The sequence below is a fragment of the Choloepus didactylus genome, chromosome 5 (genome assembly GCF_015220235.1).
Source record: "Choloepus didactylus isolate mChoDid1 chromosome 5, mChoDid1.pri, whole genome shotgun sequence".
Taxonomy (NCBI): Eukaryota; Metazoa; Chordata; class Mammalia; order Pilosa; family Megalonychidae; genus Choloepus; species Choloepus didactylus.
In genome coordinates, this window is record NC_051311.1 from 61,099,526 (window position 1) to 61,171,614 (window position 72,089).

Below are 72,089 nucleotides of genomic sequence, written 5' to 3' on the forward strand. Positions count from 1 at the left end.
TGCTGGTTACTCACCAGCAACTGAGCGTTGACAGGTGAAGAATGCTGCTGCAGCCCTCACAGATTTATCTGAAAATTTCTGCCAGAGAGGAGGATTAAATGCAGGGTGTATGGACCAACGGCTTTTTGTATAATGAGGGAGTTACAAGAGGAAATTGGTCATTGCGTGTCACCTTGTGGTCTGGTGATTCAGGGAGCTGTGATGGAGGTCAGCAAGGCACGTGGCTGCAGTCGCTGAGGTTTCTTTTCACTTCTCAGAGGGCAAGCTGTCTTCTAAAATATAATGCTCCCTCCACCCCCAACAACGATTCTTTTGCAGTGAATCACTTCCAGAAATGAATAGCCACAGTTTTTTGGAATGAATATTGTGAAATCCCTCCGTTTATGATGGCAGGTTTTCAGTTGGTGTTTTTATCAGACAGAATTTCTCAAGATCAAAACGAAACTTTCTCTTTAAAAAGAAAAGTATTATCAATATAGAAAGCAAAAGTATTTCCAGTCTCCTCCTGAAGAACTATCACAGCAAATTTTGTGTACCGATATTTAGAGATACGTTCACATATATTTGCCTTAATGTGTGAGTTCTTGGAACTATGGATTCACTAGCAGTAGCTGGTGATTTCCTATGCAGAAGGTTGCTAACTACAAGAAATGTTATATGCAGTGAGTAGGTGGTAGTTCAGAAGATTATTACTAAACCACTGATCGTCGTCTTGAGTCATGGATTTAAAGGACTGCTAGCAAGCTCTTAAAATACTTCTGCTTTATATTATTTAATGTGTAGAACTTCAGGACTCACAGAAGCTGGTGGAGGGATTTTAAGAACATGGTTTAATTGCATAATCATTGAATCTTTTGAATATACTTGTCCTTTTGAGGAGAAATGGATGTTTTACAGAAGGAAGCAGTTTGTGAGGGGCTTTTAGAGGTATAGTTACTGCTTTTTTATATTTATTATAAGCATTACCCCATCCTCTTGTATGAAAGAAATAAATGAATACATGGTTTCAACAGAGGAAAAAGTCATGCCAACACTTTTTAAATGAAGAGACTTTATCCACAGTTTGCTCCAACTGGACTTTTTCCCTCCTAGATATTCATATGATAAAACTATCTCATGAAGAAGACTTTGTGTCAATACCAAGTGTCTCATTCAAAACCTGGTGGACTTTCCATGGATTATTGGCAGCACTTTTATCCAGGTGGCAAAGAGAGGAAATAGGATTACTGGAAACAGTGAGTTTAGTTTAAGGAATTGTTCTGTCTCCAAAGTGGATAAGTTGTTTGACCTACTGACTCATTTCATAGGAATTAGGAAAACAGCCTAGTGTGGTTTTCATTGTTAGTCCTGGAGGATTCCAAAAGCTGTGTGCCTGCAAATAAGATGAGCTAGAGAAAGGTAATGTTGTTATTTGGTGTTTCTTCTTGCCTGGTCTCTTAGTGGAATTGAATTCCTTGCTTCCAGGACAAGTTCAGCCTGCATTGGTGATCCCTTTGTTGCAGCCATTCAGTGGTGAGTATGTATGACTGCAGTTTCTGATTTTCACTACTTCTCTGCTTTCTAAATTTCTAAAAGGCATTTTGTAAAAGGAATAGCTTTAAAGAGCCTTGTTTCCTGATATTTATAATATAATTCATACTTACTGTAGAAAATACTCTGATTATGTTATGAAAGATGGCATAAACAGTAGACAACAATGAAAATAAGAATTAAGATATAGTTTGATAGATTTTTTGCAGCATATTGACATGAAGGCAATTTTTATTTGATGTATTTTGTTAAATAGTTTTTGTAATGTTATGTAAAATACAAGTATGTAAGATACCCATGTGTTCTAACAAAAATAATATAATTACTGGCGGTTTAATGAGAGAGACTTGTGTTTTTTGGCTAGTAACATGATATTTATGTGCAGAGAAACTTGAGATTCATGATATTTTGGTTTTGAACCAATGCTATAAAATAAGCTAAAAGTATCTGAAGATGACAAAGCAAGTATATTGGACTTGGATAAAAGCAGAAACTAAGGGACAAAAGCCTTGAGCTTTTAAAGTGTTAGATTATTATTGCCTCCATAAGTTCATGTATACTGGATTCCTCCAAATCACACCCTCACTTTACGTTCTTCATGAATGCAACAGATGCTTAGTGTGTAATTATTATAGAATATCTCATTCTCTTTGGAGGTATCTGAATAGTAAATTGAATTCATCATGCTGGTGCTGTTTATTCAATTTACCATTTTATGTTCAGATGCTTTGGATTTGGAGTTCTTAAGATTTTCAGAGTGTTAGATCCCTTTGAGATTATGATAGAAGCCATGAGTCCTTTTTCTGATAAATGCAGCCGTACCCACACGTTTGCCTGCATTTCAGGACATTCACGGAGTCAATGAAGCTTGTTCATGGACCCCCAACTTAAGGCCTCTAGCCTTAGATTTAGTTGTTACTATGATTTTACCCTCTTTAGGTTCTCACTAACCTCTTTTTTAAATGAGAAGTCAGCCAGGTCAAAAAGAAGACATTCACTGTGGTTGTTAGATGGGGTGTGCAAAACCTGAAAAAAAGGAAAAAACATGTGACTAATATTAAATAAAGAGAATGCTTAATATCAGAACTTTCAAATGGATGCCCCAGGATTCCTAAACATTTAATCATGTATATTTGTAAAGTACACTGTGAATTTAGGTAAAAAGTTAAAGGCTCAACATTGAACAACTGGAGAGAGTTTTCCTCATACATATTTTTGCCTATGCCTTTTCACGCTATGAAATCATTCTTGTCTTTTCTTTCTCATATTTTATATTGTATATGTTACCAAAGTGGGTGGAACTGTAAACTCTCTGAACTCCAAAAATATAATTCATAACAATTATACTAGAAAAATGATTCTACATTAGCGGAAGAAATTTGGTGAGGATAGATATAAGATAGTTTAGTTGAATACAAAAGAAACCATTTTTTAAAATGTAGACCTTAACTGCCCATAAACTAAAATTAAGTCAATACTATAGGGCTGTTGTAGAAAACACGGTTCTTGGGTGTATTAAAAGGAGTATGACATAGAAGGGTAAGAAAATAAGACTTGGCATTAGTTAGACTCATTACTGTGCATAATTTGAGTCACACTTGAAAAAATTGGGGGCATTTGTGAAGGACTTATACACAAGCAATATCCTTCTAGGAAAGGTTAACATCACTGGGGGTTTGTGTCTCGCTAATGGCCTTTAAGCAGTACTGATCTGATCTTTATTTATATTCGTGTGGCCTAACACACTACCTTTATTCAGTAAATTGAAATACTGTTAGCGATTGTCCTATTTAGGGATATTAGTGACACATCTATGATAGACCCAACAGGGGTAAATAGAATGAAATAAAACCAAAGAGATTTTTTTCAAGTCATAAAGGTTATAATAAATACATTTCTAATAAAATTGTAAAATATAAATATGGTGGCTGATTAATGAATAAGAAAGACTGTCTTGCTTGCCAAGCTGATAAAATAGTCGAGACTAGCTGAGGGGAGTTATGAAATTGTTTGTTGATACCTCTTTCAAGAAGAGAATGGGTAACTATTGGGTGGTGGAAACATTTATTAATTCATTCAACAAGCACTTAGGGCCTACAGTGCTAGGTGCTCACAATCTGGTGGAGGAGGCAGAGCTACAAAAACTAGATCACAGGATCACAATGTATGATTAGTGTTATGGTTGCATAAAAACAGCATGCCGTGGGAGCTTATAACATATAGCTCCCATCCACAAGGCTTCCTGACAGAGGCGATGTGTGAATTGAATCTTAAAGAGCCGTCAAGGAGTTAGCCAGGCAGAAGGAACAGCATATGCATAGGCTTAGACATAGGAGATGTGGTGCAGGGTGTGGGAAAAGGAATGATGAAAAGCAGCTGGAGGAGTCATTGGTAACAGAGGATCCAGTGTGCCATGCCTTTGCCTGAAGATTGCTACCTAGGAGATGGCACAGGCTGCAGTGGCAAGAAAGCCTTGTGGGAAGACAAGGGGACAGGTGAGGCAAGGCAAGGAGACCAGATAGAAAACTTCTTTAGTAATCCGGAGGGGGAATTTATGAGGATTCAAGAGAGATTAGGGAGGTGAAAAAAGGGAAAAGGCAGGGTCAGGATAGTAGCTTAGTTTATTAAGTGCTTTCATTCACAGAATATGAAATATGGGAAGAACAGGTTTGAGGAGAAAACAAGGAAGCATTTAGATATGTTAGAATTCATATAGACAGAGGAAGTGGAAATGTAAGAGACAGAATACGTGGGAAGTCGGTTTATATGGATTTAGATCTCAAGATTTAGGTTAGCAGCAAGAATTCAAAATCAATACCTTTTTGGTGGTCTTGATTTGCATGAAGACATGTTTCATAAGCAGTGGATCATTAATTCTTTGTGCCAGGCATATGGCTTTATTATTATTATTGTTAAGGGTAAAGTTGAACTTTTTCGTGTATTTATTAGTCCTTGGCTTTCTTTTGTAAATTATCAACTTTTTTACTGGGAATATGACCGTTTCTATAATTTATTTGTAAAGTCTTGTGTGTGTGTGTGTGTGTATGTATCTGTGTGTCTGTGTATAGGAGATATTTGGAGAAAATATTTTTCCCAGCTTCGTCAACTTCTAATTTTGTTTACAATTTTTTTTGAGATACAGAAACTTTAAATTTTATTTAATTGAATTAATTATTTTTGTCTGTGTTTTCCTTTGTGGCTTCTTCTGTTTCCTTGGGCTTAGAAATTCCTTCTCACCCAGAAGTTAGAAAATATTCATCTCATTTTTAAAAAATAATTTCGTTTTTACATTAAACTCACAAAATTTATCTGAAACTTATTTTTATGTAAGGTGTGGGGTAAGGATCCAAATGGAATTTTTTTCCACATAGTAAATTTCCCAGCATTGTTTATTGAGTAATCTGTCTTTTCCCAATTAATTTGTGGTGCTTCGTTTGTTTTGTATTTTATGACCTCTTACTCTTATATCCAACTGAATATTAGAACCTGGGCAGAATTTTTTCCAGTATTTTATTATGAAAATCTTCAAGTAGGTAGCAAAGTTGAAAGAATTTTGTAACAGACTCCCCCTGTGTTCCATCTGGATTCCACAGTTAATATTTTACTGCATTTTCTTTATCATATATCTATCCATGTAATAATTTTTAAACCTCCTGAATCATTATTGAATTCAAAAATGGCAAATCAAAGACATTTTCCTTCATTCTACTTTTTTTCTAATTTTTAGATTTTATTTCCATAAAACTTTTAGCAATTTATATTATATTTGGGTCTTTTTGTTACAATGAGAGGTAATATTATTAGGAAGAGTATTAAAATATGTTTTCGAATTGTGATAGTTAACTTCTTTTAAAAGAGCTGGTACCTTGTGTGTTCATCTAAAATTACAACAAGCTCTCAGACTCCAGTGTCTTACGAATATATGCAATAGCACTGTTAAGTTTTTCTAGGAAAAATTAGCAGACTTCCAAGTTATTTTATTTTATAGAACCTGTCAATGGTGAAGAACATAAATACCAAAGGAAACTGCTTTCCAACTTGTTTTGGTCATTTATTTTTGTGAATATGGTTTGATTTTTTAATGGTTATGAAATTATTCCCAAGATGAATTTATTTTGCAAACATAATCCTCAGGTTAGAGCTCTGTACTCTGATACAGTACAGCTGTGTTTTGTTTTTGGGCTAGAACTGAAGAGTACGTTTAGGAAAGGGCTAGAAAAGCCACAGCAGTCACTGAGATGCTGGAGAAGTCAGTGGTGGGTGGGCCTTGTCAGAGCTAGCAATAGGGCTGCCTGGGCCACAGCTCTGGGGGTGAAGACAGGACCTGAGAGCAGATTTTGAAAGAAGACTGGCAACAGTCAGGTCACTTTTCCGAGTGGCTGCTGTCACACTCTGCCACGGGGGCTCGTAACAGAAAGACTGCTTTGCCCTGGTAGCCTATCACCTTACACCCACCCTACTGAGGTTTCATTGAGTTTCCATGGTTCACAATGCCCACTCAAGTAAAATGGACCTTAGATCAAGGAGTTCAGTCATCTCCTTCCAGCCTAAATGATGAATGTCCTAACTTCCCATGAATTTTTTGAGGCCTGGCAGAATCCCAGCTTAGAGATAGATTTGCAACTGTATAAGAACAGTGAACTGATGCAGTACATCTGCATCTTGGTGCAGCAATCAACTAGATGAACGGAACATTCACATTCTGTGTATTACAAGACTTACCTTTGGTCATAGTAACTCGCTAAATTTTTGCTGTTCAAGCCTCAATTTCCTATCTCTACAATAAGTTGATTTTATTAGATTATATAGAGAGGATTCTTTCTTTCTCCAAAATCTGTGATTTTAATCTAGAACTTTGTATATAGGTCAGTATCCACCCCTGTCTCAGAAATCTAAGAAGATGATATTTTTTAGCTTATTTGAATAAAAGTTTCCAAGGCGCTGTGAACATTAAAGAAGTTCACCAGAGATTTTGAATCCAGGACGAGAATTTTAAAGCCATTAGCTATGGCTCCTGTGAGAGGAATGTGAGGGCCTTCCTGAGATCAGCCAGAGGAGGAAGCCTTAGTCTGCAGGAAGCTCGTTAGCTGACTGGCTACTTAGCGTATTCCCGGGAGACTGACTCTGTGGTCTGATGTCACCTCAGGTCTGAATTCTCTGCTCTTAGTAAACTATGATATAGTATTTTAGAAGTCTAGCCTACAATTGCTTTGAAATGTAAGGGTGCCTATGCTGAAAAAATTTAACATAACGTAAATTGTTCGAGCAAATGGGTTTTATTTTCCCTTGCCACTGTCCTTTCACACTTTTATGCTCCAGCAAAAGCCAACTGTTGCTTCCCAAGCCTACAGTGTTGTTTCATGTTACTCTGCCTTTGAAAATGCAACTCCCTCATCAGGACACCTTGACCTTGTTGTCTGCCTCTCCGACTCTTGAGTCATGCTTTAACATCACTTCACTGGGAAGCCGACCCAGAGTTGCCCCCACTGTGTTAATCTCTCCCAGTCAGTGTTGCCTTTAACTTTATAGATTCATACATACTGAAGTATTGAGTTTATTTGGTATTCATTAATTTGCAAGGAGGGTAGTTACAAAGCACCTACTCTAACCCTGTTATTTTTCCTTACTGCTAAAATGTAAAGAAGACTGATGTGAAAACCTTTTCCTCCCACCAGTCATCATCATGGTGTACATAGGGTTTATGATTCATCTTCTAAACCCACAACTAGCTTTAAAGTTCAGCTTCCAGGATAGATCTGAAGGAAATAAGACTATGTGATCATAACTTCTGTGGAGTGAATGTGACGTTATTTACCAGATCCCATAGTGTTGGCATGAAGAATTCCGAGGAAGGTGTCATTAGGAAAGCCGAAGTGCTGCTTTATAAGCTGAGTCATGCCTATATGGATATATTCACAGACAGTAGGATTTTATAACAGGTTAGTAAGGAAAATAAGAGAGATTTGACTCTCTTAACTGCTAAGGCAGATATCTTGAAGAGAAACTTGTAATGAAATACGCTGTGGTGTTACTTTCAGGTATTAAAAAAAAAAAAAAAGAGGACACGGAATCAGATAGGTCAGGAATGTTTCCCAATATGGCATTTTTAATGTACCTATTTAACGGGATCTCTCTCATATGAAACTGCAAGACCACCACTGTGATGATATAGTGTCAATTAGCTATGACTTAATATGTACCAACCATGACTAACCCAAAACTCCAAGTCATTGTGAATGCATTTTCTGTGCCCTAGGTTTTCTGGGGTTTAGGTTAACAGGGATATTTCCTTTGTGTTCAGTTTCTAATTTTTCATTCGTGTACACAGTGTGTGAGAGTAGACCTTAACACAACACAGGGGCAAGAGATTAGTAATAATAACAAAAGCTGACACTGTTAGCCAACCACCATGTACCAGGCACTGCACCAAGTACTTTACATTGATTATCTCTTTTAATAAACTCAATTCCATGTGGCTGTACTATTATTATACCCATTTTACAGTTGAGAAAACTGATGCTTAGAGAAGTTAAGTCATTTCCTCCAAGATTATACAGCTAGTAAGTGGAGGAACCAAAATTCAAATCCTGTTAGTCTGGCTCTTAATTCCAAGCTTTTAATTCATAATCCTATTCAGTGTTCAGAAATGACTTTATTCTTTTAGGTTTCACAATTTCGTTTAGTCAGTTTTCTTTTGTAGTGGGTTTATTGTATTAGAGAAGAATGAATGCGTCCCCCAAAGCTGGGCATTTTTGTGCCATGACTCATTCTGGATCATCTGGTTACAGTTTGTTACCTATGGTGTGTATTAACACAACTTACCCCTGTGTTTTCAGATAATGTGATGCTGGTTATAAAAGATTATTAGTATGTCAAGGAAAATAATTAACAAAGCAACTGCCCCAACTACCAGAAAAACAAATTCATGAAGGAATTGCCTTTCTTTTGTTTACTGGAAATGAATAGAAGCTAGCTGTTGCATCTTCTAGTAGGTTCAGGCCCCATAATTTAAGTGCCTTCTCAGGACCCAGAACCCTGTTGTCTTATGATATTATTGCTGCTTGGTTGGCTATGTAATGCCTCAGTCGGGGAAAACTGGTTTCCCATTGACAGAGCACAAGAGGCCCTTGATGACCTGGCTTTATTCTCAGGAGTACCCCCTATTTCTGTTTGATGCTCTCTGGTCTAGCCAAATGAAACTGGTCATGCTTTCCCTCTGCCAGGGGGCTCTTCCTTCCCCTCTTTTCCTGGCCAACTACTATGGTCCCTTCAGAGCATAGAGGAAACCTCCTCTAGGCAGCCTTCCCTGAGCACTCAGGACTGATAGGTGCCCCTGGTGTTTCCACAGCACCCTCTCCTTAACCTTTTGTGCATTCATCACACTGCATTGTAATTCTTGTTTTCTCATCTATCTTTCCTGACTTGTGTTGGCCCCTTGAGAGCCAGGACTGGGTATTGTTTACTTCTGTATATAAACCCAGATAGAGGAAATGACATGCTTGACAATAATAGAAACTTAACAAATACACTGCCTGGTGTTTCACAGTTTGTAAAGTGCTTTCATATACATTACTTCATTTAATCCTCATAGCAACTCTGGGAAATAGATTTCTTTATCCCCATTTTACTGATCTGGAAACCTCAACTTGCCCCAATTTATATGATGATTATTAGTAAATGGTATGGCCAGGACTTGAGCTCAGTATTCTCATTCCAGATCTCATACTCTAATATACCATGTGGATATTCCAGGTCAAGTCTGTCAAACAGTTACTAGAATCTTTAACAAAAACAACACATCAGTCTTGTTCTAATCAACTAGATTCAAAGGGAGAATTGACAGATTTTAATTTCTCCTTTCTCATTTCCTCCTCCTCCTTTAGCATTCTCCTACCCACCCCACATATTTCCAATGAAAGCCTTAAACCAGTGTGATGGATACTCTCCAAGTTTCAAGATGTTACAGTAAGTCTTTTGTACTCAGACCCAGTCGGCTGCTTCCCCTTTTATTCTTGTGGGTAGGACTGCTGGAAAAGAGGAGAAATGGGATTCAGGTAAAGTGCTTAAGAAAATTGAATAGATAAGATCATAGTTACGTTAGTGAGACCTGAACAGGATGGGAAATATGTGTGCCTGGGCAGTAAGAAAGTGAGCAGGAGAATGTGAGTAGGCGGCTGGTTTGTTGGCAAGCAAGAGGCTGTAGAGAGGTTGACTAGCTGGGATGGGCTGTGTAATTAAATAGTTGAATAGATCTTAATAACAGACTGGGGTGGTGTTTTCCACAGGCCTGCAGGGGTGTGGGGTGGAAGTGAGTGAGTTGGAAGCATCTTTGGACGACTTGCCTTGAATGCAGGAGCTGCATCATATTCACAAGCAAATGACCCGAGGAATACAGCATAATCAGAGGAAAAGAAAAATCGATTTTCAGGGCAGTATGTCTGCCCAGAATTTAAAAATTCAGAATTAAATACTCAGCCTTGGCATCCTAGGTACTCCTGACACTGCTGTCAATGGGGGAAGGAGAGGGGGTGTTAGTTTCATAGAGAAATGAATTTTGCCACCACAGAACATTAGACCAAGTACATAAATCCCTTCTGTGACTATTTGAAATGTCAATTATGAACTTCTCCATTTATATCTGGTTATTTGCAGTAAGAGGATACACCAGCATTTATTATTGTTCTGTTGTGGGAGGTGGGGGAAGAGCAGTCAGGAAGGAATGGAGGTACGGTGTGAGATACCTTTACAGGAATTCAAAGATGAGAGCAACTCAGGATAGGCCAAGGCAAGCTAACACCATTCTTCATTCACACACTGATCAAAAATTTATTAGCACCTGCTGTGCCAGGTACACAGTATGATGAAAAAACAGGCATGGTCTCTGTCATCATGGAACTTACGGTCTTAAGGCTGAGATAGCATGAAACACATAAACACGCAGCAAAGCAGCTGAATAAAAACCAGGGTGTGTGCCATGAGGGAAAAGGTGGTATAAGACAAAAAGAAGGACTTCCTTTAAGTAGTTCTCAGAGGAGGTAATTTCTAAGGTGGAACTAAAGGATGAGAAGGAATGTGTTGGTGGAACAGTTGGGGATGGTGGTTCCAAGCATAGAGAATAGCACATTTGAAAGGCTCTGGAGTGGGGAATGAGCTTGGCCTTCCAGGATCGAGGAGAAGGCAGGTGTGGCCCTGGATGAGGATGGGAGAGGCTAGCAGTACAGCCACTTGGAGGCCGTTAGTTTGGTTTGTTCCTGCTCTGGGAGGAGTGGGTGATGCAGGCTTTCCCATTTCAGAAGTCTCATGGAATCTCTCGATACCCCCTCTGAAACTTCCCCAGCCTAGGGCATCCCCCAGGCTCTTTGGAGAGCCTTCAACCTCCACTTTCCCCTTCAATTAATGTTACTTAGTTGTTGAGGGTTAATAAACAAGAAAAGTACCATGAAAGCAAATTACAGGGAATTTGAAACCAGGAGTCATTTCAGGTCCTAAAAGCATGAAAATCTTCCTAAGGGACTATAAAATGACTTTAAATGGAATTAGTTTTAAAATAGATCATCTGTGCTCTTCTGCAGTGCACACATGTAAGTATTGTGAAGCTAAAGAACTGGTGGTGAATATAGCAAGGTAGTAGGATTAAACACAAAAACATTGATTAATTCTGAAAATTGAAAACTGTACTGTTGGCTCCCTGAAGTTCTGGGGAAAGTCAGCCACAGGATTAAGTGGAACCATCTCCTCAGGCTGTCATCCAGACCCCATTTCTAGTCTTAAGCCTCCTCAAGGTTGGGAATCATAAGAGAACAGTAAGGTGGCTTCATACAAATAGAGCCTGCCTTCAGGCACTCTTCTTCTGTGGAGTTCACTGTCCTCGGTGCCTTCTGCGGCATCCCTGTGGCAGGATTGAGGAAGTATCGTGGCGAGCATGGCTCATTCACTCACTCCTCAAGGCTCTTCTTTCTGTGTGTGCTCTTTTAACTACCTCTCCCTCCTTTTAGAAGAAATGAACTTCGAACTAGGGTGGGTGGGGTGGGGTGGGGCTTGAAGGAAAGAGTGGTAAAAGTTGTTATATAAACACTGTGGTTCTGATCCTTCTAATCTTTTACTACCTGTAGGAACAGGTGAATGCAGAGAAGCTTCTGGCAGGAAAGGCTGATTTTTCTCAAGGTTATGGGTTATGCAATAGAGCAGAACACCTTTGAAGCTTGAAACTGCAGAAGGCGCTCAGAGCAGCTTGTTCACAAAATGTGTTACGCAGAAGTTTTCCTTTACAAGATCTTATGTGCATGAGTATCATCAGGAATTTCTTTGCCAACATTTAGCTGGGTATCTGGGGTGAGCTGTTAGCACTGATCTGTCGTTACAGTAAGCAGTGTTCTGTTTTCTTTTTAAAGACTCTGCTTTCAAAGTTTTCCTGAGGTGCCAGTCTGAAACAGTTATCTTCAGCAGCTGTGTTTGAATAGTATGTTTTTATATTCTAGTCTATAACCAAGAACTAATGTCTGTGAGGGAGAAAAAAAATTGAGAACATTCATTCTCTCTTTATCCAGTTAGAAAGTGGAGGTAAACAGCGATTTAACAGGTTATATGAACCAGCTGTGCTGAGTTTGCTTCTGAGACAATGACCAGACAGATGAAAGAAGTGAAAGATATTTTTAGCACATCAGTACTGCTTTGAAACACATTCATCCCCAGTCCCACCCCCCATAATTCCAGTGGGAGGATTCAGTGGCAAATGCATTTGCTCTAATAAAGTATGTACAATATTTTACCTCTTTGTTGTTCTTTGAAGTATTCATGAGGAATGGTGAGTGGATTATTTGACAAAGGGGAGTAGCTTTGAAAACCATGTCTGTGGACTTCTTTTTTAGCATACCTCAATTCTACCTGAATGTATGAAGTTATGGCTGGATCCCTTCAAAAGGAGCTCCACCTTTCTCATACTGTGGCCCAGGGACCACTCTTTCCCCTCAGAGATGTGGTTTTCTCTTGTAATTGGGGCTTGAAGACATAGTCCACTTTGTTTCAGGTGGTTCCCAGTCCTTTTCTTTGGGGAGGTGATTCAAGCATGTCTTGGTATTCTGATGTCAAGAACAACACAACTTTAGCAATTCCATTCTTAATAATTTTTGGCGCACCAATTTAAACCACATAGTGTTGAATCAATTAAAAACTTAAAATGAGGTAATAAATCAAGTACAATTTAAGTGAAACAATAAAAGGAAGGAATCCCTCCTGGGATTTATGGGCAGTCTCTAGAATCAGTTTTGAAGAACAACAGGCTTTTGTATGTGATAAGAAACGTGAGGTGATTTTCATACAGGGGTTTTACCCCTTCTTCTTAAACTTCTGCATGGTTTGCCATTGGTTTGATTGTGGACCAAGCTATCTCTCCTGGCCATCAAGCAAGGGGTGTTAATAAGGACATAGAAGACACCACATGGTGGTGTAGAGTCAGCACTGGAGTGGGGCTAGCAGGCGAGTTCTTGTGTCTTCCCTCTGGCTCCTTTCCCTCTCTCTCAGTTTGCTAAAGCTACCAGAATGCAATATACCAGAAATGGATTGGCTTTTACAAAGCAAATTATTAATTTACAATTTACAATTCTTAGGCCATGAAAATGTCACAATTAAGGCATCCACGGGATGACACCTGGACTCTGAAGACAGGCTGCTGGCATCTGGAACACCTCTGTCATATGGGAAGGCATATGGCTGGGACTGCTGGTCCTCTGTCCCCTGGTTTCATTGCTTTTAGCTTCTGGTTCCAGTGGCTTCCTCTGTGGGTCCTCTCTTAGCTTCTCCGGGCCTTTTCCCTCTAAGCTCTCTCAGCTTTTTCTGTCCTTTATCCTCTCATAAAGCACTCCAGTAAAAGGATTAAGACCCACCTTGAAGGGGTGGGTCACATCTCAAATTGATATAACCTAACCAAAAGGTCCAACCCACAGCAGGTCTGCACCCACAGGAGTGAATTAAAAGCACATGGCCTTTTCTGGGGCACATAACGGCTTCAAACCAGTACACCCTCCTCCCCAGTTACGTGCTCTATGATTTTGCATAGGTAACTGGACCTCTAGATAAGATGAGGCAGTGTGCGGCAGTCAGGTTGCCTGAGTCTGAATCGCAGTCTGCCACTTACTAGCTGTGTAATTTGGGGCACATTAAAGTTACTTAATGCCTTTGTGCCTCAGTTTGCTCACCTGAAAATGGGGATAATAATACCCACCTCTTAGGGCTGTTGTGAGAACTGAATGGGGTAATATTTGTGAAACTCTTAGAACAGTATCTGCAAGGTGATTTTGTCATTCCTATGACCCTCCATTCCGGGTGAAAGAATCTTTTACTCTTTCTCCTGCTGTTAAGCTGCCTTTCCCACTGAGAGACAAATAGCAGATGTCTAATGTGTTTACAGTAGAGCCAATCAGGACAAGTAGATGGACCGAGGAAGCCAAAGGAGGAGCACTTCTGGCTGTGAAGGGTCCTCAGTGTGCCTTGCATGTGCCCTTCACCTGATGTTTAAACAGCGGCCCTTGACTCATCAGAAAAACCAGCCCCTCTCAGCCTCCTGGGAAACCTTGTTCCATCTCCCTCAGGTAACAGATGTCATGTGGGTGGTTATCACTGACCTAAGGTTGGGGCTTCCCTCAGGTTTGCCAAGGTCTCCAGGCAGCATCACCAGTTTTCCAGCACTTTCCAGGGTCCGAGTCAGACTCAGTCATGGTGACCAGGCTCCTCACTTGCTGGTTCCTTTGGTGATAACTCGTTGAAACTTTTCATTCCATGAAAAGTTGAAATCTATGTTGTTTCAAATTCTCAGCACTTTTCTGAGGGCTCATATGGCTACCCTTAAAATAACCTAGTGAGGAATAAGAAAAACACTTAGTCCCAAATCAACAGGTATTTCATTGCTTGTAAAAGCTTCTGCAGAGGTTTTCAGTGGGAAGGAAATGTGTTTATGGGACAAGCTTAGAAAGCTTTTCTCTCCTTTTCAGAATTTATTTAGTGGTTCTTCCCTATGTACTGGTGAACCTCATTCTCTTTAAGTTTGGTAGTTCTAATTTTCCACTAAGAATGACATACTCAAAACTAGAAGGCCTTCCAGGCCATCTCTGGATGGAAGAAGGCCATTCTGCTACCCTGCTGCAGGCTTCTAGACTCGTAAGGAGATTTCCAAATCTGGGGGGTCTGGGAATAGAAAGCCAAGGTGAGGGCATATAAGCTGTGCTGATTGTCTTGCAAGTATCAGACATGAAGTTTTGTCAAAACTCGTGAGTGAGAACTATCCTGATTAGATAAGGTATTAAATAGACTTCACAGTGAATTAAACTGTAAACATTATATTCTTGATCACTGAAAATTATTAATCTAAGAAGCCTAGAAAAGGCCAGTCACTGCTGGTGATCAAAACCAAGTGCCCCAGTTTTTTGGAAACAAACGCGAAAATTCCCTTGACCTGGCTGCTGAAATAGCTGTGTGCGGCTGCCACCTTGTGGTCAGTGCCAGACAGTGTATGCGTAACTGGCTGGATTCTCTGTGAAATACATTAATCTTAAAGGTATTTTAACAAAGACCTTGCTCAGTCACTCACTGCACATCTCTTTCCATCTTCACGGCCCAAAAATTCTGCCTTGGCATCTTTCTAGTCTGAGCTTTGCCCTCTCATTTTGCCACCAGACTGATCTTCCTAAAATGTAAATCTGATTGTCTTTCCCTTACTTAAAACCCTTTAATGGCTCTGCATTTTCCAGGTTTAAAATCATTTCTTAGCAGATCCCTGAGCCAAAGTCCTTCTCCTCAGATTTTATCTTTGTACGTGCTTTTCTGTCTTCCTTGTCTGCTCTACCTGGCTAACACCTGGTCATCCTTAAGATTCATGTCAGGTATCACCTTCTCCAGGAAACCCTCTGAATTGTATTAGGTTTTCTCTTATACATTCATGGCTTACTTCCTTCATTACACCTCAAATCCTCTTGGAAAAAGCAAGAGAAAGAAAAGGACAACCAGAAGGCTAGAAGGAAGAGGAGAGAGGGAAGAAATATTAGGAACTTATCACAGTGTTTTATAACCAGATACATTTCTTTCTCTCTTGAGCAAACTTCTGGAGAGTAGGGACTGTCTTTTATGTCTGTATCCCATGTGGAATAGCACAGTATCTGCCATATAACTGTTATTCATCAATTATTAGAAGGAACAAAAAGGGGGAAAATAAAAGCAGGCAAAGACCTGTCACCATACATTCTTCTTTAAGTATGACAAAGCTCAGAAAAGAACAAAGTTAAGCTCAAGGAGCCCTAAAATAAAGGCCCTGCATATCAGTACTGATGGTGGAGAAACTCCATCTCCTCCATCAGCAACACTTATTAACCTCTCATTTACACTAATAACTGCTTGTTATTAGGAAGGGTTTCCCTTTCTCCATCCCCCAAATTAATCTTTTTAAAACATGGTTCACTCATATCATTTCTTTACTCCAACTCTTCTATAGAAGAGTTAGACATTCTTTAGCCTGGCACTTCAGGACCACCAGAGCATAACCTCAACCAGTCTATATTTCCCACCACTTTTTGCATGTAGCTTAAGTACCATCCATATTCTAGGGACTTGGTAAGTATTTGCTGATGAATTTAAATACTTACTTGGAGAGGCGGTGTGACAAAAGCACATCCTAAAAATTTCAATTAAAAAGTTTTATTAAACTCTTTTGGGTACAGGACCCTGTGCTGGTCAGTATGGAGCCATCAAAGCAGGGAAGTTCTGTTCTGTGCCTATAAGGAACTGGTAGTCCAGCCGGGGAGAAGATAAAAATGCCAGGAACGTTAAGGAACGGGACAACAGAAATGGACTAGTCACAAGGAAGTGTGTGATTAATTGCCCAATAAGTGGCTCGAGAACATGGTGGTGATTAAACAAGATAATATATAGTAAAAGTGCCTCTACTCGATAAAACTCCCAACTCCTCAGTCCTGCAGTCCGCCTCTCTTTCCTACATAGGACATAACTGTGTTGTTACACTTTGTACATTACAAGTACCTTGTATGTGTAACTGAACTCAACCTGTCATACAGAGCCTTTCATCTCCACCTTCCCAGCCTTATGTGCTCCCCACCCTTGAACCCCGAGCTGTAGAAATACTGAGGAGAATATATCATGTCATTTAGCACACTTATTTTCTGAAACATTCCTCCCCATCTCCCTTCCTTATCCACCTGGAAACCTCTGTTCTTCTTTAAAATTCAACCTAGAGTTCCTCAGTAAAGCCTTCTCTGACACTCCAGGCAGAACTAGCCACTCCTGCTGAGCCTCCACTCTCAAACATGTGCTTATTGCATGTACTGAACAGTATTGCTCAAATATTTCTCTCTTCTGTGGGACTGTGATATGCCACCCATGGCAGGGACTGTCTTCTTTTTTATATTTCCAGCACCTAACACAATGTCTGATGTATAGTACATGTTTCATAAATATTTGTTGTTGATTACAAGTACTTAACATATTATAGGCACTTAGTAAATATTTTTGGCTTTAAATTGCTAAGTCATAAGCGCTGTGAGTTCTGACGAAGGTGACATACCAGAATGAATGGAAGCTTCATAGAGCAGGTAGGAATTATTGAATTGGACCTTAAAGGTTTTGTACACTTAAAATGGGTAATGTAGTAAAAAGAATTCCAAGTGGAATAGCTCAGTGTTTTCGCTAGGAAAGCACACGAGGGGTGTAATCGGCCACAACATAATGGAGATAGCCAGGAAGAAAGCAAAGACAACCACGAGGCCAGCACTAAGAAAAAGCCTTCCAGTGAAGAGACACTGAAATATTTTTGAAGAATTTTACACTAGATAACTAGGTTGGCGTACCTAGAATTTAAAAACATTTGAGAAGTTTGTAATGGTTTCCATTTGAAATATTTAGACTGCTGAAATTTTGAATTTTTATAAGCATAGGTTTTGATGTTTAAAACTTGTTTTGAGGGAGAAAACCCATTATCTTTGTTTAAAAGTATTAAAACTATTGTTAATTATACTTGTGCAGTGTTAACAGCTACCTTATATGGTAAATGTGGGGAAATCTATTTAGAAAATGTTAGACTGCTCTTCCAGACATTATGGTTGTAGCATATTTTCAATTAGATAGCAAGTGTGTTGATATGTAATTGATAATAGAAAAAGGTTACTTTTTAAAAACTGCTACTTATAAACTTTTTCTCTTTTCCCAAATACCATGTATTTTGAGCATAGTTTTTACAGATTTTGAATTTACCCAATTATCTTTTCATTGCTTGTGGGTTTTGTAGAATTTGAGCATTTTTATGGTAGATAAAATGTTACTTCTATACAAGTATTCCTTCCTTTTATCAAAAGTTAATTTTAATCTCACAGACTACATTGTGCAACTTTATCCTGCTTCTTTGTAACAATGTGAGATCTGTATGCCCTTTTGTAAGGAACTAGATAGCCAACTAAAGCTGAACTAACAATTCTGTGAGATGCAAAACTTGTGTTAATTTTTGAAGATAATTTAGTTTTTTGTCAAAAATCCAGTGAAATCACATGACTTTCCTGCAGCAAGCAGAGTGGATTACAAACAGAAATGCATCTGGCTTTAGGGTTGTTAGCTTTCTTGAAATCAACCATGGAATATCCTTTATAAGCACTAATAACTAATTATTGAGAACTAAATGATGAAAGTTTATTTTTGAGAAATATCTCAAGTTTCTAAGTTTTAAAAAAATCTATGATGCTTGTGCAGTAATATAAGTAAAAACTATACAAGAAAACTAACCTATTTGAAAACATGGCTATATTAAAAGGGAATTTTCGTTTCTATGTCATACATGTGACAGGATTGCTAAGAGTGGAAACATAATTTGCTTCAAGGCAGTGGACAAAGTAAGAGTCACTAGTACTATGATAGTCTGTATATTCACATATGTTGACACAAAATGTAAGGTATGTTTGAAGACATTTTGCGTATTAGATCAGTTAGTGGTTTTCAGTAGCTAAAAGACACTTCCCATGTTTTGAAACTATATGAATGTAGAAAAATGACTTAATACAAGGTAGAGTTATACTTGAGGCCAGTGGTTTATAAGTTGCCAATAAAAAAAAGTGTGTGACATGCGTTGCTTTATGGATAGTTGTTTTCATCTATGATAAGTATGAATTTTCAATTTTGATATTGGATTTTGCTTTTAGGAGCCTTACAATGGAACTAGGACCCATTGTTTTGAGGGAACTCTGTTATAATATTATATAAATCAGTCATTATCTGTTAGATTTGGACACATTTATTCTAATTAAGCCATAGTGTCAACCTGTAAACTTCTTTTGATTTAAGAATTTTTCTATCCCCCCAAAAAGACACCTGGGGAGTGAGGGGAGAAAAGGTGCGGAGCAGGGGTCACAAAGCAGATCTTTTTAGTTGAAATAAAGGATTTATCTAAAGGAAGTAGAGAGAGGGCCCTGAAGGTGGGGTAGACATAGATGGCTGAAAAGCCTCAAATACACTCAGGTGTCCTATAGATTGTAGATTCCATGTATTACTTTTGAAAATCATGATGACTTGATCAAAGTGGAGTTATAGGGAGATTCTCCAGGGTAACTAACCCCTTTTCTTCTTGAAAATGGGGGAGGAGGGCCATGTGGCCCTCCCTTCATTTTTTTATCTTGGTGTTCCCTTGGTTTCCTCCATGAGGCTCATGGAGTCAACCAAGGCACCTAGGATCCAGGTGTGAAGATCTTCTACTGTGTAATACCTCTGCTTTAAGGACTGACTCTTTCTTTCATGAACAAAGGCTTTCCTTTTGGCCCAGCTCTTGATCTGGCTCTGGGCTAGTCTTTAACCTTTTGGGTCCATTCAGCTCTGTTCCGTCCCTCTGCCCTCGTGACTGGTAATGACCCACGAGGCAGCAACACCATGCAGCAGGTGGTCCCCTATAGCTAAGTCACTGCCCTGGGAACAGTGCCTGGTGGGGCCGTCTCAGGCAGACTGGGACTGGGCAGTAGCAAGGGGGCCTCTCTGTCTCACCTTGAGTCTTTATAAGGGCTCTTTCAGTATCACATAGAGAACAAAGGAAAAAAAAATCCTTTTTCTTTTTTTTAACCATTTAAAGTCTCCTTAAGTTGATAAGAAATTGATATAAAGTCAACTGAAGGACCAAAATGGAGAAATTATCCTAACGGTAGTTCCTAGCTGTGTCTTGGGCAAAGCACAAAAATGTTTTTCCCACAATTATGGTTATGGCCATTTTATTTAAACACACCAAAATTATCCATTTACAGATATCTTTAAAAATGGAAAAAAGAGGACTTTGAAAGGATGTTTTAAGATTCTGTTTGACCTTGTTGTGAATAAAGGGAGCTCCTTTTAGGAGTAATGTGACATTGATATTCTAGGAAATGAGCAAAGTGAAGGTTGGGGCTTTTCTAAAAATTATTCGTAAATACTTCAGTGGGTGTTGTTTAAAAAATTATGATGCTTTCTGTTCATTCCCAGAGAAGAAAAAATATATACTGTTGCTTTTGAAAGGAGTTTTTGTTGTTGTTTTTAATATTTTGCTTGTTTACTACACTGATGAATAGAGATGACCTCAGTCTAAGAAAAAAAAGTTAACCATAATATCTCTCTTTGACTGGAAAAATAAGCCTTTATCAAGTAGCAAGAGAAGAAATGCAAGTCTCACCACCCAGTCATCATTTCAGCTGATCAGAAATTTCCAAAAGCAAAATAAAACAAAAAGCTCTGTACATTTTCATAGCTGGATAATAATTCTTAGTAAATACTACCAGCTTACTCAGTTCTTAAAAGGCCATAAAAATGTCTGGTGACAAACAGTCACCTAAATACAAATGTTATATGTGGTTAACTATGCTGTCACCACTGTGAGCTTTTGAAATTGGAAAAGCTAGCATCATGTCTCTTGTTTTTTTTTGTGTATGGAATTTTTTTACTTAAAATATATTCAACTTTTTTACTTTACGCACCACATGCACAGTTAATGCTTTACAGCTTAAGTATTCCTGAGGCAAAACCGCAATCATTTTCTTGAGCAAATAAAAACTTTTGAGGGTATGTTCATTTTTGTAGCCAACCTGGAGCACAGAGGATTTCCAGCAAGTACCTTGAACTTGACTACTTAGTTGCCAAATACACTGTGACTCTGACCCAGAAGTTGGAGTTTATACCTTTATTTTTCTGTTTACATTCCATGAGTACTATATTTATAAAAAATATGAATGGTGAAAAGCCTTCTTAGCTTTTCTAAGGCAGAAGAATTCAGGCAAATTCTGCTACAAACCAAAACCATCTTCTGATTCCTAGAACTTTTATGATTTCAGATCCATAAAAGCTGAATCAAATGCTTTGGGAAATTAGAGGTCAGTTGATTTCAGAATCCCTTCCAGTTAAAAGAATCTCTGGGCTCACTGGATTTGGGAGTATGGTTAGGGGGAAAGAAGATTTTAAAGGGGAGGGAAGCTTTATTCTTTGTTTTATACCCTGTGTGGGGTAGGAGAACTAACATACTTTTGGATAGAGGTTGCAAAAAAACCTATCTGAATTAACAGCACTGAAGTATATATCTGAGTGTGATTAAAAGGGAAAATGTTAGATTGTATTTATGGTAGCAGAATAAGTTTTTTAAAAGTCCTTGGAACTACAATACACAAATAGTGAACCCTAAGTCAAACCATGGACTATAGTTAGTAGTAAAGTTATAAAAATGTGCTTTCATCAGTTGTAACTAATGTCCCACACCAGTGCAGGGTGTTGATAGTGGGGTTGTGTATGGGAATATTGTATTTTATGCGTGATTGTTCTGTAAACCCACAACTTCTCTAATAAATAAAAAATAAAAAATAATTTTTTAAAGCCATCTAGTTACCATACAAAAAGATTAGTGGTCATTCAAAACTGAATTATCACCAGCCTTTTAAAAAGCTGTGTTAATAGTACAAATATGACAATATTAAACATTGATGCTATTAGAAGGTATTTGGGAAGCATTCAGGCACTGATGAGTGATGAGTTTTTAAAACAAGGCAGAGAAATCAAGTGAGTTCCCGTCTAGGCACAGGTTTGTTTATCCTGCCTTCTGAAGTCAGAGCCAACATTCTTAATGGTTTTAAATGATTTGGAATGTTTCTTTTTTGGCAGGGCCATTTTCCACACGTGAGCTATGACTTAAACCCCTTAGATAAGGTCCAGAGCAGAAACCAGCCTTGCACTTCAATGTCGTATTTTAGAATCATCTTATTTTAGAGCAAAGGGAAAACTATCACATAGAACTTCCTTATTTCAGACATGAAGATACTAAACCAGAGAGGCTTTGGTCTGCCAAAGGTTGCATAGCTGGATAGGGAGGCCAGTCTGAAGCCAGGCCTCTGGGCCCTGGGTCTAGGCACCTTCCTCTACACCATTCCACTCCCTGTTCCAACCTTGGAAGGAGGGTCCAGCATGTCCCTAACCTCCCATCGAGGAGAGACAGCATGCCCTTTGAGGAACGTTCAGAAAATTTCTTAGGTCAGAAAGGAGAACCTCATTTTTACAGAATGAAACAAATCAGTTGTTTATTTGTCATAAGCAGGTTTTTCAAAATCTCCCTTTACAGTGATGTAAATTTATTAGTTGCTGGACAGAAACAAGAATAATAGAATTCCTATCTACATCCAGAACTAGAGACTTGATCTACCTTTTTTTGGGGGGGGGGGGCACTGAGTTGTGAGAATTAATTTATGCTATGCTAGTTCTTAGTAAAACAAACTTTCAGACTTTCCCACAGGAGAAAGAATTGAGCAGTGTTCTAAGAATATGCACTCCTTTGAGCACTGAGTAAATGTAATGCTTACAAGAGGCTCTAGAAGCTTGAAAGTGCCTTTTGGAAATAGAATAAAGGGGGGAAATGAGGAAGGAACCAGATAGAGAAACCGAGCCAACTGGAGGAGGAGGGCCTAGGAAGAACTGCAGACTCACCCTCTTCCTGCTTGTCTGGGGCCTTAGGGGAGTCATGAACCCTGCAGGAGATAACTCATTTCCTTGTAAGCCAAGGGGTAAACCAGCCTATGCCTGCTGTGCCTACTGAGACAGTCACGAATGTCCTGTCTCTGGTGGCTTTTGTGACAGCACCTTGCTTCACATTGACTATCCCCATGAGCCAGTGATGGGCCACTTGTGGTATCATCAGAAAAGGAGAGGGACCAGTGTGCATCTCCCACTGCAAGTGGGCATTCTGCCAGGAGCTTCCATGTATCACCTCTAAATCCCTCACCACAGCCCATAAGAAGATGATGTTGCCTTTATTTGTGTAAGGGCGAGAAGCTGAGCCAACAGACTAAATAATTTGTCTGAAGAGGAAAAGCAAGTCATATAAATGGGATTTTCACCCACTGTCTGACCAGGGATCCCCTGTGGAATAAATCCTGTACCTATTCCTTCCAGGTAGCATCTAAGCAACTATCATTGAAAGTACCTTTTGAAACAAATCAGTTGTTATTTGCCAGTGTTATTTTAGTGGCATGATTATTGCAAAATGTGTTTTCCCCCAAAAATGTAAATTAAATATGTCATAAGAATCCAGTTAAGAGTCTCCAACATGATCTTTCAGTGGAAGGAGCTGCTCTTCAGTCCTGGTAACAGTAAGTGCCATTCCCTCCCCACCCCACCCCCATCCACACCCAGCCCATGCAACAGTGAGGAGGAAAACTTAGCTTTTTTAAGCTTCAAGCGTGATTTTGGAATTATATCTCAATGTTTTTCCCCTATCACCTGTATTATCTTCATTTTTAAAGTAGATAATTTATTTCTCTATTTTGTAGGTATTAGAAAAATTAACATAAAATCAATGATAAAATAAGATCTGAAAAAAATACTGTTTTATACCCATTATCAGTTAGCTTTGTTATTACAAAGCAGGGGCAAGTGAGACCCAAAGCCTGAGATGAGATAAGCTGACTTGACCTTTGTGTTGGCTTTTCTCTTTTCTCTCTCCAGCAAGGCATGAGCCCCTATTCAGCCATCAAAGCCACACTAAACTTGATGTCGATTCCCTTCCTAGTTCTGATGTAAATGGCACAATTGAGATAAATAGCTACTAGAGAGAAGAGTTTGGTTGTTTTAGGGCCACCACGTGTCCATAATGGCCTTTCCTCAGGGTCACTCTTCAAGGGAAGTAGGGCCATCTTCGGGCACCATTGAGTAAAACAGAGTGTGGTAGTGATATTTTAACTTGAATCTACCTTGCTCTGTTAAATTTGTGTGCACTTAGAAAATTATAACCCAGCAAATGTTTTAAATTTAAACCATGGATAAAATTTTCCTAACACAGTTCCACAGCAAACTGGAAAAATGGAATCTTAAGCCTTGTATTGTTTTCTTCTTAAGATTTTATATTTGCATTAGTTTAAAAATTCCTCCACCCCCTTTGCTGCCTCTTTGTTGGAGTGGGTGCCTTAGTAGTAGCCTTCTTATGTGAAGTGAACAGATTCAGGATAGAGGCTTCATGTGCTCTCAAGTCCCTGCCTAACCAAATGCTCCCTTCCTCCATTGCTGTTCTCTGTTAGTCATGCTCAATTTCCTTGCCCTTGCGGTTATATGGAAAAGTTCTTCTTGTCTTAACTGTTCATGTGAAAGTCACTCTTATGTTTCACCTCCAGTGTGAGTGTAATTCAGAATCCCGTGACTTGATCATCCCTCTTTTGCCTTCTGAAGGAATTGGGGTTGAGGAAGAAGACTTGTATTGAGCTGAAAGGCATTTACAGGGTGTCATTTAATCCATTCTCTTTGTCTTCATCCAAAACTTCATTCCAGACAAATGGATATCTATATACCTTATTCATTAAGGCGTCCTGAGAAAGGCTCCCCAACTTCTCTGGGAAATTTATAAGAAACTGACCAGACCCCATTTCTTCTGTGGAGATGAAACCCATGGGAAAGCCTGTCCTAACCCTGCCTGTGGGCCCCATAGCCCCTAGAATCTCCCCTGTCTTACTATTTATTCCACTATAATAATCATCTGCTTACTTGTATGTACCACCCCCACCCCCACTAGCTTGTAAACTCCAGGAAGACCGGCACTGTGTTTTGTTCCTTTTTTGTCTCCGGCACAGTACTTCCCACATATTAGGTCTTAACAAACATCTCTTTATTCTAACCCTTAAAGTTCATGTTTCTTCTCATCTCCTGCCATCTCTGATCCCAGTTAGCTTCCACCCTGTGTGGGGGGAAATATGCATACACACACACACTCCCATCACCTTCAGTATTCCTGTGTCATCTCAGATCTCTTGCAGTCTAAATTCCCAAAGGTCCTGCTTGCCAAATGCAGCTGATTTTTTCCCCATTCTTGTTTATCTTGTCCTCCCTACAACATTTAATGTGATTTTACTGCCCCTTCCTTGAGATTCTCCCTTTCCTTCCACCTGCCAGGCCACCAACCCTGCAGAGCCTAGCTCAGGCCCCTTTCCTCTGTGAAACCTCACCTAACTATGTCAGCCTGCCCCAAGCTCATCTCATCCTCAATACCAATTGTACTCCCTGTCAGCATAATATGCTTTAGCACTTTATTTGTACCTTTATATTACACTTCCTTCCAGACTTAGGTTATAAGGTCACATGCAAACATATACACATCGTCATCTTCTGTATTTTTCTAGCAGTGTCTAGCACAGTGCTGGGCTCTCAGGAGGCAATCAGTAGATACTTACTGATTGATTTGAAGATGTCTTTCTTTATCACGAGTATTGAGAAGTGTTTTAGGGCTTTGCAGTATTACTGTTGGTTAATCCCTCCATGAAAGATGTGACTTTCCAAGTCAAATGTGCAATCACTCTCATGTCTGTGGCTCAGGGAAAAATACTTTCAATGTTTGTCCCCTGTGTTTGCAGCCCTTGTTATGCTCCAATGACATTATCAGTTTATATGAGTACTTACATCAGACTGATCTGTCTTATTTGCTCTCCTTTGGGGGTCATCTGAGACAAAGGGTTGTCATGTTGACAGTATAAGTGGATCCTTGGCTCCTTGCCTGAAAAGGAAGCAGGAATCCCATTCGTGAAGCATGCTCATTGGCTGGGCTGCAGTTCGATGCTCTCCTCTTTGGTGATCGGTTTGCTGTAAGCTTCAACCTCAGTCCTGGATTTAGATTAGAATCCACAAGAGCTGTAAAAGGTACAGATTTCCAGTGCTCTTAAAGAGAGGTGGGGATAGTAGTGGGAAGCTGAAAATGTGTTTGTCAAATTCATCTGACTTTCCTGGCCAAACCTTTCTGTACTCTAGTTTTCCCATCTGTAAAAATGCACATACATCTAAATCGTAGGAGGCTGCAGTTACAATGGTTATAAAGCACTTTCACATTCTGTAGATGGGCAATAGAGAGAATGAAAGAAACATGCTACATAATAAGGTTTTATCATATGCTTCTTAAGAAACAGGTTAATTGAAGGAAAGCTTCTTGCTGCTTAAATGAACTAACCACATTTCCAAATACTGAAAACTTCAAGAAAACAGCAGATGGGTGCTCCTCGCAATGGTACAGGCTTCAGTTGTTAAAAATGAAAGTGCTCCTCTCTTGATTCTGGTTCCTATCTTAATCTTTTATGATCAGACAATTTGAGAAACATGCCATTATTGTCTCATAGTATTTAAATATCCAAAAGTCATGTGTGAGTTAATGGCTTCACATTGATTTGAATTTTATATTTACACTTAAATATCTTCCTTCCCATCTGTACTCAACTTGAATATGTCAGAGTTGTTTTTCTGTCCTAAGACAGTATTATCTGTAACTATGGCTTTTTCTGAGCATTTCTTTCGCTGGTCAAGATCTTCTCAGATTTTAATCCCAACCCTCAAGGATCTTCCCAACACATTATGTTCCTGTTTTGATAGCATCTTTAAATGCATTAGGTTCCTACTCACTAAAGATGTTAAGTAACACTTGGCTTAAAGATTACACCTGTGAATCACAAATCATTTTCTTCACTAATCAGTTTTGATCCACATATCTAGACCTGTCATCCTTGTTTGCTGATAAGCATGGCATGCTCTGTGGCCTCGGCCATGTTTAAGTTCCTGTGTGGAGTTGTAATCATTAACTTAGAAATTGCAGTATGCTAACTTGATAGAGTGGACTTTTCTTCATCAGACTGCTGAGTCACTCAGCTAGCCTCTTGCCGGGAGAAATGTGAGTTTGTGAGATTTAAGCACCTTTTTCAGAAACCCCCCTTGGAGCAGTTCTGAAGGTGCTCCCAGTTGCTGTGGCAGGTGGCATCATGTAGGTAGAAGTGTTACCTTGAATAGTCAGTTTCCAGAAATGAAGATCTCTATGACATCAACTTCCTCTTTGGTGATGTGGTGAAAAATGCATTCTACCTTTTAAGTTAGACCATGCAGGAGATAGTGTAATGTGGCTTCAATTCTTCTAAATTGCCCTGTTTGATTTTGAAACAATAAAAGAAGATTGTACTTCGAGACTAGTGCTACCCTCTTCTGGCCTTCTGTGGACTGTGCTGCTACATCATGAGGTTGCAAAATCAATTTTGAAAATAGGAACCTCCTCATATCTTCTGTGCAGGCTGCTTTCATGCCTTTTTTCTGTGGTTGGATCTAGAGATTTATATCTATTTTCTTTCATAAGACATCTTGCTGATCAAACCTTGATGATCTGTGAAATGCTCAGCCTCATGTCAGTGGATGGTTTCCTTAGCAACAGCCACACCTCTGGTTTTCTCCAGTACAGAGAGAACAAGCATGAAGGAGGCATATGCTGCTCATTGTACAGGAACTTTCCCAGCCTATGTGTCTTAAGCAGGAAGGAGAAGGTGCTTTTTTTATTTCTCATTTTAAAAAAAGCATCTGCTTATGTCATAGGTGGAGTAACTTGCTTAAGAGAAAACAACTGTCTTTTACTTCTGCTGTTGCTTTGGGAGATTTCCTAAGGGTTCATACTATCATTTAAATTCCAGGTGCTGATCTTCTGAACAAATGCCTCCTGAGGACTTCTGTGCCTGGAAAAAAACCTGTCAACAGATTGCTTGATACCTCTGTGTAAGTAGAGGCTTGTGCTCATAAATCATTCCCAAGGAAGTTTTGCTCTATTTTGTTCCTGGATGATTCCCCAGGAATTAAAAAAAAAAAAAATTGTCACCAGTTTTTGATCTCTAGTCCCTTTCTTTTAAATACCCAACTCCCAACTTACTGTTGGCAAAAAATCTACACTACTAACAATATTCATTTCAGTAAATTCAGATGGATATCCCACGGGCATCTTTTCAGATTCTATTATTAATCAGGGACTTGTGTAATTGGCTACTCTGGAATGTATCAGTGTATGGCAAAATGTGTTAAGCAGAATCTGTGAACTGCTTCCTATTTATGAGCAGTGATCTTTTTGCCAAATCTCTGTTTATAATGTGATAAAGGAAAAATGATTTTTTATTATTATATAGCTATCATTCTTGAATGTTTACATTGTGCTATCTCTAGTTCTAATTGCTTGACATGTAGTGTCTTATTTAATCCTCACAACAACCTTATGTGGTAGGTGCTATTATTATCCTTATTTTACAGATAAGGAGACTGAGACACAGAGAGTTTAAGTAACTTACCCAGTGATATACAGAGAGCTAGAGGCAGAGCTTGGCATTCTGGCTCCATAAGTCTGTGCTTAACCATCTTGCCATACTGCCTCATAGAAATGGAAACTTAGGAGGATTAGACTGCTGGACTATATTTTGAAGATAGTATTTTAACACTGTCATATTCACATGCATGATCTGTTGGACTAATCACTATGCTCTTTTTTACTTGAACTTCTTTGAAATTAGTGGAAAACAAGGCTTTAGAGAAGATGTGAATTGATAAAGGTCGCACTGCGAATCAGAAATGTGTCTGAGGATCCAGGTCTTCTGACAGTTTGCTGCCGGCCACATCCTACTCATCTCAAATTTCCGCCTTACTCTTGGTGGGTTAAGTTTGGTGCTGCTTCTAATTAGGACCAAAGCTGGTTTTAATGGTCTGCCCATATTCTCATTGTTGAAATCATGAAACTTGGAGCTAACTTATGTTCAGAGTTCCATGTGGCCATATGATGATCAACCATTATAATAAACAGAAAAGAACTGAGCAGCAAAGGATGCTGGCTCAGAGCCTGGGCTTGGACTCAAGCAAACTGAGGTTTAAATCCTGCCCTTCCCATTCACAAGCTGCATGACCAAGGGCAAGTAATATACCCTTTCTAAATCTCTTTTGCCTCACCTGGAAAATGGAGATAATACCATCTACCTTGTTAGGTGTTTGTGATTGCTGAGAAAATGCATACAAAGCACATAGCACAGTGCCTGGCACAGAGTAAGTATTACAGAAATGGAAGCTATTATTGTGCAGAGAATCCTTCCTGTTCACTTCTCAGTTCGTTTTGACCTTCACCCTGAGAGGATACTCCAGAGGTCTGATTAATCTAATAAAATAATGAAGATTTTTAGTGCTTTAAAATGCACAGACTGTTTCCATATACTGAATTACATATGCTTCTAATAATCACTGCAGGATAGGAATTTTTATTTCCATTCTGTAGACCACAATACAAGGGCTCAGAAAAATTAAATGATTTGCCCAAGGTCTCAGAGCTAGTAAGTGGCACAGCCAGGACTTCAGCTCAAAACTGTAGCTCCAGATCCTGTACTACTTGTTCAACTGCTTCTTGTAAGCAAATATTCATTAAATGCATATAGGTCAGCAGAAAATGAGTTAGTATCACCACCAATTAAAAGTTTCATCTTTAATCTCTCCTAAATACTCGAATTAGAACTGCTGCACTACGATGCCTCCCTAACATTTTGAAGCTAGGTTCTGAAGAGGAGTGACAGATCTTCTTCTTCTTGTGAAATCCTCAAGCCCCGAGGGAAGTTAACTTAATTTAGTTTGCTCATGCAAGAACAGACTGGCATTTCACTTAAATATAAACAGTGTAGTTCCACTGTTCACCTTTTTGCCACACAAGAGTTACTGATGTGGTTTATTGATTTCACATTTCAGGCTCCAACTTTACTATCAGATTTGGAAGAAAAATACAAAGTAAGGCAACCTGCTCAAAATCAGCATAAAGCATGGCAGTGCAGACCAGACTTGGAAATGGCTTGTGGGCTAAGAGACACTAAGAAAGGATTTTGTTCTTGAAAGATTATTTTAATGCTTGAGATGGAGGGTTTTACAATTTTAAGTGGGTTTTCTGTTTAAAAAAGAGTTGTGAAAAGTAGCTTTCCTTTCAGATGTTGCCAGTACCTTAAAATTTGTTGATGGTTAAAATTGATCTTCAAACAGAATCAGCCTGACTTATAGAATTTCAACCCTATTGTAACCTGGCCTGAAAAAAAAAAAAAAAAAAAGATCAAGTTGATGGTTGGAAATTGGGGGATATGGAGGAATGGAAACATGCTAGTGTGTAATGGGTGGGGTTGTGCTTGCAGTTGTCATGTCTCTGAAAGGCTCAGCAAAGTAAGAGATACCACTTGCTGTCACTCTGTTTTCTTGTATGAGTCCCTATTAATTTATCAACTGTTTTTTTTTTCATTTCCCTACTAATGAACTATGCTATTTTTTTCTATGCTAATTTGGTAGCAAATCTCCATATGCAGACTTATTTTCAGGAAATGGACTCTAGCTTTAGAAGACTCCTTTATATGAAAACAGGGGGCCATACTCAGTCTTATCTCAGTGTGTTTTGTTCAAGTTACTTTATAGTCACTTGCCAACTCAGTCCTTTGGTCTCCACCCTCCAAGGACTTAAAAAACGCAAGAAAGTTTACCAGATAACTGATCTCTGAGCTTATGCTTTGTCTGTTGAAAATGCCTTGTCAAATTGCACCCATAGATGCAAAAGAATATACCCACCTTTATTCTCCTGCCAAATCTTTGAGAAGCCTGCTTAAAGGATAATATAGAAAACTTATCATATTTGTTTACTTCTGCTAAGGAAGCAAAATAATATAATTGTTTATATAGTATGTATATATAGAGAGTATGTGTGTGTGTGTGTGTGTATACACACACACACATACACACATACTATGTAAATAAATGAGATATATATATCTCCCACACGTTCATATATAACTATATATATGATGTGTGAGATATATATGAGATCTTATCAGCATAAGCAAAAGGAAGAAATTCATTCTTCATGAAATTTTTTCCCCGTAACTGCAGTGCCATATTCATTTGAAAAAAATTCTAAGTGGTAGTGGGCAAAAGCCATGACTGGTCCTTGTAAAAACAATAAGCATTCCTTTTCGTTCTGGATTTTAGATTCTGATGAGAATAATCTGACCGCTTCTTACATACTTCAGTCACCGATACTATAAATCACAATAGCATATGCAGAAGGTGCTGTGGAACCCTAATTTGAAAAATTAGTGATATAGTTATTTCAGAGTCCCAATAATTATTCTTTTCCAGTGCTTTTTCAGAATGACTATATTAGGTTTAAATGCTTAAATTTATCCTCCAATTGAAATAGTTAACTGTCTCTTCGCAAAGTATGTGCATTTCTTCTGTGAAGTAATTGCTGCACATCTATATAGCTCATGGTGTTCTATTTCTTTATTTAAAAATATAAAAAAACTATCCCAGCAGCAGTCAGATTATTTTCCATTATTAAGGATGAGTTTTTGTTGGTATCTCTTTATGAGGAGATAACTGGCTAAACCTGTAAGGAGTATGGACCATAATCATACCAAAGCTGAACAGCCTGCATCTCCTGACTTATTAGCATCCTGCTGAAACCACATGATACCACCAGCCACAGGCACATTGTAACTGGATGCTCTTCACATACTTACCGTGAGATTGTAAAATGGGGATGATGTATGCAGAAAGTCAAAAGGAGAAACTAAAATTTACTTAACTTATTTAAGCAAGAGTATAGAATAAGTGGATGGTACAGCCAGGATTAGAACCCATTTTTGACAAAGTTGATCTCATGATAAAAAAAAAAGGTGAGGGGAGGGGGTTGTTTTAGACGAAAAGAGACCAAAGAGTCTTGGTGAATGAACACTGATGATATCTGGGTTTGAAAAAGAAACAAAAACTATAAAAGACTTTTTTTTTTTTTTTGGAGAAAGTGGGAAAAAATCAATATGAACTGTATATTAGATGATACTAAGGAATTGCTTGGGTATGATAAAGGTATTGTGATTCTATAAACAGTGATCTCATTTCTTAGATCTGCGTGTTCAAGTAGTTAGGAGCAGAATGTCTGGATGGTCTTCAAATTACTTTCAAAATATTCAGCAAAAATAAGTACTTAATATTACATATAGATAGCATAGCTAAGGCAAAAATGGCAAAGATTAATAATTACTGAATTTAGGTGGTGTGAATTTAGATACTCATTTTGTCTATTCAGCTTTTCTGTATGTCTAAAAATTTTTATAATAGCAATTTTTTAAAAACAAGGCACATCCCTTTAGTTAAGTTACCTATGTACATTAAATATGTTCTTGGGTCCCTACGATATTAAAGGGAGAGATAATAGGCTGCCTAATAAGAAGATAATAAGAACTAAAGTGGAGGGAAAAAAACTGTGGCTGAAAGTAATTTGTCAAGAAAAGCTAAGAGTCCAAAGCCGTATCTTTGGAGTGGAGGAGAGGAAAATCTTAGTTAAAAGCTAACAAAAATCCCTAACTAATAGAGGCAATCTAAAGAATTCCATCCTTGGGAAAACATCAGGATCTCATTAGCATCAATATCTTACTTTACCTCTAAGCTATTCATTGTCTTCCTTGTCCCCGCCCCCAAAACAAAACAAAACTTAATAAAACACACACCAGTCCTTTGAATCAAACAAAATTATCTCTAAGTGAGAGTATGGGGTTTATTGAAAGCATTTTCTTTCACTTCTACTTTGTTCTTTCCTAGCCCCAGAGCACCTGCATACTTTGTACCATTTATATGTGTGCTGTAAGGTTCTTCAGGATCACTTTCTAGCCATCCTTCACCTGGATACCTTGACCATAGGATGATCTCTGGCTGCTTCTGCCATTGCTTCCTTACCCAAGTCAAGGATTTTCCTTGACTACCCACCCAGAAGTGAAGTGGTTGGCACGTGCCACTGCTCCTGAATGATAAAACTGAACCTTTGGGCAGCTGAGGAATGAGAGTCACAGGCATGTCTCCTCCCATTCCACCGTTCCCACCACATAAACGCACCATATTAAGTGACATCAGTATATGAATATATATGGGATTTGCTAAAGCGCTGCTTAAATCACAAAGTAAAGAACTCTCAAACAGGTTTCAATTTTTTTCCTCTCTAGGTTTTCTTGTTTATTGTTAAGAGAGCATTCTGAAGAAAAAAACAGATTTTAAAGCTTCTTCAGGAAGCTGGTTTCATATGGTGGTTTAGATTTAAATAGTGATTGTCTAGCACCATTTGAAATCAGTGTTTTTGGAGGAGACCAACTGCGCTTCCAACGGCAAAAGAAATGACTGGGATCATCCTGAAGTATTTGAAAGGTTCTGAGAAACTGCCTCCCATTGTAGTTGATCCATTCCTTACCCGTGTCAATAGTAGTGTTATGCATAACAAATGATTTATGCTGGATGTCTTATTAGAATTTTGTACTTGTGTGTAATCCTTCTATTGCACTTATCCTATAATACAAATTCCATCCTGCCTGGGTTAAATGGGCAAATATATGACGGATTTATTAATGTTTGGGCCCTCCCAATCCTCAAATCCTCCTATGACCCCTTAGAGGATGACTGATTTCTTTTGGTGTTCAGAGTCAATATAATTTTCTAGCACCATCTGAAATCGGTTATAATGATTGGGGAAGAGCACCATGCAGCTGATTGACGGGAGAAAATATATTGGTGATCTTTGAGACCACATAAAAGAAATGAAACAGAAACACAAAGCAGAAACACCAAGGTGATTTTCCTTCTTGGAGTTTTTAAGTTGAGTTTCATTGCCCTGAATTACAGGTATTGTATTACAACACTTTACCTAATAATGATTAACTGTTAGCATAATGCTACTGGTTATATTTTAGAAAAATATCATGGAATTTGAAGGGATATTTGGGCTATAGGTACCTAGAAAAATAAATGTGTACAATTGACTACTAACTCAGATGATTTAAAAGGGACAATGAAGGAGTAAATTTTGTTCATAATGAGACACTTTCATAATCTCATCTGTGAACCCTCTGGAGACTGCCTGGTCATGGAGATCATCCCACGGTTATCCAAATCGTTTTCTTAAGACAGTTCCAGGTAAAGTGGGCTAGAAGTTAAATCTAATAAGGCACATAATGAAAAATGGTACAGAGTACCTAGGTACTCTATATCTAGGATAGAGCTAAATTAATACATTTCAGTATAGTTTAGAAAACAACGTGAAGAAAGCAGGAGTTATACTTGAACTGTTATCCTTTCCTATATTATACCTTCTTACTGGCCTGAAAAACCATATAGCCTAACAATCAAGAGATAATATCTACCCGGAATAACAAAGCTCAGTTCTCTTCCTTTTACCCTTGGCACACCCACTTCCTGCCATTTGACCCTACTCTTTCTAATTTGACTGGAAAAGCTCTTTTCAGTTTAGAGCTAGGACTTAGAATTTGTAGTCAGAACATTCTGTCTAACATACACATCAAGTGAGAATTAGGATCATTTCACTTCTATTTCTTTCCTATAGTTATTATTTCCTAAAGACTCTTTGACTTTCTTACCTGCTCTCTCTTCTCTGAGTAATCTCATCTACTCCTCTGGTTCCAAATACACTACCTACCTCTGTACTGATTTCCTAGAAAGAAAGCTCTAGCCTCAAGTATTTTTCCAGTAATCTTTATTTCCATATTTTCAGTGGCTCCTAGATAGTTACACCTGCTATTCAAGACCTGTCTCAATTTAAAATGCCAAAGCCATACTGTTATCTTTTTCTCAAAACCAGTTATTCCTGCTCTACCCCATGGTTAAAGCAGAACACCTTAGAATTATATGACTTCTCCTCCTCCTTTACTCCTTGCACATCCACATTCACTGAGTCTTGCCACTCTTCTCAAGTCTTGTCACTCTTCCATCTTAATTATGTCTTTCATATTCACCACTTTCTCTGTATCCTTTCATATTCACAAGGTGACTTTCTTGCCCCACCCCTACTCTAGTCCAGAATCTGCTTTATTACCAGTTATCTAAAACTCAACTTTGACCTTCCTTCAAAAACTCTCCATCAACTTTGGATTAACTCGAAGTATCTTTGCACAGCCTGAGGGATCCTTCATGATTCTCACTTTTCTCACTATTCTCTTCTCTAGCAGTGTTCCTCTCATACCTATTTTTCTGAACTCAACGAGCTGCTTGCAGTTGTTCTAACTCTCCAAGTACTTTCACATTTCCCAGCCTATATGTATATACTATTTCTTCTGCCCAGAACTCCCCTCTCCTCCTCCTCCTTGGCCTGGAACCTTCAACTAATTCTTCAGCCCTTGGCAAATGTTTGCTTGTCTGTAAAACCTTCACTTTGCCTTAAACCCAACGGCTTATAAGCGCTGGAAGTGGCTCTTCTCTCTGCTCCTTTAGAACCTTACAACACTTTTCACATTGTTCTGGAATTACTTATTTAACTTACCAGTCATCTTTGCTCAGCTATAAGATCCTTGGATTTTGGAGAGTAGTAGGTAAGGAAACACATAGTATGTACGTTCAATTCTTATTTTCACATACACATGAAATATCCTTGGTGTAGATGTCTGTGGCAGATTCTTCTAGACTGCTGCTTCCATTTTTCAGCCAATTCATAGTTTCTCTCCACTTTCATTTGCTGTGTGCCTGGAGAGTGGCAAGTACTTCCAATGATGTCCTAAATTAAGTAGAATAAAGAAAATAAACCTGCTTCAAAGAGCTAATAATCTTTCTAAAACTTTAAATATGATTTTGATGTATCTTCCTGTTCTAATCTAGCTTATCCCCAAGACCAAAGAACATGCCAGGCACAGAGTTGGACATGAGTTTAATAGGACTTACTGACAGGAGATGGTTTTTTCTTGGTGGCACCCAGCTGAGGAAAGATGGAAATTAGTGCCCCACAAAGAGCGGGAGGGGGTGCCAGGGGGTCGTTTATAAGGTTAGGACAAGGACATTCCATACAGTGTGAGAACCGTTTCGGCAGGGTCTTGTAACAGAGGGGTGTGGAGATTTGTTATCAACAGTGATGGGAGGGTAGTTGCAATGCTTTATTTATGATACAACTCCCACCACCCCCCACCTCCCACCCCACCCCCACCCAGAGGTTTGATGACTTTTAACGTTTGTCCTGGTCAAGTAGGTGGCTGCATGAAATAACTCGCTTGCACTTTGGAGGGAGGGGACCTGGGCCCTGAGTCCCCACACTTCCATTATGGATTATCTGTGTATTTTCTTTCTTCTCTAAGCAGAGATAATTAGCAGTTGATATGTTTAATGAGTTAGAGAGCCATCAGGAGGAGGAGAATTATTATTGAAATATTGTCCCATTTTATAGAAGAGCAAACACACAAAAACAAGTGTTTCCAAAATGAATGAAGTTCTGATACATGCTTGTGGTAGTTTGAAACTGTATGTACCCCAGAAAAGAATGTTCTTAAAGTTAACCCATTCCTGTGGGTATGGACACATTTTAAGTAGGAGCTTTTGGTGAGGCTACTTAAGTTCAGGTATGATCCACCTCATTCAGGGTGGGTCTTTATCCTCCCACTGGAATCCTTTATAAGAGAATGAAATTCAGACAGAGAGAAAGTCACAGAAGAAAGATGCTGAAAGCAAGGAAACCTGGAAGAGAAGGGAGAGAACAGGAGGTGCCACTGTGTACCTTGCCATGTGACAGAGGAGTCCAGGATCACCAGGCAGCTAGTCATCAGGAAGAAAGCCTTGTCTTGATGATGCCTTGAATTGGACATTTTCAAGGCTTCAAAACTGTAAGTTTGTAAGCTAATAAATTCCCATTGTTAAAAGCCAACCCTTTTTTTCTATCTGCTTTGAACAGCCTAGCAAACTAAAACAATGCTGCAGCATGGATGAACCTTGAAAACACGCTGAGTGCAATAAGCCAGACACAAAAGGACGAATATTATATGATTCCACTTATATGAAATATCTAGAATAAGCAAATTCATAGAAACAGAAAATAGATCAGAAGTTACCTACCAGGAGCTGGGGGAAGGGAGGCATGGGGTACCCATGCACAAACATTCTGCTTTCAGTACCATAAAATATATTTTTTAAAATAAACTTTTTGTTTTAGAATGATTTTAGATTTTTACAAAAGTTGCAAAGATAGTGCAGAGTTCTTATATACTCCTCACCCAGTTTCCCCTGTTAATAGCTTACACAACCATGGTACATTTGTCAAAACTAAGAAACCAACATTGGTGCATTACTGTCAAATAAATTTCAGACTTGAGTCATATCCTACTGGTTTTTCCTCTAATGTCCTTTTTCTGTTGAAAAAATATCATATATTTAATATATTTAATATCCTATTATGCCCTGTATCCCTGTATGTGGTACAACTCTGTGTGTGTATGTGTATAGAAAGAGAAGATATATATATATATGCTAAAATTTGGGCTATGCATAGATAATGAAGGGATATTAGCAAATTCTTTAATTAGGGGTTCTCATTTATGGTTCTTTTGGAAAATATATTACATTAATATGTTACATTACATTAACTTTACTGAAATCTCCTATTATATGAAATTACTGGGGAGGGGTGTAGTGCTACAACACAACAACAAAAAATAAGATATTAACAAGTCACAAATACTTGTAAAAAGTCAAATATATTATACCAGAAAGCAATAATGCTTTAATAAACTGAAACTTTTCTTGATTTTCATTTATTAATAAAAGTATAAATATTACCCCAAATTTTCAGATGGTTATTTTTCATTATGGTGTTGATACAAATTGATTTTTTTTTAATTTCTATAATATGTCAATATGTTTCTTGTAACTACTTAAATGAAAACTGTTCAACTAAGAGAATTAATTTCCTTTTGTCTTAATTCCTATAGAGTGTGATCTGGGCAAGTCATTGGTCTTTCAGGGTTCATTTTCTTTCATATCAATTTGTATTTCTAAGGTTTTACAATGAATTTATCATGTACTACACCCATTTAATGCTTGTAAACACTTTGCAATACAGAGCTCCACAAAGAAGGGTAGTAAAGCTTCCTGTACCCTAATTGCTTAACTTTTAACTGCATTATTTTGCAGAATTTCCAAGTGATTGTTAAAGAACAAGCCATTTAAAAGTGAAACTCGCAGGAAAGAATGAGTGATGCTGCATATAGGATAAAGGACATCCTACTTTTATGTCTATTCTCCAGGTTGACTTTTAAAACTAGGGTGTATAAATGAAAAAATCAGTTGCTTTGCTTTGGATACTAAAAAGCCTTTAAGCTAGACAGGACTAAAAAATTGGTGACCTACCAAAAAACCCAAACAAATAACTGTAAAACAAAACAAAGCAACAACCCAAATACCGAATTTGACCTCTGCAGTTGAAAATAGCAAGTTGCTGAGTTTTGAATACTAAAAATCCATTAAGCTGGACAAGATTTTAAAGAATTCTTGGTGACCTACCAAAAAACCCAAACAAATCATGAAACAAAACAAATCCACAACAACCAAAATGCCAAATTTGACCTCTGAAGATGATGCACTCCAGAGACTTAGTCTTGGGGGCCAAGGTTTGCTTCTTTGCTGGCCCCTAGGGGGTTGAGCTCTTCTCTGTTGTCAAAATGCTTCACCTGGTTTTCAATAATTGACTAATGAAAAACAACAGGAAATAGAAGATGTTGTAAGGGGTGTGGCGGGGGCAGGGTGCAAAAGGAGACAGAAATGAAATCTAATTGGAAAAACATGAGGGTAAAATACAGTGTAACCTCATTCACAAGATATTACTACCCAGAACTCTGAATTCATCAAGTTTTCTACTCTTCTCTACTTTGAAGTGAAAATGTAAAATGACAAGAAAACAAGCTATTAAATTTACTGAATAAAAAACTGCATGCATGAATAATTTTAATATTGTATTTTGAGTTTGGTACATAATTCATTTCTGTCTATTTTGCCTAAAATATAAAACAGTATTATTTAAAATTTTGGCTGTTCGGAATGAAGACTGATCCTCAGATACTGTGAAAATCATAAGTCATCAAAAGTTTAAGTTTTATTTACAATCCTATGCTAATCAAGGCAGAAGAATGTATAAATAAAATTTTAGAGACTTTGTAAACAACTGTCTTTTAACCAAAAACAAAATAGAATCCATTCTTATATACAGAATCCATTATACCATATATAGTGTTAATTTTTTTAATTAGATAAAATTCACATAACATAAACTTTTTAACCATTTTAAATGTACAGTTCAGTGGCTATTAGTCCATTCACAATGTTGTGCAACTCTTACCACTGTCTAATGCCAGAACATTTCATCACTCTACTTGGTGCCTGCACCAGTTTGTATATATTATGTTACCCAGAAAAAGCCATGTTCTTTAATTCAATCTTGTGGGGGCAGACATATTAATGGGGATTAAGTTGGAATGTTTGGGTCAGGTTGTTTCCATGGAAATGCGCCCCACCCAACTGTGGGTGATAACTCTGGATAATTTCCATGGAGGTGTGGCCCCGCCCATTCAGTATGGGCCTTGATTGATTTACTGGAGCACTATATAAGCTCAGACAGAAGGAGCGAGCTTGCTACAGCCAAGAGGGACACTTGGAAGAATGCACAGAAGCTGAGAGAGTAGCTGCAGATGAGAGGCAGTTTGAAGATGGCCATTGAAAGCAGACTCTCGGTCTGGAGAAGCTAAGAAAGGACAAACACCCCAAGAGCAACTAAGAGTGACATTTTTGAGGAACTGCAGCATAAAGAGGAACGTCCTGGGAGAAAGCCATTTTGAAACCAGAACTTTGGAGCAGATGCCAGCCAGGTGCCTTCCCAGATAACAGAGACTTTCCAGACACCATTGGCCATCCTCCAGTAAAGGTAGCTTTTGTTGATGAACACTTTATGTCCTTAAGACTAACTTTGTAACCAAATAAACCCCCTTTTAGAAAAGCCAGTCCATTTCTGGTGTTTTGCATTCTGCCAGCATTAGCAAACTAGAATAGTACCTGTTAAGTGGCACTCCTCATTCACCCCTCTAATTAGCCCCTGGCAACCACTATCTTCTTTCTTATGGATTTGCCTGTCCTGAACATTTCATATAAATGGAATTACACATTATGTGTCCTTTAGAGTCTGGCTTTTTCCGCTTACTATAATGCTTTCAAGGTTCATCTGTGTTGTAGCATGTATCATCAGTACTTTATTCCTTTTTTATGGCTGAATAATATTCCGTTGCATAGATATATCCTATTTTGTTTATTTACTCATCAGTTGATGGAAATTTGGGTTGTTTTTCTGCTTTAAATTTTTACTTTTATCAACATAATGCATGTCCATAGATTAACAAGTCAGACAGCACCCAGTCCTACAATTAAAAAAAAAAAAAAAAGCCATCCTTGACCCTACCTCTGGTCCCCTTCTATAAGCAGCCACTTTGAACTCATTTATCTGTTTATCTTTCACATAATTTTTTGTAATTATTTACCAGCATGTTCCTAAATGAAATGCTCACATTGCTATTTCTTGATTTTGACTTATTTTTTTTACTTGTTCTGCTACAGGAAATGAGGATTTAACTTCAACCTCACTACCACCCATTATATTTCATTTACCCTCACAATTTAGTTATATCACAGTTTTTGGTTAGATAAGTATTTAGTGTTAATAATTTATAAAAGCTGTTGGCATCATAGCCACATAGTTTTACATTTCCTATCTTTTAAAACTTTTTGTTTACTCTGAAATTATAATTTTATTGTATTTTTATTTACTTAATTATCCATATGCTTAACTCTAATTCATTCCCACACTTTATTACAGAACTATAATGTCCCTCTCAGCAATGTCAGATGCAGCACACAATTTCCCAGCCACGTTTTTTTTCTCAGAGCTGTCCGTCTGGTGGCCATTGTGAACTGGATTGGTTTCTCTCAAGGCCTGGTTCCCTGCTGTCATCCTGTGCCTCAGCCTCATTACCTTCTTGGAAATCCCATCATTCTCCTGAATTGGATTCCCCATCCCTTGATCCCAGGATCTTTTTGCTTTACTCTCCCTGCCCCCAACTCTTTTTTCTTATGTATATCCTTCAGTAGTTTCTGGTGAAAGGGTGACTGGAAAATAAGTTTTTGCGTTTTTCTTTTCTAGCTTCCAGTGTTGTTGAGAATTCAGATACCATTATTTCTGACTTCTTTTCTCTGGAAGTTTTTAGGAAATTTTCTTTGTTTTGTGTTTTTAAATTTCAAAATTAGGTGCTAAAATGGGCATTTTATTTTTCTTTAATTTAGCTGTGCAATTAATAGCCCCTTCATTCTGGAGGTTTATGTCTCCTATTATTTCTTAAATGATTTCCTTTCTTGTTTTTACTGTACTTTTTTTCTAGATCTTCTATTTTTTGTATATTGGACCTTCTGGATTGACTTTGTGATTTTTCTTATTTTTTCTTTCCAATTTTCCATCTTTGTAATTTTGTTCTACTTTCTGGGAAATTTCCCACCTTTGTTTCCAAACCTTTCTACTTAATTCTTATTTCTGCTGATAAATTTTTACCATCTGAGAGCTTTTCTTTTTTTAGCATTCTGTTCCTGTCTTGAGGATTCAGAAATGTCTTGATTGTGTTATACAGACTTTCAGTGAATCCTCCTGTTTTCGCCCTCATACCTCCTTGTCTTCAGAGGTAAATGTGCCTCCAATTCCTGAGCCTTTCTGTGGTTCTGCCCAGGTATCAGATTGCGTCTTGTGGTATTTCTTCTCTGGGGTCTTAGGTTTCAGCTTTTTCTGCTCTGTTGAATTGAATCACCACACATCTGTCTTCTTTCCATTTTCTAAGATTTTATTGACAGCTCTCATCTACTGCTATCTATTCCCTCATTCTGTTGGTCCTTATTGTTCTACACATTTTTTATTCCTTTTATTCCTTTATTATCATATAAATGTTCAAGTCCATGTGTTTAACTGAAAGTCTATAAGATTTTTAAGATAAATTAAATAGTACAACATAGTGCAAAGAGCTAAAAGTCAAGTGATCCAGGTTCTAGTTCCAGCCCTCTTGTCATTTTATTTTATGGAGTCCAGTTTACTCAATCTCTAAAACAAGTTGGTCCATTTGGGTCCCTTTTAAGATTCTACTGAAAGCTTTGGCCCTTCTCCCTTTAAAAAAAATAAAGGAGTACATATGTACATATACACGAAATTGAATATATTTTAGAAAGGTACACAGTTTCGCCATGTCCTTCCATGAATCCTCCAAGGGTACTAACCCCCCTTCAGAACCTCTGGTCTAAATAATCTGACATCACTTTTAGATCTGACATTCTGATTCTCAAAGCTGTTAGGTTTAAATATAGTAGATCTCAAAGATGACATTTCAGGCTGGCCTTCGTAAAATATAATAGTTTTCAATGTACCATTTATTAGAAAATCAAAATAGCTGAAGTCCAAGAATTACTGAATTCAGTTCAGAGAGGTCAAGGGGCTTAGAGGTTTAAGTGACTGTTGACTTAGGTGGCTAATCAGCATGACTTGCAGAAGGAAAGTAACCAGAGATCAAAGAAACCCTCTCTGATTTTCTCACCATGTAGAATGCTGTTAAATTATAGGGAGAAATATGCCAGAGGTATGGCTAACGGGCATCCAGTATAGTTCAAATTATGTTAGCAGTGGCCTCCCTGACAGTGCGCTCACAGCTTGTAATTTTGAATAATGATGTCAACAAAAACAAGCTAAACTAAACCACAAATTAGGCAATAGCATCACTATGTACCCAAAAGATCCTGATTATTTTTAGTCTTTATTTCCAGCCCTAGGAATAATTGCCTTCAGGGTGATTGAAGGACAAATTATCCTGTGCATGTTCTATTACATCTGTAAGAAGCAAGGTGACTTCGTTAGGATTGCAGGTGAGTGTCTGAAAACAACTGTTTTCTGTATTTCTGACAAAGATGACAGGATGAGGAAGACACCATTTTTCCCTTGGTCAAGGGGAATTGTTAAGGTAAAGGTCTCTGCTAACGGACTTCCAAGAAATTGGAACAACACTGCAGTTAGTCATTTATCTCTGAACCTGAAGTGAGCATAATGTCTTCATATTTGATATCCAGTGTAGGCTACCTGGAACACCAGAGGAACTGGCACAATGGCAGTACAGTTTGTGGATTTCTTTAATATTGGTGCCATTTTTCTTTGTCTTAGTAATTTAGTTCAACCTCCTCTTCTTTCTTTTGCATGCTATAAGTTTATTTACAGAGTTGAGCCTGCTGAATAAAAGTGGTATTTGGCTAATTCATATAGCTTATAGCTAAATTAGTAGCACCACCAGCCAATCATTCCTTTATAAAGAGATATTGAAATGGATTTTTAACAGTATTTACCCCATACTACAACTGGTAAAATAGAGGAATGAGAAGGGAGAACAGTTTTCTCAGGACTTACGTAGTGGGTCAATGAGGGTTGGGAAGAGGCCCTAGCATCTTCTCTATTCTATTCGATCCCAGTGCAGTGGAACCCCATAGAATTGATACCTGGTTGAATTGTTGAAGTGTTTTTTGGTGTTGATTTTTATTTCCAAGATCTGCTTCTAGAGAAATTCTTAGTTCCACACCCCTCCTTTACCCTCTTTCTCTTTAGAGACCAAGGAACAAACTTAAGCCAACTGTTTTGGAGCCACCCTGCTTTGAAAAGTCTTGTTCCATCCAGGTGGCCTAAGTACAGAACGGCCAACCCTGTCCACTGCATGGAAACAATAGATAACTGCCATAGAAGGGATTAAGCTGGCATTACCCTGCTATGTGGGTGTGGTTGGGAAATTTTGGGTTAATTTGTACAGACTTGCTGTCTCAGGATTAACACTTTCCAAAGCCAGAGAAGAGACAAGGGGCAGTAGATACATTATTCATACTCTTGGGAGGTGAAAGGGATCTGTAGGTGGACAGACAGCTTGCTCATCAAAGTCACAGAAGGAAACCGAGAAGGAGGATTGAAAGAATGGTGGTGCTTCCACCACAGATACAAATTCTGCCTCCATAGGGAAAGAAAAAAGTCCACAAAATTATGGCCCTATTGCCATCTGTATCAACCCTGAACATGTTAGGCACCACCTGCTATGGGTTGGGCAGAAGATGGGGCATGCTTGGCAGGGGTTGAGTAACCAATACTGTGCCAAAGGCTTGATGTGGCAGGAGGTGACAGGACAAAAAAGTTAGAATGTGCCAATTGGGTGCCAGCCTTGTTAGCTGTCAGAACTGGTCTCAGAAAAAAAGCACAGCCCTTGGGTATACTTCTGTAAGAGGCATTTTTACTGTATGCAAACATCTGCCTCTCCCTTCAGGCTTCCTTCCTGTGACTAAACAGGTCAGAGGGGAAGGTCAAGGGCAGCTAGGAAAACAAGGACAAAGGCATAAGGCAGGGATTGTGCATAGACCCATGTTCTGATCCTGGCTCACTTACTGGCTTCCTGCATATGCTAAAAATAATATTAGAGAGTCAGGTGGGAGAGAGGCTGGAAGAACAGAGTTTCAATAACAAAACATTCAACAAATGTGAGATTTCTGGTGGGGGCCTTTCCTGTGAATGACTTTAAAATAACCTTGGGAAGGATCCTGATTCCACATTGACTAGGCATGAAAAAGTCACTAGCCTCACTTTCCTTAAATGGAAGGTAATGTCAATAGCAAAACCTCTTTGAGATTTCTTGAAAGGAAAACAGCAGAGTCAGTGTCTATAAAAAGGGGAAAAAAGGATTGTGACTATACATATAGGCCTTTTTCAATCTGAAGATGACGTGGCCACTGAAGACAGGCTGGGGTTCTGGGGTTCTGTGTTTCTGGGTGAGCTTTTTCTGAGCTCAGACCACCCCTCATGGCCGCAGGAGTTCCTCAGTGCTATATAATGTGAAGATCATGGTCTCCCAAGTTGTAAAAACGTCCCAAAGGACCAGAACATGTGATTAGTTCCTCTTTGCCTTCTGGAATTAGCACTGGTCCTATAAAGCAGGCATACCTCATTTCTTTAGTATCTCAGTAATAATTCAACTGAATAAACATTTATTGAGCACCTACAATGTTCCAGGCATTAAAGGGGGGGGGTGGGGAGTTCCCCTTAACATGCACAGAACTGTGCTCCTTAGGCCATTTCCATCTCAAATATTGATTTAAATAATTAAGCCAATTGCAGATGTCATCCTTTCATGATATTACAAAACCGTACTGTTCTCTAGATAAAACTGATGTCTTGACCCAACTTGCCACAACTTTCCTCTGAAGTACTTTTTTAAGATCTGAGAAAGGGATCCCAGGAAAGGGGCGGAGGGGGGTGGAAATAGAGATGGGGGTTGTGGAAGAACCTGAAGAATATGATGTTTAATTAGATGAAAGATCCTCTAATCCTATTACTTACCAGCCATTACTTTCCAGATCAGCCTGAGAAAAGCCTAATCATATGGTCTGTCCCTCCTAAACAAATTCCTTCCTATCCTTTGTTTGCACTGCCTCTATTGTTTGCACTGCCTCTACAAGCTAATCTCCCTGCCTTGTGTTTGCAGACAGCTGGTGGCAGTGAAGCTACAGATTAAACACTATCTGCCCCAACCTGCCTGTGACTATCTTGTCACTGGTTTGCAATATTTGGAAGCACAAACACAATCCACGCAGGCTCCCAGCAAGCAGGAGTCCCAAGATTCATGATCAGGATCTCATAGCAAAGTGGAATTTATCTCTAAATAGGATTAAGGTTGACCAGACTTCATCAGTTTAAGTATGTCTGTGCCTGGCCTGTAATAGCAGGTAAGTGGAAGATCAAGACCAGGGCTCAGCATTCTAGGGAACTCCCTCTCTGGTTATGTTCCAGATCATGGATCACTGTCCTATCACTATTCTTATAACACATGGTGTCTGTGTTAAAGCATGTTTTTTTCACCTAATGGACTGTAAGCTTCTTGATGTCAGACTCCGTATTCACCACACATGCCTAATACAATGTAGGTACTCAGTGTTTAATTGAATTGACTTGAAAAATGCCATTTCCCACAAATTTTGTATTTAGAGGACAGATTATTAGTCTCTGATAAGGCTTTATGCAAACACAGATTTGCTGGATATATGTACAGATGTATGTATCCCGAGACCAGGAACTCACCCCTCTCCCTGAGAGCAGAGGCCTCTTTGTGGTCATTATCTCAGGACCTGTGACCTACCCATTATTTTCTCCCAGAAATGGAAAAAAAAATTACTGCACTTGGCCTGCATTTAGCTTAATTTGGAGCCAGTTTGTTTCGTTACTATTTGAAAACCTACTGACAGCCTCAAACCTCCTGTTCAGATGGCGTGCAGGAGCTGCAAGCAGCCTAATCTGTAAATTTTAGCCAGAAATTCTCCCCAGATCCTATAGCTAAAAGGAACTCAACAGAATGTATATACTCTATAGTTTAAACACCTGGTTAGTAGAATTACAGAAGGGAATGGGGTATAAGCTCCTTTCTATATCACTTCCAGCACATCCCACAACTGTGAGAGTTTGAATCTACTGCCATTGTAGGAGCTGAGTTTTCAAGATCAGAGGATTCAGCACCATGGTCAGAGCCAATGAAAAGACAAATTTGGGCCTGAGGAAAATCCTGTCTGAATGAGAATAAAGGGAACTTACTTTTACACGGAGAATTTGTGTTCTGGTTTGCTAATTCTGCCAGAATGCAAAATACCAGAAATAGATTGGCTTTTATAAAGGGGATTTTTTGTGCCTTAGGACAAACCACGTCTGTAACTAATTTTGTTAAGATTTTGATACCAGAGAAGTGGGGTGCTGCAAGAGTTTGCAAATACTAAACATGTTGGAATGGCTTTTTAAATGGATAAGGGGAAGATTCTGGAAGAATTGTGAGGAGCTTGATAGAAAAGGCCTAGATTGCTTTGAAGAGAGTGTTGGTAGAAATATGGACTCTAAAGATACTTCCAACAAGGCCTTAAACAGAAATGTTGAATGTGTCATTGCAAACTGGAAGAAGGGCAATCCTTGTTTTAAAGTGGCAGAGAATTTGGCAAAATTGAGTCCTGGTGTCAGATGGAAGGTAGAATTTGAAAGCAAAGAACTGGAACACTTAGCTGAAAAGATTTCCAAACTAAAAGTGGAAAATGCAGCAGGGCTTCTCCTTGCAGCTTATCTTAAAATTAAAGAGGAAAGAGATAAGCTAATAACTGAACTCTTGGGTACAAAGAAACTAGAAATTGATGGTCTGGAGAACTCTGGGCTTCCAGAAAGTGAAACACCAGAGGCCACAGCCCCATGTGAGGATTTAACGAAACCTGGAACCAGCCAGCCATTTCAGTACAAGCCAGGATTGGAGATGGAATTATCCAGAAAGGATTTGTGTAAAGTCCTATTGTCTGACAGTTTTGACCCCTGTATGCTGCTTGCCAAGCCAACAAATTTTTTGCGAGATCTGTATAAACAGAACCACTGCAAGTCTGGATTAAAAGGGAGAGAAAATGGACAGATAGAAGGAAAAATTTCTTCAGAGAAGGCAGAAACATGGAATCCAAGGTTTGAAGCCAAGAAATCTTGGGCAAGGAGAACAGAGCAAACCATGCACGTGGAAAGGGTGAGTTTGCCCTGGAGGCAGAGGGTGGGCCTTCTGCCTCAATGCTCAGGAAGAGTGCTGCCACCCCAGGCCTCAGAGAGAGTGGAGCACATTCCCTGGAGACTGGGGAGAGCCTGGCCACCACTGCACTGTTCTGAAGGGGTTGGGTGTGCGCTCTGGTGATGGAAGAGAGTCTGGGTGCTGCCCCCATGTTTGAGGAGGGTGAGACTGAGAAGGTGGTCTCCCCAATGTGTGGCTATGTTGGAACACTAATCCCAGTGTTTGGAGAGAAAAGGTCTGCCATGAAGGCCCTTGGAAAGGATTGGACTACCACTCTCTCAAGCCCCAAGGATAAAACATCATTCGATAAATGACTCTCAGACTTTGAAATCTAACGGAGTTTGGCCTGCAGGTTTTTAGAACTGTTTCAGTCCCATGAACCCAGTTTTTCTTTCAATTTCTCCCTATGGCAATGGGAACATTTATCCTATTACTGTCCCTCCTTTGTATATTGGAAGCAGGTAATTTGTTCTGAGTTTCACAGGTAAACAGCCAGAGGAGAATGTTGAGACTTTGTACTCACCTATACTGTGATGGAATGAATGTATTTTTGCATTTGGAAAGAACATGTCTTTTGGGGGTCGAGGGGGTGGAATGTGCTGGTTTGGATATACTGTGTCCCGCATAAAAGTTAATGACCTTTTAACCCAATCTTGTTGGGTGGGACTTCTTGATTGTTTCCATGGAGATGTGATTCACTCAACTGTGGGTGATATCTTTGATTAAATTATTTCCATGGAGGTGTGGGCCCCACTTACTCAGGGTAGGTCTTGATTGGTTCACTGGATTCCTTAGGAGAATTCAAGAGCTGACACAAATGTTTGCTGATGCTTAGAGATGCTTGGAGATGCAGACAGAAAGATATTTGGAGATGATAAGCTAAGAGATGAAGCCCAGAATTTGCCCTGAAGAAGCTAAGAGAGGACCCCCAGATGCTAAGAGAAAAACATCTTAGGAGAAAGAAGCAAGGATGCAGAGGAGTTGAGAGAGAGAAGCTAAGACAGATGCTTGGAGACATTTTGGAGAAAGCCATTTTGAAACACAACCAGGAGAAAAGAACAAGCAGACACCAGCCACATGCCTTCCCAGCTGACAGAGGTGTTCCAGGTGCCATCGGCCATTCTTCAGTGAAGGTATCCTGTTCTTGATGCCTTAGTTTGGACACTTTTATGGCCTTAGAACTCTTTCATGAATCTTCACACCAGTCTCTGTGAAGCAGATGTATTATTATTCCCATTTTGCAGGTTAAAAAATGGAGATAAAGAGAGGTTGATTAATTCACTCCAGGTTGCTCAACTAATAAGTGGCAGAGACAGGATTTGAACCAAGATCTGTCTGACTTCAACAGATCTCTATGTCCTAAAGTATAAAAAAATCACAGTGAAGAAAATCACCAATGTAGAAAATACGTAAATTATATATTGGCAGGAAAATATTTTCTAATAAAAATAAAAGAAGTGAAAATTGCTAAAATCGAATATCCCTTAAAAATTATTATGTCACCCTATAAGAGAAGCAGTGGGAGAAAGAGGAGAGTCAGTGTTCCAGTTTGCTAATGCTGCCTTTTTGCAAAACACCAGAAATGGATCAGCTTTTATAAAGGGGGTTTATTTGGTTACAAAGTTACAGTCTTAAGGTCATAAAGTGTCCAAGATAAGGTGTCAGCAATTGGGTACCTTCACTGGAGGATGCCAATGGTGTCCAGAAAACCTCTGTTAGCTGAGAAGGCATGTGGCTGGTGTCTGCTCCAGAGTTCTGGTTTCAAAATGGCTTTCTCTCAGGATGTTCCTCTCTAGGCTGCAGCTTCTCAAAAACATCACTCTTAGTTCCTCTTGGGGCGTTTGTCCTCTCTTAGCTTCTCCAGAACAAAAGTCTGCTTTCAAAGGCTGTCTCCAAAAGGTCTCTGTAAGCTGCAGCTCCTCTCTCAGCTCCCGTGTATTCTTCAAAGTGTCCCTCTTGGCTGTAGCAAGCTCGCTCCTTCTGTCTGAGCTTATATAGTGCTCTAGTAAACTAATCAAGTCCTACGCTGAATGGGCAGGGCCACACTACCGTGGAAATTATCTAATCAGAGTTATCACCTACAGTTGGGTGGGTCGCGTCTCCATGGAAACACTCAAAGAATTGCAATCTAATCAATGCTAATATGTCTGCCCACACAAGATTACATCAAAGATAATGGCACTTTGTGGGACATAATACATTCAAACTAGCACAGTCAGGTTCCGTTTTGGTCCTTAATTTCCCTGCCACATCACTATAGGATATTGTTCCAATTTGCTAATGCTGCCCTTATGCATAATACCAGAAATAGATTGGCTTTTATAAAGGGGATTTTATTTGGTTATAAAGTTACAGTCCTAAGGCCATAAAAGTGTCCAAACTAAGGCACTAACAAAAGGGTACCTTCACTGGAGAAAGGTCAATGGTGTCCAGAAAACCTCTGTTAGCTGGGAAGGCACGTGGCTAGCGTCTGTTGACCCTGGGTTGTGTACCAGCTCCTCTCTAGCTTCTGTGTCTTCTTGGTTCTTTCTCCCAGGATGTTTCTAGGTGCCTGGGGGTCTTGTCTTAGCATTTCCAGGGGCACACTCTGGGCTTCATCTCTTAGCTAACATCCTTCTGTCTGCATCTCCAAGCATCTCCAACTGTCAGCGTCAGTGTCAGCAATTAGCTTCTCTCCAAAATGGCCCTCACAGCTGCTCTGTGCAAACTCCCTTTGAAAGACTCCAGTAAACTAATCAACACCTACCCTGAAAGGGCGGGGTCAAATCTCCATGGAAACATCCAATCAAGAGATCACATCCTAATCAGAAAGATTAATCAGTCTGACCCTCACAAGATTGCATTAAAGAATATGGCTTTTTCTCAGGACACAATATATGCAAACTGGAACAGATGTATAATTGTATTGTCTTTTAAAAATTCCTATGTAATAGATTGGAGAGAACACTTTTCAAGTTTTTTATTTCAAGTTTAGAATCTTAGCAAAGTCAGAAATGAAATCCTTCCACTGGGGTAATATGCTAAGTGAAATACCTGGTAGTAGATGACTAACTGCTTCTCTAATCTATACTAGTAGGAACTATAAAATTGAAACTGTAATTCATGAATATTACAGAGTGACACGAACACACATTTAACACACCCACCCTCTTTATGTCCTCACGTTGATACACTGAAGATGCAGTCTCAATTACAGGGTGTTCCTGAGAAGCAGATCAATTGATTAAATTTCCACATCTCAGGCTTTCCTCAGGGACTTATTGGTTAATTACTATTGGTTGAGTGCTTTAGTGTTTTCTTACAGAATTCCTTCAAATTCTCCCTTTTTATTCTACTTACAAATTCCAAAAACAGATGCTTCTTTTATGGAAAAGTCTAATTGCTGTGGAATCTAATGTATGTCCTACTTTCATATCCAAATATCCTCTTTCCTGTTTAATTGACAACTTTCCCATGACTCACCATTAGGGTATGGGCTTCAAGGCACCACACCTTTGTTAGTCCTGCCTGCACATATTGCTAAGCATCTTCAACTTTTGAGAAAAGCATTCATGAATTATGTCAATAACAAGACAATAAAAGAGACTTGTCTTATAAACATAAAACAGTAAATGACAAATTAGATTCTTTTAAGCCTATGTGCTTCTCTCCCACACCCCACAGTTTATACTCATAAAAATTTCTGTACCTTTATGGCATGACACATGCCTGGAAAACTCATCCTAAAATAGTACGTACCTAGTTAAATATTTGTCAGTTCTAACATTTAAAATTCTTTTTAAATCAGTAAAATGTGACAAAGAGAAGTGAAACCTAGATATTTAATGGGCAGTGTTAATTGAACAAAATGGTGAGCTATAAAGCAATGAAAAATGAAACTGTGTACTGTGTTTTTTCTGGATGGTAGAAAATTTAGAATAACTTCCAGTCACCCAATGTGATGCTACTGTGAAAAAATAATGTGCATAAAATCTGCATTCCAAATAATTCTGTGGCAGATATCTATCTCCCTTCTCCCCTTTTTACATCCTAAAAAATTACCAATTTTATTCAGAGGACAAGAGAAAATATATCACACTAAAGATATTTGCCTAATACATGGGGTGGCCTTGCAACACAGCACTGTTCAATTCTGTGCTAACAAAAGTCTTCAAGGTATTTCTGTGGAAGCTCTTGTTTTCCTGATCTGGGACTGCTCCTTCCTGCCTCAAGTGTTGACATGAAGCCTCGAGTTGCCGCAACCATCTTGCAACCATGATGTGATGAGCATGAGAATTATGGCCTGTAGGCTAAAGATGGCAGTGAAAAATGAAAGGAAACTGGGTCCAGGATGGCCCCATTGCCTCCCTTACCAGCCTTGGGCTTTAACTGTTTGAAAAAAATATCCACTGCATTTGTTGCTGTTAATGTAGTTCTTTATTGCTTGCAGTAAAATGCAGTAATACCAATTGAACCTTACACATCTTAGCTTCTGTTTCTGAATCCCCAAATTAAAGTTATACATTTCTCTAAAATTCAGAGAGAAGCTAGATAGCCATGTTACCCTAATTGTGGTTCTGGACTTTGAGGTTCCACATTAACCTGGGGCATTTATTACAGTCAACTAGAGATAGCTAGATAAATTCTGGAGTTAAATGTTAAAACATTAAACCATAAATATATAAGCAATTATAGATGAATAATTTTTTGATCTGAGTTTGAGGGACAACTAAGTATAAAAGCAATCGAATCATACCCTTTAGATTGGCAGAAATCATCATGTCTGACAACACTAAGGATGTAGAGAAATGGGATCTCTCACACAGCACTGGTGAGCGGGTGAACTGGTACAACTACTTTGGAGGGCAATTTGTTTGCATCTAGTAAAGTTGAGGATGAAAATAACCTATGACCCAGAAAGTCTTGCACATCTGCACAGGAAATATGTAGAAGGATGTTTACTGTAGCACTGTTTTATAACAGTGAAAACCTAGAGACAATCTTGGTGTCTGTCAATAGGGAAATGGATTAAAAATTGTGGTACAGTCATAAGATATTCAAATTTAGAAATAAAACAAAACAAATCTACATATCAGTATGGATAGATTAAGTGGTATGCTACAGCCAGCCCATGAGAACCAATTGTTAAATTTCAGGAATTTTGTGAGATGATTGATACTGTATTTATAGTCTGAGGTCAGCCATTAGCCAAAACTACAAACAATGGATCAATTTCAAGAAATAGTACTTATTTTAAAAGGCAAGCTGTAGAATTATAATAGTGTAATAGCATACATTTAAAGTTTAAAAAACATGTAAAGATGTGTATTTGTAAATATTTATCATAGTAGTAAAATATAATCTAGGAGGATAAATACCAAAATTGTAATAATGACTGTCTCTGGAGAAAGACAGTTTATATAATAGGTGTAGTTAAGGGGGGCACTTGAGCTTTATATCAGTTATGTTCTATTTCTTTTATTTAAAAATCTCTGAAGCAGAAAAAGCAAAATATTAACAATTGTCAATTCTAGGCGGTAAGTATAAAAATGGCTAGTATTCTCTGTGCTTATCTCTATTACTTAAATTTCAAAATAAAAAGGCAAAACAATAAAACAGGAGTCAAAGAAAATTTGCATTTCATATTTCATTGACTCCAAGACATCACTGATTGTAAGATGCACTATTGTTTTATATACCATCAAGAAAAATTTTAAAGTCATTATTTAAACTATGTTGGTGAGGATGTATGGAATTATGACATGTACAGAATAGGCAAGTCCAGAGAGACAGAAGGAATATTCATAGTTGGAAGGGACTGGAGGAAGGGGAATTGGAAATTTGCATTTTTAATTCAATTTCCTTGTGTACTGTTTTAATTATCTAACTTCTCTCTTTTTTTATGTCAATGGAGGTTGGACACTGGGATTATAAGCCATTGTTGTTATCTTTCTTATGCTTTTATTAAAAAAAAGAGAAACAAATCAAATGTAATTCTTTTTAATTGGTGACAGTTATGTTCCATACATACACAATGAGGGTACATTCATGTCTTGGATTCAAAAAGAGACATAATTTTGTTACTAATTTTTTGATCTGGATGTCTCTCAAAAATTATTTTCAGTATCCATTCAAACCAGCTAGATGAGAATAAGAAAATCCCAGATAGGTTAAAGTGTTAAATTAAAAGCTGAAACTATAAAAGAATTGAAAGAGATTATAGGTGAATAGGATCTGAACTTGGAAAAGGATAGACTTACATATAAAAGCAATAACAAAAAGAAGAGTGGTTACATAAAAACAAACCATATAACAACAAAAGGACCACTGACAAAATTAAAAGGTAAACCACACACACTGGAAGAAAGATCTGAAACTATGAAAATCAATAAATTATTGTCATTAATAGAGAGCTCTTTGAAATCAGTGAAGAAAAAACAATTAGAAAAGACAAAGACAATTTATAAAGGAAGAAGTGCAATGACCAATAAAATAGAAAAAATATTTTCAGTTTTATAGGTAAACAGAAAATAAAATTATATACCATTTTTACCCATAAAATTAGTAAAATGTATTCTATGTATTATATACATATATTTGTGTATGTATGTATATAATCTTTTTGGCACTTTCTGGAGGGAAAATTGGCAATGAATATTAAAAAGCTTTAAAGTGTTTTTAACTTTAAACCCACTTATAGGAGTCTGTCCTAAAGAATATATAAGCAATGAGGTTTAAAGTTTATGTGCAAAGATGGTCATAGAAAAATTATTTCAAATAGCAAAAACAAAAATTATAAACTAAATTTTTGCAGTGAGCCACTTTTCTAATTGTAAAACAAATCAATAACCTTAAAAATCAACTACAAGAGGACCGTTAGATGGTGAGTCTATAAACAAAAGACAGTAAGCAACAGTCACATTTGCTGTGAAGAGAGAGTCCAAAAGTCCTGCTTTAAATATTTCCTATCCAGTAGCTTTGTTCTAAGATATGTGTGTGTGTTTGGGTGTGTGGGGGAATGTTGAGTGTTTACCAGGTAAATCTGCAGATGATTCCCATACATAGCCATGCCTATCCCTACATTTTGGGCTAGCAAATTGCTTCTCTATTCCATATCTCAGTTTTTCCACCTAATATAAACACTTTCTTTAAATATGAAGACAATTTTAAAACTTACCACAGAAAAACGTGTCCATCTATCAAAGCAGGCTGATTACGTGCTTCCAGATGCACCCAGATCACTTAGACATGATTAAAATGATCTCAGTACTTCTTAGCGCAATGCACAACCCCACCACCCCTGAATTATCTCACATTTTCCCACATTACTTTAGTGTTTGGTGACTAAGGACTGATACTCCGGGAGTTTAACTCTGTGCTCTGGCACTTGTTTTTATGTAAAATACGTTTTTTTTTAATTTCAGATTTGTGGATGGAAGAGCTGGTCAAATACTTGCACGCATACTGTTCTTCTGTTTGAATGATGACGTTGAGCCATGGATACCATCCAATGAAAGCTGGGAGGACTGAAGGGAGATCATTCACCCAGAGGCCTTATAGTTTACACCCACAGTGTGCCGACAGCCAGTAAATTCCAAAAGAATGAACAATTAATGGTTATAATTTTAAAACTGTCTTTGTTAGAAGCATCCTGCTCTTGCCTTTTGATCCTGCCTAGTCTTGTTCTACCCTATATATTTACTGCCTCACTTCTTTCTTCAGAAATGGCAAGTTTTCTTTCTGCTCTGTTAAGTACATAAACTGAACTTCTAATCCAGAGAGAAGTTTGCTATAGATGCTGAGGTTTGAGCCAGGAGGAAAAACAAAAATGCAAGACATGAAGGAGCCAGGCAAGTCTGGGAGATGGCAAGGAGTATGGAGTGCCTGAAGGGCAGGGCATGTGGGAAAGTGGGGGGATGAGGCACGTTCTACACTCTTCACCTGTAACCAGGGACAGTACTGATGTGACAGCTGATGGAAGGGAAGTGTGTGAGCTGAGCTAACAGAACTATATAGATTGTACTCATTGGCTTTCTTGTCACCTTGCTCTAAAAGTCACTGCCCCAATGATTTTTTCCCCTAACACACCTATGAATTTCTAAATTTGGAGAAGCATCCTGTAGAGGTGGAAGAAAGTGAAGACAAACAAGACGCACCTTGCCCCTGATGAATAGTGACATGCCTGGGGTAGAGCCAACAGGGACTGGTCTTTGAAACAGTGATATGAGATCACCCACAGGCAAACACCAAAACTATTTGGCAAGTCTTGTTTGCCAGAACATAGCAAGAGGTAGCACTGTACAATAGAACCTTCTGCATTGATGGAAATATTCTCTATCTGTGTTATCCAGTATGGAAGCTTCTAGCCATATCTGGCAACTGAGCACTTAAAATGTTGCTAGTGCACATGATGAAATTAATTTTAAATTTTATTTAATTAATTTTATTTTAGCCAAATATGACTAGTGGCTACCCTATTAGATAGCACAGCCATGAGATGTTCATAACACACTGATGTGTCTCCCAACACAGTTCAGGGAAGGAGTGCCCCAAACAGATTAACTCACTGATCCTCTTGCTACTGAGTGCTCCATATTTGCATTACTGGCAGTCTGAAGAGTTGGGTCAGGCCAGTGAGAATCATGGCACCTCCTAAAGATCCTAAGTGGAGGGACTTACCTAATCTGTAGAATCTAATATGGTAAGCAGTGAATTAGAGTGCTTCTCAGGAATTGCTGTCATTTGTGGTAGCCAAGTGTGCATAATTATAAACCCCTGTCTGTTAGTTACTTATAATTCTAGAAACATAGAACTAAAATTTCCCACTTTTGGTCACTTTTCAGAAGTGGGATTTTTCTCTTTTATATACTTCAATTTTGGGAAGAGTTAGAAGAAAATCCCTCCAGGCCATTCAGGAGCTTCAGAAATAGGAGAAAATCACATTTTTCATGCTTGTAGTCTGTGAAGAATTTTTGTTCAAATGATTAGAAGTGAGATGAACTAAGAAAGTAGAAATAGCCCATAATGGAAATGATGGGAGAGGAAGAAGATTGAGCAAGAAAATAATTTGGCATTTGGTCCCCAGTATGAGTGTGTACATTCAACTCCATTAGCTCATATTGGGTAGGAAATGTGCTTTGCTGAGACTCAGAAACTCTGGGAGCAACAACTCTGCTCCCCTCGTTAATGACTATGAGCCACTCTACAGCTGGGGGGGAAGGTGCTTTCTCAGGGTTTCTTTGAGGAAACAGATCAGAGCCATTATAAAGCATTTTAGCAAATGTGAAGTACCCCTCAATATAAAGTATTACAAAAATGTTACTTATTTGATTTCCCTTTTTTTAGGAAAAGGAAGCATTATTTGACTATAACATGGAAATGGTTCAATAGTACCATTAAAACTGAGTCTTTAAAAAGAGTAAGGAATTTCAAAGAATGATCTTGAGGTTAAAAAAAAAAACAATACTGTTTGGTTTCACATGCCAGTTTTTTTAAGAGAATTATTACAGATTGAGAGGGAAGTGAGTAGGCACAATAGACATTGTGACCAGTTATCAAATAATGATTGTGACTTGAGTCATTTCCCAGAAATAAGCAAACAAATTCCTTCACTTTGGCTGCTGGATTATAGTGATCAAGTCCATCTGTTTGTACCCATTTAGAAGGCTCCATCTCACATTATTTTGGAAATGGTCACCCTGAGTCAGACTGAGTAATCATAGTTAATAATTCTGGTTTCCCTCTCATTTATTCATTCCATTCTCTGTATTTACTCCAATTTTTTCTTCTTCCCTCAGAGCTGCCTGAGTCCATGGGTACCAGCCTTAATCCTAAAGAGCAAGAAGGAAATTCCATGTTTGTAGAGGAACCTCCACTAAAAATAGGGAGACCACATAGTTTATTGTCCAAACAGACACTTTAGAGTATGAAAGATTTCCCTATTAATAATTATGCTGGAGCAAGAAGTTTAAACTGGTCCCCTTAACTAAAGAAATAAACAAAAATTGTACATACAGGTGATCAACCTCTTTGGTTATCAAAGCAAAAGCCAAACAAGACCATCATATATCCACTAAATTGGTAAAAGTTAGAGTACAACAATACCACGCATTGGTAACAACATAGAGCAACTGGAACTCTTACACTTTGGGGAGTATATTTCACAACCACTTTTGTAATCAATTTGGCATTACTTAATAAAAATTAATTTAGTAATTTTTCTCCCATATATACTAGAATACTCATAAAAGCATTGTTAATAAAAGCCTAAAACTGGAATCTACATGAATATTCCTCAATATTAAAACAGATAAATAATTTGTGGTATATTTATACAATGGAATACTATACAGCAGTGAAAATGATTGCAATATAAACCTTATAATATAGATTTATTGAAAGAAACAAAAGTACATACAGTCATTTATGTAAGTCCCAAATAGCCCAAAATAAACTAAGGATGCATGCTTAGGTGATAAAACTATAAATAAAAGCATGGGTATTATTAACAATTAGTTTGGTAGGTAGCAACATGATGAGGAAAGAACACATTATGGAAAGGGACTTCTAATGTCCTGAAATTATTGGACTTTAACCTGGGTGATGGTGATGGATACACAGAGATTTGCTTCTTACTATCCCTCATACTTTGCATAAATGTGCTATTCATTCTTTATGATATATTTTATAACTAGGAAAACATTGTGTAGAAAAATAATATGATAAGGAGTGTGATAGCCATTAAAGCTGCTCCCCTGTGGGCATGCAATGGGATTATTCTTCTTTGGCTCTCTGTGGTTGGTCAGTACTGGCCAATGGCTTGTGAGCAGAATCTGCTTGTAAGCAGAATCACACGTCATTTCCAGACAAAGTATTTGATTGCTACTGCAAGACCAGAGGGAAAAAGACCCTTTCTCCCTCTGACGTGGTTACTGGCATTGTTCTAGACAGTGGCTCCTCCATCAGCTGGATCCTAAGTGAGGGCAACATGGATCACAGTCCTTAACCTATCTGGAGCATGTAGAAAGAGCAAAAATTCAACCTTTGTTGTTTTAAGCCACTGAAATTTATTGAAGTATAACCTAGCCTTTCCCAATGATAGCTCAAAAATATGTATTGAAAATATTATTAAAGGAATAATATGTTACACTAGAAAATATTCACATAAGGCAAAAGAAAACACTTAAGAAGGGGTAGAGGAACCAAAAAAGGGCATGAGATATATAGAAGACAAAATGTGAAATGACAGATGAAATTACAGCTACATCAATAATATTAAATTTGAATGGATTAAATAATGTCTATTCTAGGCATAAGTGAGTAGAGAAGTGGGCTAGATATAAATGAATATATTTTGCAGGAAAAAGGGAGAACCTATTAAGTTAGCAAGATGGATTGGAATTTGGAAGAGCTTCAAAGAAAAATTACTCAGCCCAACAATTCTCCCTCCACCTATCAGGAATTTGTTGAAAAAATGGCAAAAGGTATGTTCAAAATATCAATGGAAATGGAACTGGAAAACAGAAGAGTTTTGATAGTTCTGCAGTGCTCTGATTTCAGGGCCTATATGTAGTTGAATCCAAAGATCAACCAAAACAACTGCAGTGGCAGCGAACCTCCTCTTAGCTCGGATTCTGACATTATCAACTGCTCATCACCTCAGTAGAAACAGTACAGGAAGCTGAAGAACAAAATAAGATTTCCTTGATTACATTTGAAACCAGAGGTAAACTTAACCTAATTAAAGCTGCAGCCCAACTCCAGCTTCTTTCCAGTTCTCAACTCTTAGTGGACACCAGATGAGCTACCTGTTACCCTAGGTACCTAATAGAAAAAAAAGGGCTTGTAAGTTCTGGAAAAAACAAAAGAAAAAAATATTATACTTCAGTATTCACTGTTGCTGTATTCAAATGTTGGGGGTTTAAATAAATGATTATGACATGAGTGAAGAAGCAAGAAAATGTGATTCATAATCAAGAAGAAAATAGTCATTGGGAGACCCACAGATGCTCTAAATAAAGGAATTAGCAGACCTTAAAACAACTACTGTAATTATGGTAAGGAATTTTCAGGAACAGATGAAAAGAATGGATGAAGAAATGGAAGATACAATATATGACATGGAAATCCATTGGACATTCTTCATAGCATATATAGGACACCACAAGAAAAGAACAGTGAAATTTGAGCACAGGTTATAAAAGTTTTGCAAACTTAAGCACAGAGAGAAAAACATTGAAATAAAAATGAATAGAATGTCAGTGACGTGTGGAACAATTTGAAGTGATCTAATATATATACTTGAAGTCTCTGAAGGACAGGAGAGAGAGACTGGAGGCAGAAAAAAATATCCAAATTTGATGGTAAACATACCTACGACACCAAGAAGCTCAGTAACCCCAAAGCAAGATGAATTAAAAAAAAAAAAAAAAAAAAACTACACTTAGGCAGATCATAGTCAAACTGCTGGAAACCAAAGATAAACAGAAAGTCTTAAAAGCATCACCTGAGAGTGAGGTGGGATGGGAAGGACACATTATGGACAGAGGTAAACAATAAGAGTTATGACTGACATCTCATTAAAAATAATGGAATCCAGAAAATAATGAGACATTTTTTATCCTGAAAGGAAAAAAGTCAACTAGAATTTCAGCAAACATTCAACAAACATATCCTCCAAAAAATGTCAAAATAAAGATATTTACAGATGAAGTCTGATACAATTGGTGCCAAAAGACATGCACTACTAGAAATTAAAAGGAAGTTCTTCAGGATTGAATTAGAAACTCAAATCCACAGGAAGAAATGAAAAGGAGCAGAAATGGTAAAATGTATAATTTAAAAAAAAACCAACTATTTTTTTGTTAATTTCTTTAAAGAAAAATTGAATATAGTAAAAATAATGTATTATGTAGTTTACAATATGTGGAAAATTTTATTTCTACATATGTTGTAAACAATAGTAGCCTAAAGGACATACTGGTGGAAATATATTTCTTGCATTATACATGTGAAAAGGTATATTAATTCAAAAGAGACTGTGATGAGTTAAATATCTGTACTGTAACTATAGAGTAACCACTTAAAAGAAGAGATATAGCTAAAATATCAATATTGGCAATAAAATACTAAAAAAATATTAAAAGAAAGCAGGGAAAAAACAAAAAACCCAAAGGGACAAAGAACTGATGGGACATATAAAAATCGGGTAATAAGATAACAGACTCAAATTCAACTATAACAATGATTACCTTAAATGTAAATGGACTAAACCTTTTGATTAAAAGGCAAAAATTGTGAAACTGGTTAGGAAACAAGACTCAACTATATGTTGTTTATAAGAGATGAACTTTATTATAAAGACATATAGATTGAAAGTAAATTGGTGGAAATAGTATGCAAACACTAATCATAAAAAAGCTGGCATAGCTATATTAATATCAGACAGAGTATACTTAAGAAAAGGAGTATTATCAGTGATAAAGAGGGACATTTCATAATAGAAAAGGTTTATTTCATCAAGAAGATATACAATTCTAATTGTGTATGCACCTAATAATCAATCTTCAAAAAAGACAGGCAGCAGAAACTGGCAGAATAGAAAAGGATAAATAGACAATTCCACAATTATAGTTGGAGATTTCAACACTCCTCTCATAGTAATTGACAGAACAAATGGACCAAAAAATCCATAAGGATATAAAAGATTTGTGCAACACCATGAATCAATTTGGCCTAATTTATATTTACTAAATATGCTATATCCAACAGCTACAGGAAATACATTCTTTTCAAATGTACATGGAAACAAAATAAACTATATGCTGGAGCACAAAGCAAGTCATAATAAGTTTCAAGTGGTTAAAATTTTGCAGAATATGTTCTCTGACCACAACAGAATTAAATTAAGAATCATTAATGATAAGATAACCAGAAAACATCTGAATTTGTGGAAAATGGAATATATTAACTTTAGTGGAAACTAGTTGAAGGGTTTACAGGAACTCTGTTGTTTTTGCAACTCTTCTGTAACTCTAAAATTATTCCAAAATTTAAAAAAAATTTAAAAGACACAAGAAAATGAAGTCAGGCTACAGAGTGGGAGAAAATGTTCACAAATTATTTATCTGACAAAGGACTTATATTCAGAGTTTATAAAACTTGTACAACTCAATAATAAAAGGCACATAATCCATAAAAATGGATAAAGTTTTGGAAGGGCACTTCACAAAAGTAGATGTAGGAATGGTCAGTAGGCACATGAAAAGGGCACTCAATATCATTATTCAGCAGGGAAATGTATATTAAAACCACAAATTGACATCACTCCACACCCATTAGAGTGTTAGTGAACATTGAAATAACTGGGACTCTCACTGATGGGAATGTAAAAATGGTACAACCTCTCAAAAAGTTTTGGCAGTTTCTTGTAAAATTAAACATGTATACACCTACCTTAGGACCCAGCAATTCTATTCCTAAGTACATCTCCAAGAGAAATGAAAACCTATCTTTACAAAACAATTTGTATACAAATATTTATAACAACTTTATATATTATATGGGTTATATAATATATATTTATATAATATTATATAGTATGTATAATATTATATATTATATAGCTATTATTGCTAATTCTGTGGAAGCAACCCAAATGTTCAACAGGAGAATGGATAAATAAATCATGATGCAGCCGTACAATAGAATACTACTCAGCATTTAAAAAAGAACAGATTACTGATTTATTTAACAGCATGAACGAATCTCAGAAACATGACACTGGGTGAATAAAATCAAGCATAAAAGAGTACATATTGTATGATTCCATTTATATGAAGTTCAGGGAACAGAAAAAACTAATCTCTGGTGATAGAAATAAGAATAGTGGTTGCTTCTTGAGGTAAAGATATACAAGAAAAGGGCACAAGGGAATTTTCTGAGTGATAAAAATGTTCTATATCTTTATTTGGTTGTTAGTTTCATAGGTTTATAAATTTGTCAAAAGTCATTGAAATTTACAGCTAAGATCTGTGCATTTTACTGTGTGTACACTATAACTCAATAAAACTGAGTAAAAAAGGAAATTCATGGAATAAAAACTGAATTTCAGAAATAAAATCCAGAGATTGTTAAATCAGAATTGTTAAAGTCAAATTTTAATACTACTTTATTTCTGTCATTCTTCTCTAGTTATCAGAGAGGGCATCTCTAATCAGGGCATAACCAGGCTTTGTGGGACCTGAAGCATATGTGATTTTGGAGGCCCATTATGAGAAAGAGAACACAAATTTACAAATATAAAATTATGCATGAGGCTACTCTTATGCAGGCTCCAGCTAGATATCCCAAATGGCCACAGTATGCCAAGCCCTAATCAACAGTAGTCCAGAAATACCTAGGTCCCTGAGACTCTATAAAAGTTTCACTCACTAAGTTTATTTTTCAGAAACTTAAATCCTCCAGAGTATTCCTAGGTGGATAAGTCCCCAAATTCTTCCACATAATGTCAACACCCCTTTTCAATATGAACAAGTTAGAGTGGTCACTGCCTAGACATCTCTGAAGATCAAGAAAGTGATTAAACGAGAGGAAGGGGTAGCAACAGACAAGATAAGATTTAACAAAGGATTACAAATACTGAATCTTCATATAAATATACATATTTTTAGATGCTAGGGTATTAGAATAGCTAGAGGGAAATAACTGAAATGGTGGAACTGCAACCCATAACATTCTTTGAAATTTGCTCTATAGCTACTCATTAAGTTGTACTTTGAAAGTTATCACCTTTCTGTATATATGTTATATTTTACAGTGAGGAAATAACTGAGACTGTGGAACTGTAATCCATAACATTCTTTAAAATTTTGCTGTATAACTACTTGTTAAATCGTACTTTGAAAGTTATTACCTCTCTGCATATATGTTATATCCACAGTTAGGAAATAACTGAAATTGTGGGACTGTAACCCATAACATTCTTTGAAATTTGCTCTCTAACTAGTTGTTAAGTTGTATGTTGAACGTTATCACTTTTTGTTATATTTCACAACAAAATATATAAAAAATATGCATGAACAAAAATAGTTATTTGAAATGAGAAAAAAATCATAGCAAATTACAAAAATTTTAAAAGCTGACAAATACCACAAATATCACAAATATAACATCACAAAAATAATCTAATATTTTTATTAATTTACTATGTGACACACCTCTAGAATACATTTTTCTTACAATTTTTGCTGTGTACTCTTTGATCCCCTGCTTATACAATGGTTTTGTGACACCATTTTCTATAGAGAGAAAAAAAAGATAATTCAGTCTTCTAGCATGGTGGATTTAATTTTTTATGATTGTTTTTGAGAACCTCCAGCTACAGGTTCCTGCCCTGCAAATAGAAGAATTCTGAAAAATTCGTTCTTATGATTCTCATAAAAATGTATGGATCATTTATAGTTAAATGTACTGAATTATTGAATATATTCCTGAAGAAAAAGTACTTCTATTTTGACTAGGCATGTATGGGAACCAAATCCTGCACTTCTAATTTTACTGGTTTAACAATTACAGGAATTCCCTAAGAACTGGTTTTTGCTTCCATATATTCCAAACCTTGTTCCTCCTCCATGTCCCACATAATTTTGGTACTGGACATACATTCCTTTTACAATTGGACCACTGACCCACACCTTTGTGTCATGATTCTGGGTGAGTTGGTTCTGTAGATAATAGCAATATTCTTGGAAGATACTCCTGCACCAGACACCTAGCAACAACTTATTCAGAAAGTACTGCAAATCACATAAATAGGTTCCACTAACCCCAAACAAAAAGTTTCCCCAGCTCCACCTCACCTTATCCAGAAGCAAGAGATGCCCAGCACCACTCAGCAGCACTCAATCTGAAGAGACATGTGACAAAGGGAAAGTTGAAAAAGGAATATCAACCTTAAATATCTGTGGTTAAAATAAATATCACACATTTGCAAATTTTTACCATTTGAACACATTTCTGAGCCTCTTCCAGGGATCTAGGAAGGGATCTATGCTAATGAAGGGTCCAGAAACTTAGTTTTCATTAACTCCATTCATGTAAATCTGTCTCTATATATAATTCTTCGCCAGTGTGGACGCTTAAGAGTGTTTTCTCATTCTAATTATGCAGAAACCTCATCTGTTTCCATTCCGTTCCCAGAAAATTAGGTTGGATTTGTGTCTGATGAGGGGGTTGTCCAGTTCCTACAAAAGATGGGTGAGCAGTCCTTTGAACACATTCCACATCCTAAATTTATACTGCATTTCATTATTTGAAAGAAGCAAAAGGAAGAAAGCCCAAATGGAAACTCAGTATAGCAATTGTACTAACTTGAACCACAGCGCCCTCTTTGGGAAATGAAAATCTTTCTTGAGACAGGGAGGTTTGTGAAGAAACAATTTAGTTGGAGTTGGGTCTCAAACGTTTTGTGCAGTATCTCCTATTATGATGAGAATAAAAAGGGGAAGTAATTGAACAGGAACTTCAAAAGACATATATACAGGGATATTGGGATGGTCTCTAAGAAAATTCACTCAGTTTTTCTGGGAAAAAATTGCATGGAAAATTGGAGTCAGTTATTTTCTCTGAGAGGAAGATGCGTTCGTTATGTCCTCATGGAAAGACACTTCAAATCCTTTCTGGAACAAGAATATAATGGGTATGCATAAATAAATTAATACACACATAGATAAAAGTCTGAAACCCTCCCTCAGTTGTACTCAGCAGATCACTGAGAGACAGTATGATGTGATGGCAAGTGTGTGATCAGCTGTCAAACAAGCTGGGTTCCAGTCTCTGCCACTCACTACCTTCAAAACCTTGGGTGAGTTAATTAACCTCTTCAAGCCTCCCTTTCTCATTTGTAAAATGATATTAATAATTGTATCTACCTCATAAGGTTTTTGTGATGATTAAATGAGATGACATAGAAAGGTAATACCTGACACAGTATATACTCAGTGTATGTTAACTATTGTTATTATTGTTACATAATTTAGAATCCTTTCTCTGACATTTACTAGCCATGAGACCTTGGGCCAATAATATAACCTTTCCAAGCCTCCATTGCCTCATCAGTGATATGCAAGTCTACCTCACAGGATTTCTAGTAGAATTGGAGATAAAGTATCTATGCTTAATATATTTGGGGAACTTGATAAATGGAAACTATTATACTTGAGAACACACAGCTCACTAAGAAATGACAGTGTGTTGGAAAACAATTTCTTAATCACTTCAACCTTGTTCAAACAGGATGTCATTTAGGCTAGAAAAGAAATTGTGGAATGTGGCTTGTACTGGCCAATGAAAGAAGTCAGTACACATGTTTCAGTGTTGCTGATTTAGCAGCTGCATACAACTGAGAGTATTTGATATGGGAAGTGATGTAGAGTGTAAAATGGCATACGTTTTTAAAGACATGTGGTAGCCAAGATGATCTCCAAATGCCCTTGCTTCCTGTATCCATGCCGCTTTGTAGTCCCTTCCCATATCGTGTCTGGGTTGGTCTCTGTGACCAATAGAATAATGGCATACGGATGCCACCTTTCCACTGTGATGTAGTTCACAAACCTAAAAGTCAGCCTTTTAAAGTAAACAGTTTGGTAGGTTTTACTGTATTCACAAAGTTGACAACCATCACCACTCTCTGATTCCAGAACATTTTCATCATCCCAAAAAGAAAAACCCATACTGATTAGCAGTCACTTCCCATTTACTTCTCTCCCCCAGCCCAATAACCACTAATCTACTTTCTGTTTCTATGAAATTGCTTATTCTAGATATTTCATATAACTGAGATCATTCAATATTTGTCTTTTTATGTCTGGCTTATTTCACTCAACATGTCTTCAAGGTTCAGCCATGTAGTGGCATGCATCAGAATTCCATTCCTTTTACAGCTAAATAATATTCCATTGTATGTATATGTCACATTTTAATTATCCATTCATCTTTTGATGGACATTTTCTTGTTTTCCCCTTTTGTCTATTGTGAATAATGCTATTTTGATCCCTGGTGTACAGCGATCTTTTTAAGTCTCTGTGTTCAATTCCTTTGGCTATATTTGCAGGAATGAAATAGCCAGGTAATGTGGGAATTCTGTGTTTAACTTTTTTAGAAAATTGCCAAACTGTTTTTCACAGCAGCTACACCATTTTGCATTCTCCCCAGCAATGCACAAGGATTCAAATTTCTCCACATCTCAGCCAACACTCATTCTTTTCTTTTTTTTTTTTTCATTCACACACACGCACACAATTATCTTATTGCAGGGGTTTCTTGCAGGGTCTTTTTTTTTTTGGTGGAGGGGTGTTTTTTAACAATTAAATCAGAATTGGAAGCAGCAGCAATAAAAATGAGTTATATCATTTCCTGACTCTATTTGAGTACCAAATATAATTTTCTAAGTTTTTCTTAGAGTAAATTATTTCATGGCTGAAACTAATGTTTCATGCAAACAAAATGTTTGTAATTTTTGTCAGAAACTAACCAACAGGTAGCAGAATACAAATGACACTAGCAATCTTAGCTAACATTTATTGAGTGCTTACAATATGCAGGCCCTGTGCCAGAGTCTCTACATTTGTTATTTCCTTTTTTCCTCTAAATAATAGTCTATGATAGGTAATATTACCTTTATCTTATAAATGTGGGAAATGGAGCTTATCTATGTTGAGACATTTGTCAGTGTATTATTGTTAGTCAATATTGGAACAGGGATTTGGGATCCATAGTAACCCATTTCCATGCTCATTTGTTAGCCACTCTGCTACAAGGCTTCCCAAGTCCTAAGATTCCAGAGGGTATCATTGTTGAACTTTATGTGACCCTATAAAACAAGGCATATAGGACTGATGCAGAATATTCCTCATCAATCTTAGAAAGGAAGATCTCTAGTTTGTGTGCCTAATACATCAATTAAATATATCTTATCATAACCTTAGACTTAAAATTGTCTTCCTATAAAATATCATGTTTTGATGCTTCCTTTTAATAATAGTAGGTGAATTCATATATATAATCTAAGGCACAGTGTGCAGTAGTGGAAATAATACTGGTTATGAAGTCACACCGATTTGGGTTTAATTTTTAATTCCTACCAGAGCAATGGGAGATGGGCATGCGTTTGTTTTTTTTTTTTAAGCAGTTTTATTGAGATAAATCCACATACCATACAATCCTTTTAAAGTGTATGAAAAATATCTTCTACTGTATTCACAGAGTTGTGCATTCATCATCACAATGAATTCTAGAACATTTTCACCCTCAAGAGGGATCTCTATGTTGCAGAGTCCCATGTTTCATCCTCTGACTTTTCTTCTATTTATATACACAACCCTATACTTTCCCTTTCAACCCCAATCATACCATGTGTCATCGCTATTGGTTACAGTTACTATAATATGCTCCCTTCACCTCCACCAAACATTTACAATAACTTTATTACATATTCTGCACAATTTAAAAATCAGCTCCCCATTCTCTGCCCTATTCTATCTTCTGGTGACCTATGTTTTAGATAGTCACATCATGAGTTTGCTACTTTTATTTAGTTTACATTAACAAGGTCATACAATATTTATCCTTTTGTGTCTGATGTATTTCACTCAGCATAATGTCTTCAAGGTTAATTCATGTAGTCACATCTGTCATGACTATATTTCTTCTTACAGCTGCATAACATTCCGTCATATCTATATACCACATTTTGTTTACCCATTCACTGGTTGATGGACACCTGATGTTTCCATCTTTTGGCAATTGTGAATAATGCCAATATGAACATCAGTGTACAGATATCCACATCCCTGCTTTCAGTTCTTCTGAGTATATACCCAGTAGTGGAGTTGCTGGATTGTACGGCATTGCTATACTTGGCTTCTTGAGGAACTGCCAAACTGTATTCCACAGAGCCTGTACCATTTTACATTCCCATCAACAGTTAATAAATGTTCCTATTTCTCCACATCCTCTCCAAACCTTGCAGTTTTTTTTAATAGTGGCCATTTTAATATGTGTGAAATGATATCTCATTGTAGGTTTGATTTGCATTTCTCTAATACCTAGTGATGTTGAACATCTTTTCATGTGTTTCTTAGCCGTTTGTATATCCTCTTTGGAAAAATGTCTGTTCATATCTTTTACTCATTTTTTAATTGGATTGTCTTTTTATCATTGAGTTGTAGGATCTTTTTATTTATCCCAGAAATTAAATGGTTTCCAAATATTTTCTCCCATTGAGTAGGCTGCCTTTTCACCCTCTTGACAAAGTCCTTTGAAACACAAAAGTATTCAATTTTGAGGGGGTCCCATTTATCTATTTTTCTTTTCTTTCATTGCTTATGCTTTGGGTGTAAGGTCTAGGAAAGCACCTCCTACCACAAGATCTTGAAGATGCTTCCCTACGTTTTCTTCTAGGAGTTTTATGATTCTGGCTTTTATATTTAGGTCTTTGATCCATTTTGAGTTAATTTCTGTATAAGGTGTAAGGTAGGGGTCCTCCTTCCTTCTTTTGGATATGAATATCCAGCTCTCCCAGCACCATTTGTTGAAGAGACTACTCTGCCCCAGGTGGGTGGACTTGGCAGCCTTGTCAAAAATCAGTTGACCACAGATGAGAGGGTCTATTTCTGAACTCTCAATTTAATTCCATTGGCCAATTTGTCTATCTTTATCCCAGTACCATGATGTTTTCACCACTGCAACTTTGTAATATGCTTGAAATTAGAGAAGTGATAGTCCTCTAAATTTCATTTTTCTTTTGCAAGATGTTTTTGACTATTCGAGGCCCCTAACTCTTCCAGATAAATTTAGTAATTGGCTTTTCCAATTCTGCTAAGTAGGCCATTGGAATTTTGCTTGGGACTGTGTTGAATTTGTAAATCAATTTGGGTAGAATTGACATCTTAAAAATATTTAATCTTCCAGTCTATGAACACAGAATATCCTTCCATTTACTTAGGTCTTCTTGGATTTCTTTTAGCAATGCTTTGTTGTTTTCTGTGTACATGTCCTTTACATCCTTGGTTAAGTTTATTCCTAGATACTTGATTCTTTTAGTTGCTATTGCAAATGGAATTTTTTCACTTGATTTCCTGAGATTTCTCATTACTATTGTATAGAAACACTGCTGACTTTGCATGTTGATCTTGTATCTGGCCACTTTGCTGAACTCAGTTTTTAGATCTAGTAGCTTTGTTGTAGATTTCTCTGGACTTTCTAGTTATAGGATCATATCATCTGCAAATAGTGCAAGTTTTTCTTTTTTTTCTGATTTGGATGCCTCTTTTTCTTGCCTAATTTCTTAGGCTAGAACTTCTAGTACAATGTTAAATAACACTAGTGACAGTGGACATCCTTTTCTTGTTCCCAATCCCATGGGAAAGCTCTCAGTCTTTCGCCATTGAGTATTACGTTAACTGTGGGTTTTTCACTTATGCCCTGTATCGTGTTGAGAAAATTTCCCTCTATTCCTGTCATTTCAAAACATTCCTATTTTGAAATATTTTTATCAAGAAGGGATGTTGGATTTTGTCAGATTCCTTTTCTTTTTCAATCAAGATGATAATGTGGTTCTCTTTGGTTTGTTAATGTGGTATATTACATCAATTGATTTTCTTGTGTTGAACCACCTTGCATACCTGGAATAAAACCCACTGGATCATGATGTATAATTATTTTAGTGTGCTGTTGGATTTGATTTGCTAGTATTTTGTTGAGGATTTTTGCATCTATATTCATTAGAGCAATTGGTCTGTAATTTTCCTTTCTTGTAGTATCTTTATCTGACTTTGGCATTAGTGTCATGTTGGCTTCATAGAATGAGTTAGGTAGCATTTCCTCATCCTCAATTTTCTGGAAGAGGTTGAGCAGTTTTTGTGTTAATCCTTCTTGGAATGATTGGTAGAATTTACCAGTGAAGCCATCTACTACTTGGGAGGTTTTTGATAACTGTTTCTTCTCTTTCCTAGTGATTGGTTTGTTGAGGTCTTCTATTTCTTCTGGAGTCAGTGTGGGTTGTTTGTGTGTTTCTAGAAAATTGTCCATTTAATCTAAGTTGTCTAGTTTGTTGATGCACAATTGTTCATGGTATCCTCTTATGATTCTTTTTATTCTGTGGGGTCAGTAGTAATGCCACTCTCTCTTTTATGATTTAATTTATTTACATCTTCTCTCTTTTTTTCTTTCAGTCTAGCTAAGAGTTTGTCCCTTTTGTTGATCTTCTCAAAGAACCAACTTTTGTTTTTGTTGATTCTCTCTATTGTGTCTTTGTTCTCAATTTCAGATTATTTCTGCTCTAATCTTTGTTATTTATTTCTTTCTGTCTGCTTTTGGATTAGTTTGCTGTTCTTTTTCTAGCTCCTTCAGGTGTACAGTTAGGTCTTTGTTTTTAGCTCTTTTTTCTTTTTATTGTAGGCATTTAGGGCTATAATTTTCCCTCTCAGCACTCTCGCCAATGCATCCCATACATCTTAATATGTGTGTTCTCATTTTCATTTGTCTCGAGATATTTACTGATTTCTCTTGCAGTTTCTTCTTTGACCCATCGATTGTTTAAGAGCATTGATTATTGATTGTTTAACTCCATAAATTTGTGCATTTCCAGTCTTCCACCTGTGGTTGACTTCCAGCCTTATTCCATTATCATTAGAGAAAGTGCTTCATATAATTTTGATCTTTTTAAATTTATTAAGACTTGTTTTGTGACCCAATATTTGGTCTAGCCTGGACAATGATCCATGAATACTTGAGAAGAATATATATCCTGCTTTGAGGGATGCATTGTTCTGTATATGTCTGTTAGGTGTAGTTCATTTATCAAATTACTCAATCTCTGTTTTCTTATTGATCCTCTGTCTAGATTTCTGTCTATAGATGTGAGTGGTATATTGATGCCTCCAACTATTATTGTAGATATGTCCCTTTCTCCCTTCAGTTTTACTTGTGTTTGCCTCATGTATTTGAGGCACCCTAGTTAGGTGTATTTATATTTATGATTTTCATTTCTTCTTGGTGGCTTCCCCCTTTTATTAATATATAATGCCATTCTTTGTCTCTTATAACAGCTTTGGTTTTTTTGTTTTTTGTTTTTTGTTTTTTGTTTTTTTGTTTTTTTACTTTTAACAACAAAAAACTTTATTGAATTACAAATTTTAAAATGAATCACTTAATTTAAAAGTGGGAGCAATTTTACCCTTTTCTTAAACTCACTCTTTCCAAAAATGCACTTTATTTCTGAAATGACAATGCAATAGGTGAGTCTGTGAACTGACAAAATAAAGGTGGGCCAGCCACAGGGGGCCAATTCTTATTAATATGGGTCTTAAGAAGGATGTTCAAATATTGTTTTCTGTATTACATCAAACTGATTTGCAACAAAAAATGGGAAGACAGGGAGTGGAGGGGAGTGCCAAGCACAGACTGAGGTCATTTTAGTGGTGTCTGACAGAATACGGACTTGGTAGGATAAATGTGGACTTTGTAATAGTGGCCTTTCAGATGCGCTGGAGTAAGTGCACATTTGAGGAACCTGACAGAACAAATGCACACACCTCAGCAAAAAGTAAAATTTAATTCCAAGAGCTGTATATAAGATAACCTGTGTTACAGCCCATATACCCAGTTTGTTCAACAACCTCATTCAGCATGTAACAGAAAATCAACAAGTAAGACTCAGGACAAAAACGTTTTCCACCAACCTCCATACGCAAAGACCAGAGCTTTAATGGCTTATACAATCCTTAAGCTCACTCCTGGGT

The 72,089-nt window shown here is 37.5% G+C and overlaps 1 long non-coding RNA gene across 1 annotated transcript; it reads left to right on the top strand.

The window, feature by feature from the left end:
- Positions 1–9,466: 9,466 nt before the first annotated feature.
- Positions 9,467–30,455, top strand: LOC119534106. The gene is made up of 3 exons (XR_005216958.1): positions 9,467–9,495; positions 27,480–27,561; positions 28,341–30,455. It is a non-coding gene; the product is annotated as an uncharacterized LOC119534106 (long non-coding RNA).
- Positions 30,456–72,089: the final 41,634 nt, after the last annotated feature.